The sequence below is a fragment of the Zingiber officinale genome, chromosome 3B (assembly GCF_018446385.1).
Source record: "Zingiber officinale cultivar Zhangliang chromosome 3B, Zo_v1.1, whole genome shotgun sequence".
NCBI classification, from domain to species: Eukaryota; Viridiplantae; Streptophyta; class Magnoliopsida; order Zingiberales; family Zingiberaceae; genus Zingiber; species Zingiber officinale.
Window position 1 is genome coordinate 124,168,135 of NC_055991.1, and position 50,667 is coordinate 124,218,801.

Consider the following 50,667-nt stretch of genomic DNA (forward strand, 5'->3'; position numbering starts at 1 on the left):
TTTCTACAAACTAGGGTTAGCGCAGCGAAAAATACAACAAAGAAACGAAAGAGAAGAAAACCAAACCTTAACACAAGGATGTAACGAGGTTCGGAGATTAGGGCTCCTACTCCTCGGCGTGTCCGTAAGGTGGACGAGCCCTGTCAATCCGTCGGTGGATGAATCCCCGGAAACCCGGCTAATAAATACTCCTTATGGGTGGAGAAACCTCGCCACAGTCTTTTGCAACAGCAAACAAAGGAGTACAACAATAGAGACAACAAACAAGAACAACAGAAATTGTAAAACACTTGCTTGCCTCTTGTTGTCGATGGAACCTGATGAAGCTTCTCGGATCCGCAGCTAGAACACCGAAACTCACGCAGCAGAGATGAGAGCTCAGCAAAGCTCAAGAGCACACCAGCAGCTCAATAGCGAAGAGAAGAGGAAGGAGAGAGAATGCAGAGTGCCCTCGACCCCTTTATACTGCGAAGAAGGCGGCGAAGAAACTAGCTGCGTCACGGCTAGAACCCCGATTGGTCCGTGGACCGATCGGGAAGAAGCTCTTGCTTGTTCGTCCCGATCGGTCCATGGACCGATCAGAACCTCTGATCGGTCATGGGGACCGATCAGGCCGATCCGGTCCATCGACCGATCAGGCAACATCCTGATCGGTCAGTGATCGTCCCGATCGGTCGTGGAGACCGATCAGATACACCGATCGGTCCCCGGACCGATCGGGAGCTTTCTTCGCTTTATCGTTGCTCGATCGGTGCGGACCGATCAGAACTCCACAAGATGCTCGTGGAATCGATCGGTCACCGCACCGATCAGAAACATCGAGTATCACCGATCGGTCTGCAGACCGATCCAACTCCTAGGTTTAGATTGCCCTCTCTAACTGGTTCGAGAACGAGCTACCGAGCCCTCTCCGACTCCATATGCCAAGCTTTACTCACTTGGACTTCTCAACACCGGATGTCCGATCACCCTTGATCCATCTGGATTTTCCCTCGCCCGCTCCACTCACGGTGACTTTCCACCGACTTCACTCACCGAGATTTCCACCGCCTAACATCCCGCTTAGGACTTTCTCACCTCGCTTCACTTACCAGACTTTTCAACCGCCTAACATCCCGCTTAGGACTTTCCCACTCGGCTTCACTCACCAGACTTTCCAACCGCCTAACATCCCGTTAGGACTTTCCCACCGCCTGCCTTCACTCACCAGGACTTTCTAACCGCCTAACATCCCAGTTAGGACTTTCCCTCGTGCCAAGCTCCTGCTTGGACTTCTCCGTGCCAAGTCTCCATACTTGGACTTTTCCGCCAAGTCTCCATACTTGGACTTTTCCAGCAAGTCTCCATACTTGGACTTTTCAAGTCAAGCTCCCTGCTTGGATTTTTCCAGTGCCAAGTCTCCATACTTGGACTTTTCCAGTGCCAAGCTCCCTGCTTAGACTTTTCCGTTGCCAAGTCTCCATACTTGGACTTTTCGCGTGCCAAGCTCCCTGCTTGAACTTTTCCCGAATCAGGTCAACCAGGTCAACCTTGACCTAAGGTTGCACCTACAATCTCCCAAACACCTATTCTTGTCAAACATCAAGAATACAACTCTCTCACGAGTGTCAAACATCAACATGCAACTCAACTAGGTCAACCTTGACCTAAGGTTGCACCGACAATCTTCCCAAGTCAAACATCAAAATACAACTCGAGTCAAGTCACCTCGAGTCGGGTCAACCAGGTCAACCTTGACCTAAGGTTGCACCAACAATCTCCCCCTTTTTGATGTTTGACAAAACCCATAATCAAGTTAGGTTAACCCGATAACCTAACTTAGGTTTTCCAACCATCTTCCAATGTCCAATGTTCTTTCCTTGAACATTCTCTGGACATTCTCCCCTTAGGTTAACCCGATAACCTAACTTGGGTTCTCCAATAATTCTCCCCCTTTTTGACACACATCAAAAAGAATTTCAATGTTCTTTTCTTGAACATTCCTTGACATTCTTTCCCTACCTTAGGTTAACCCGATAACCTAACTTGGGTTCTCCAATAATTTCTCCAATGAACACTCTCCCCTTTTTGACACACATCAAAAAGGAAAAAGAGGGTATCAAGGTCAAGAGTTTCTTCCTAATGAAAGTCCCATACCTTTCATTGAAACTCTTAATTTCCCCCTTGATACTAAACTCAACAATCAACTTAGTCATAATCCCATATCACTCAAGTCTTTAAGAGTAAAAACTCCCCCTAAAACTCAACTCCCCCTTGACTAATAGGTAAAACTCCCCCTAAAGGTCAACTCCCCCTTGACCATTGCACCAACAATGTCTTGGAGAGTTCCAAACCTTTAGAAATCCAAAACACCAATTCTCTGAAATTTCAGACAAACAATCGAAAATCAGCAGATTGGCATGACCTGATCGGTCACCGGACCGATCAGGCTCCAGACCGATCCACATTCACCGGGATCGGACTGCCTCATCGCCTCTTACTGGATCGGTCTCCGGACCGATCCACACCTCCCTGGATCGGTCCAGTGACCGATCCAAGCTCCCTTATCAGAATTCCTGAATTTCTTTTACCCGAAATTCAGAAACCCATAAACAATTCCAGAAAATTTCAAAAATTATGAAACTTTGAGGATACACTCCTCATAACATATACTATCGAGAAAAAATAGTTTTCTATGAAAATAACTTCCATTTTTCAATCTTGATACAAAGTTCAAAAACTTTGAAATAGTTCAAGTTTAGCTCAACTTTGTATCACTTTGGTCAATGATGAATGCTATCACTAGGAAAGCTTCATCAAGGTTTTCCAAATCAATTTCAAAATGATTTTAAACCTTTTAATTTAGGACCATAATCTTAGGGCTAAATGTACATGACTTGTACACTAGCTTTCCCTATGATCCTCCATTTCTTGAATTAGGCTCATCTAGGTACAAAAACTATGCACCTTGATCCTAACTCATGATCCTAATATCTCACATACATCTAAAGTGTATCAAACACATCCAAGTCAATGTTGATGTGAGATATGGGTTTAGGTATCTTAGACTAAGGTCTCATGCATTTTCTAAACACAAATTTGATCTCAATATCAAAATGTGTTTTTCATCCTTAAATCAATTTCATTGATTATTAATGCAAGAGATGATGACATGGCATAAAATGATATCATAAGTAAAAACATGTGCCAATGTCATGATGTCATGGCATAAAGTTTGAAAACTTAAATAAACATGACATATAGATAACCTAAGCATTATCATGACATTTCAAATGATAATAAAATGAATATGATGTCATGGCATGGCATATGGCAACCAATCATGGCAAGTTAGCACAAATAAAATACCTAAATTCCCTATCTAAGTATCCTTAGCCTTTGCTAACTTAAAATCTAACCCTAGATTGCCCATATATCCCTAAGAGAAAACCAAAATCCCAATTATGGTATTTCTCTAGGTTTTCTTAAATTGTGCCAAATAAGATTAAAAATGAAATTTCCCATCTTTAGGCACATTTAACTCTTCAAAGGAGTAAATGATAATTCCATTTCATTTTCAAAAGTTCTCAAAACCTTGAAAATGCTCCTTGAGTGTCAATTTCCTCAAAGTTGGGTTAACTACCCTTCTTATTGGAGTTGACACTCTCTAACCCATTTATGGGGTAGAGAAGATGCTCCTAGGAACCCAATATCTATTTGAGCTCATTGGGTTCACTAAATATTCACTAGGGATGACTTCCCTAGCAACCCTCCTAATGATCCTCTTAGGCTTTGAAGCCTTGGTCATTTGGGTCTCGTCAAGGTCAACTATAGGGGTGACTCCCCTTGTAACCTTGGTAATGGTCTTCCTAGCCCTAGGTTTTGTTCCATAATCGAATGGAACATTGTGGTAAGTGGGCTTGACCATTTGGGACTTAGGTTTGTGACCCAAACCTTTCTTGTCCTTGGACTTGAGTTTTTGACTCTTAAACCCTAGAGATGACTTCTCCATGTTTTTAAGAGCCTTTTCTAAATTATCAAGTCTTGACCTCAAGACTTGATTTTCTCTCTAATACCTCAAGTTTTAATTTGTCATTTCTCTGGAGATATCCCTAGGCATGTGTCTAGTCTTCTTGGGATTTCTACCTAGGTTTTCCTTAACTTTAGAAGCGTTAATCCTAGGGTTGGTATTTCTAGTGTTATCCTTACCTAGGCTAACATGTTTAGCTCCTAAGCACATGTATTGGTTCCTAAAGTTAACATGCTTATCATTATTAACAATTGCAACAAAACTACTAGCATGAGTTTTATTAGAATTGCAATAATGAACCTTAGAGGTTACCTTAGGGTTTGCCTTAGCTCCCCCTATCGTTGTGCCCGGTCTCTTGCCCTTGTGAGGTTGCCTCCCCCTCGGACAATGGCTCCTATAGTGTCCCCTTTGCTTGCATTGGAAGCACACGATGTGCTCCTTGCCCTTGCGTTTCGGGACTCCGGCTTCCTTGACCTTTGGTGCCGGTGGAGTCTTTCTTACCCTCTTTGGACACTTACTCTTGTAATGTCCATGTTCCCTACACTCAAAGCACATAATGTGTAATTTAATTGAACTTAAATTGCTTGAGTTACCTAGGGTTGAGGGTGGAGATGAGCTTTCTTCTTCAACCCTTCCGGAGGTGGAAACTTCTTCTTCTTGCTCCGAACTTGAACAAGAGGAACTCTCCTCCTCTTCTTCCTTGGATGTTGAGTAGCCCTCAACTCTCAATTCGCTCCCTCCATGATGTGAGCTACTTGGCTCACTAGGCTCCTCTTCATGGCTTGAAGTGGAGCTCTCCTCATGAAACTTGGCCAAGTTGTTCCACAATTCCTTGGCGTTGTTGTACCTATCTATCTTGCACAAAACATTATTAGGTAACGCAAATTCAATAATTTTTGTTACCTCGTCATTGATTTCGGATTGTCGGATTTGCTCTTTCGTCCACTCCTTCTTCTTGATAGGTTTTCCTTCCTCATCCATCGGAGGGGAAAACCCTTCTTGTACACAAAACCAATTTAACATATTAGTCCTAAGAAAATACATCATCCTTACCCTCCAATACGTGAAGTTGTCGTGAGACTCGTAGAAGGGTTGAATCGTGATATCTTCTCCATAGAGATCCATCTCTAGCCCGTGCTCCCCCGGGTGTTGATCCGTCGAAGAGCGGCCTCGCTCTGATACCACTTGTTAGGATCCTTCGTACGGCTAGAGAGGGGGGTGTGAATAGCCGACCCCAAATCGCTCGCGTTTCTTTCTACAAACTAGGGTTAGCGCAGCGGAAAATACAACAAAGAAACGAAAGAGAAGAAAACCAAACCTTAACACAAGGATGTAACGAGGTTCGGAGATTAGGGCTCCTACTCCTCGGCGTGTCCGTAAGGTGGACGAGCCCTGTCAATCCGTCGGTGGATGAATCCCCGGAAACCCGGCTAATAAATACTCCTTATGGGTGGAGAAACCTCGCCTTTTGCAACAGCAAACAAAGGAGTACAACAATAGAGACAACAAACAAGAACAACGAAATTGTAAAACACTTGCTTGCCTCTTGTTGTCGATGGAACCTTGATGAAGCTAGCTCGATCCAGCTAGAACACCGAGAAACTCATGCGAGCTTCGAAGGATGAGAGCTCAAGAAAGCTCAAGAGCACACCAGCTCAAGAGCGTAAGAGAAGAGGAAGGAGAGAGAATGCGTGTACTCGACCCTTTATACCGCGAAGAAGACAATGAAGAAACTAGCCGTTGCGTCTGGCGGCTAGAACCCTGATTGGTCGTGGACCGATCGGAAGAAGCCTTGTTAGTCCCCGATCGGTCCATGGACCGACCAGAACCTCCTGATCGGTCGTGGGGACCGATCGGGCCGATCGGTCCCTAGACCGATCCCAGCTCTCCCAGCTCTAGAGGTGGCTGCGTCTCCGATCGGTCGTGGAGACCGATCAGATACACCTGATCGGTCCCTCGACCGATCAGAGCTCTTCATAATCGTTGCCTGATCGGTCTGTGGACCGATCAGGAACTCCACAGTATGCTACTGAGTGGAATCTGATCGGTCACCAGACCGATCAGGAAACACTGAGTATCACTGGATCGGTCTGCAGACCGATCCAACTCCTAGGTTTAGATTGCCCTCTCTAACCTAGTTCGGAGAACGAGCTACCGAGCCCTCTCCGACTCCATATGCCAAGCTTTACTCACTTGGACTTCTCAACACCAGATGTCCGATCACCCTTGATCCATCTGGATTTTCCCTTGCCCGGCTTCACTCACCAGGACTTTCCACCTGGCTTCACTCACCAGGATTTCCACACTGCCTAACATCCCAGTTAGGACTTTCTCACTGCCTGGCTTCACTCACCAGGACTTTCCAACTGCCTAACATCCCAGTTAGGACTTTCCCACTGCCTGGCTTCACTCACCAGGACTTTCCAACTGCCTAACATCCCAGTTAGGACTTTCCCACTGCCTGGCTTCACTCACCAGGACTTTCTAACTGCCTAACATCCCAGTTAGGACTTTCCCTCGTGCCAAGCTCCCTGCTTGGACTTCTCCGTGCCAAGTCTCCATACTTGGACTTTTCCAGTGCCAAGTCTCCATACTTGGACTTTTCCAGTGCCAAGTCTCCATACTTTGACTTTTCGCGTGCCAAGCTCCCTGCTTGGACTTTTCCAGTGCCAAGTCTCCATACTTGGACTTTTCCAGTGCCAAGCTCCCTGCTTAGACTTTTCCGTTGCCAAGTCTCCATACTTGGACTTTTCGCGTGCCAAGCTCCCTGCGTGGACTTTTCCCGAATCAGGTCAACCAGGTCAACCTTGACCTAAGGTTGCACCTACAATCTCCCAAACACCTATTCTTGTCAAACATCAAGAATACAACTCTCTCACGAGTGTCAAACATCAACATGCAACTCAACTAGGTCAACCTTGACCTAAGGTTGCACCGACAATCTTCCCAAGTCAAACATCAAAATACAACTCGAGTCAAGTCACCTCGAGTCGGGTCAACCAGGTCAACCTTGACCTAAGGTTGCACCAACAATTAATATCCAATTTAATCATAATTATCAAAAGTAATCAAGATAGAAATGATTAAATATAATAAACTTAATAATCTTACATATATGGTCTGGATCAAGGATCAACAAATTTGTCAGCCTTCTTCTTGTGGGTCTTGAGAAAGATTTCCATATAAGTGGATTGGCGGGTTAGTTCACGTTCCTGCTTATATAAATAATTTGAGATAAAATTATACAAGTTTGGTAATAAATATAAAATTTATTTATATAACTTTAAATTAAACTCATCAGATACATAGTATACTCAACAATAGATCTGGATCCTCACGTATGCCGAGCGATTCAGGTGTTCGGGCCACCTAGCTCTGTATTTCTATTTAATCGAGTATTTTCAGCATTTTCTTATCACCTTTCTATAGCCTAGGTGGTCATCTATGCACCCCATATCTCAACTGAAACATATGTCGGCCTGGTGCCCTTCTTTCTCATATAATAAAGAATGTCTCTGTAGAGTTGTGCACAATAATTATTCCAAGTATTTTTAAATTGTTCCTCATGATCTTCCTCCCATTTATATTTTTTTTGCAATTATAAGTTGAAAATTTAGTATATTAAAGGATAAATATATTATAGAATACCAAATATATTAAATTTACTTATTACAAATTTATTATAATAAAGTGTCTTCGTCTCCTAGTCTACATAACTCTATGTAGTACTAGAAGTGCATACTCATTTTTTAAATTTTTCGATGATATAGGTGGCAACTTGGTGGCTATTAGGAGTAAAACTACAAGAAAAAAAATATTAAGGTATGAGAAATATATTATAAATAAAGCATATATGAACTTGAATTACTAATAACAAAAAATAATTATGAGTCTCCAACAACTCTAAGCACCTTATAGCCATAAAGTGCTACTGCATGCTGCTATGCCATAATAATATATGTAAAATAATATTATAACACATCATAATCAAGTTTACTAACATGATAATATAAATACAAAACAATTTGGAAGTATAACTTACTTGATGAACAATAATGCTAATATTTAATCATCATTAACATATGACTAATCAACATTAATAGTTTCTAAGTTTTCATTGTTAGACTATGTTAGTTCAATAAGATCCTCATTGTTGAATATCTCTCCATCATATATCTCCTTGTAAGTAACATTAACATTTATAAGTAATTGAGATGTTGATTAGAGGTGTGAATCAACTAAATGTCTCTCCACTTCGCCATTCTGAAATGCATCATGGTTTTGAGCAATGATAATGTTCGATATCTCTCTAGTTGAGCGAGGGTTAATTCAACAAACAGATAACCATTTACTAGATCTTCTTCTCTTTTTAGGGTATTTAAGATAGAAAACTTAACCCGCTTGTATACTGAAAAATGAAAGGTTCAAACTTGTTAAACCTTTTGTTTACATTAACCTCAACTAAATTATAATTTGAATGTATTCTAGTACTTGTTCTGGAGGGTCTGATTATAACATGAATATTTGAATAACACACATCTTTTTATAGGTAATGCAAGATATTTAACCTCTATGATTTCGTCAAGTCTACCATAGTAATCAAACTCAGTGTTACTGTCCATAGATCCTTTGATGTAAATGCTAGAATTATAAGTTAATCTCCATAAATCCCATTGTGCCACATGGAATTTGAGACCATTAACATAGTAATCAGAATACACTAGTATTTTACAAAGGGGTCCTAATGCAAAATTTATTATTCTATCATTTTACACATTTGATATTCTACGATCTTTCACTTACAAAAATATTTATGATATAAATTAGGATCGGATTTAATACACATTAACTAAAAATTTAAAAAATCCTCTAACTTATATATATTTGAACCATAATGCAAATCTAGTCTTTAATTTTTTTGCTACCTCACTTACATCTATTGATGGATTTTATAGATATAGTCATTGTTCATACAAACTGAAAAAGAAGATTATTTTAAAATAATTGGGGTATCAAGCAAATAAATTATTCGAGAGATAAATATTTAATTAGAGAAGTCAAGTTACTTTATGTAGGATTTGACCTCATCATAGTTTAAAAGTATGTATACTCTTGTAGCATGATATTCTTCTCGAGTTTACCATCTTGAAATATATTCACTCATTGACTTACCAAGAAACTTAAAAATAGAAAGCATTTATGGGTCTATCGGTTGAGCATCATCAAAATTTCTAGAACACTTATGATGTTTGATTTTCATATTATCAGCAAAATAATCAGAGAAGAAAGAAGATGTTTCTTCAACTAGATAAACATTACATATTGACTCTCAACCCTTACTTTGTTACAAACATTATTCTTTAATTTTTTTAAAAACTGTTTGAATGGATACATCCATATGTACTACATAGGACTAGCTATTTGTGTCTAGTATGATAAATATACTGATAGATATTCCATTGAGTCAAACAAACTTAGTGGAAATATGCGCTCCAGTTTATAAGTATGAGGAATGTCTATTTCTATCTGAAGTATATCGACTGTAATAATACACCTTATTGTCAAATCTCTAAAAAATAGACTCAATTACATAATTACTTGCCAAATATTATTGGGAAGTAAATCATGAAAAACTATCAGAATAAGTCTTTGCATGAACACGTGACAGTCATGACTTTTTATTCTAGGCATCTTTAACTTGTTCATATCCATGCATCGAGCCATATTCGATGTATATCCATCCGGGAATTTAATTTCTTTCAACCAACTATATAAAACTTGCTTATCATTTTTGTCCAATGTATAATAAGCCTTTGGAAGTTTATTGGTTGTTTTATTCTAATTCAACTCTTATATGTTGGCTAGTTCTTTTAATTCTTCACATGATTTTATAGTGTCTTTAGTTCTTCTAGGTACATTCATCATAGTGTTAAAGATATTATCGAAGAATTTTTTTCAATATACATCACATCTAAATTATATCGAATGAGTAAATACTTATAATATGACAGCTCCCAAAAAAATACTCGTTTTCTTCCAACTACACTTACACATCCTAACAATATATTTATTTATCTCATCGGAACCAGGTTGAGATACTAGTAGAAATCTATAAATGTCTATTTGTTCAATGATTTCTTCACCTAAAGTATAGACTGTTGGGGAAAATTTTCCGACTACAACATTCTTTAGGATTTTTTTATATTTCACCTAAAAGGGTGATCAATTGGTAAAATTTTATGGTGATTATCAAATCAAGATACCTTCCAACTGAAAGGTAATGAAAATGCATTAGAATTTGTCAAGCAGTGTGGACATGCTAATTTACCAGCCATACTCTATCCCGACAATATTGAGTATGCTAAAAAATCATTGATCGCCCATAATAATGTAGCATGCAATCTAATATTTAATTTACTTGCAACATCATTAGTCATTAACCCTATATTCCATAATTCATTCAACTCGGCAATCAGAAGTTATAAGAAAATATCTATCTTGTCTTTGGAATTGGTTGGATCAAGAATAAGCATAGTAAAAAAATATAAATTCATCTTTTATGCACATCCATTACAGTAAATTATACAACATTATTATAACTAGCTAATATAAATATTATTGTCTTAATTGACCATGATCCGGCGGTAAGAATGGGGGGCCCACCTTCTGAAGGGTCCCAGCCTAAGGACGGATGGAGGGCTGGCCAAGCGGGTAATGGTCCGAGCGGAGCTAGAGATAACCCATCCATGGGCTTGGGTTTCCGACGCCAAGGCAGGAGGATCGAAGGGCCGAGCGGAAGTCCGCTCGGCTGGGACCGAAGGGCCGATCGGGTGGTCCGTTCGGCCAGGATAAGGGCGAGGGTACAAAGGTGGCCGAGCGGCCTATGCGCTCGGCTCGGGTTATGAGATATCAGCAGAAGCATGTCTGATGATTAGGCCGTACACAAGATCGCACGATGGAGGATCTCGCTGTCACATCATGGAGAGGTGGATACAGTAACGGTATGGCCTTAGTGATGTCCTTCTGATAGACCCATACCTGGGCATGATCGAAAGCAGGTGATCGCTTCGATTGGCGTGCTCAGGCTTCTTCAATAGGTCTATATAAGGCCCCCATTTCTTCACCGGAGGTACGCGAGTCTGGATCCTGAGGCCACCTTTTTGTTATTCCTCGCCTGACTTGAGCGTCGGAGGGCCGTCGCCGGGACACCCCTCCTGGCTCGGTTTTTGCTGCAGGTTCGCCGGAGCATTCGAGGATTCAGCAGGGAGCGCCACGTGCCCAGTGTCCGTTGACTCCTGGTTCGGACAGGATCAGACCAAATGATTGAAATCCATCTGTGGAAAGTCTCAATCTCACATTACGTGATTCCATTGCAAAGGAGGGAAATACAATATCAAGATGTTTTCATGTAGGGAAATCACAAGGATGACACATTATACCTCCTTCGTGCTTATGCACATGATGTCACATCATGTGGAAAGCTGTAGCGGCAGATGCATACAAGCGTTAAAGTCTAGCAGTTAACGAAAAGTAATACATCATTTTCAAGCAATATTTTTCTTCTTCTTCCCTGATATACGAGTATGATGCTTATAATGAGGGTGAGTATAAATTCTATATTCAATTAGTTCACTGTCTTCATTCTAAAATATCATATAGTTGTTTATACAATAATCAATCTTCTCTACAGGCAAACATAAACCTCGAACTAATTTTTTTATAGTATAGAAGTTATCAGTCATTATGTTATCAGTAGAGAGCAACTCTGACATCATTTAAGATATGTCATCGTAACATCTTTCTGAAAAATAATGTTCTACTTTCATATTCAATAACCTTACAATACCAGATAGTTGAGAATGACCAGAACAAATGTCTTCCCACACTTCTCTTTCACTAGCCTTTAACATTTCATATAGTTTAATCCTGTCTGAAAGATGGAGATGGGCGCGCTGGGAAGGTGGTTGCAACGTTGATCGGGCGAAGACCTCTGGGTTGAATCAAAAAATTATGGGTTGGTGTGATATGCTCCCTGCACACACTTGAATGAGCCTTTGTCGACTCATATTCCAAGACTCAGGCCATTTGGGCCTTTCCAACGAGTAATCCACTAATGATCACAAATCTAGTACAAATAGAGAAAGTGTAACAACTTACACTTTCTGATGCAATAATAAGTAAAAATAATATTTAAATTATATTGATAAAGTAAAGTTAATCTTAAGATGACTTGTTGTCAGAGATTCCTTCGACGCTTGAGAAGTGTAGCCTAATGTAAGATGAGCATAGAAAGAATAGTGGCTGCTTCTTCAAAGAGAATGTTATCATTTTTTCTTGAACATCTAGTCTCCTTTTATAAATGAACATATTCTTATCAGATCCATTGAATTCAGGATAAACTTTTCGACTTTGAATCTTACGGATAATTCTGTAGAGAAAACTAATTAAATAATTTAGATCTTATCCGTTGCTTCGATTCAGTATGATTTGATTTGATCTAGTTCGGTTCGGTCTGGTCCAGTTTGGTTCGATTCACTCCATCCACTTAAGGCGCCTCCAATCACTAGTTCGACACAACAATCTTCCGGATGCCATATCTTTTAACTTTGGACTCAAAATTATGCTCTGTCAGTGGTCATACATGTATGATTTGAAGATCTACGTATATATCTACAACACAAAGTTAGAAAAATATATGCATGAACAGTTATATATATATTTATGAGATAGGTATTGTCTTACCAAGACTAATATCTAGTCTTAATCTCAACTTAGATTTCTAAAATGAATATAATTTAAACAGCGCCTATAGTCCCACTAGAACTCATCCTCACCGAATCTCTTTCCTCTAGTGTTTACCTCCACTTACTATTCACAGACTTATTTGATTTTTATCTCTTGACTCTCTAAGCCTTCCTGTTAGATACACTATCTGGACTTCAGCTAGTCGTTTAGTCCTCCTTGACCTGACTTCTTACCAACTGTCTGGTCCTCTCTGACCCAGCTGGACTTCCTGCCAATCATCTTATCCTCTCTGAACCAGCTAGACTTCCTGCTAGTCTCGTCTGATCCTCCCTGACTCAACTGGACTTCAACATAGTGTCTAGTCCTCTAGATCCATTAAGTCTTTAAGTCCTACACACTTGGTAAACATATTAGATCACACATTATCTAACTTTAACCATTTGTCATGTATCAAAATCTGAGTTTAATTATTAGTATTGCTGCACCAATAATATATGAGTTGTTGGTGACTATTAAATTGAGAATTAAAAACATAATTTATTCTTCCACATATTGAACTTGTAGTATGTATCAACCTAAATCACAAAATCACAAACTATAATATCTTTCATTTTTCAACAAAAAATAATAAAGTTTAAAATTATCTTAGATGTAAATATACTAACACTAAAATAACAAAAATGATTATGCCGTGTTATAGATCAAAATACTAACTTAACATACATCTAAATTCATTCATATAAAATAGTATATAGGTATTGTTTAATAAATTATATTTGAAAATGTGTAGTCAAGCCGAAGAAGAGCAACAAATGCAGTATACTAAAAAAATAAAAAAAAATAACTAAAATTAATCACAAATAATGACAAGGTAGGACAAATTCATGACAGGACCAAGATAGCAGCCACAGGTTCATGGCTGGCCAAGCTGGCGCTCGGATAAGTTGCTGGCTGCGTGTTGGCGACCAACCACATGTTAGTGGCCTGCCACACTACCAGCTGCGGCTAACAGGTGCTGGCCGCCCAAGCGGCGGCCAGCCAAGTAGCTAACCACGAGCTAGTGGCTGGCCAAGCAGTCGACCATGGGCTGGCGGCCAGTCGCAAGTTGGCGGCCGACTAGCAACCAACCACGAGTTGGTAGTCAACCAAGCCACTGCCCATGTTTTGGTGGCTAGCCACACTGCCAACCACAGCCAATAGCCGTCGGCCGAGAACTTGCAGTTGGCTAAGTCGTCGACCGACAACCTGCGATCGGTCAAGCCGTCGGCCACTAAAACATGGTCCGCTAGCCACTGCCTACGTCGAGAAGAGGGAGAGATGTCAGGGCGGAGAGAACTTACCGGAGAATGGCCAGTGTAGTTGGAGATTGGGGATGAAGAGAAGCCACGCGTATAAGAAAAATCAAGGCCATGCCCTAGATTTTCACTTGGACTTACCGACTGAATGTATTTCAGTCGGTATTCCGACGGAATTGAATTTCCATCGGTACCCATGTTCTATATTTACCAATAGAATCACATTTCGTCAGTAAGCGCTTTTGATATTCTTGACGGAATAGGGTTTTGTCTGGGATTATTGATGGAATTGTATTTTTGTCGGTGATCTTGTGGAAACTAGGGTTTTCAGGAGCTACGGTCCTTGGCTTCCCGATGGAAACCATAATCCGCGGTCAAGGATTCTCGATAAAATATGAGTCAGTAATCACCAACGGAATAAAATTTTGTCAGAAATGCCATCACTAATCTAGGATATTTTCATAGTGTTGGTAAACATTTAAATGGTATGTTAGAATTTTTTTTTAAAAAAATCTATTCTAAATCTTATATCCACATTAATTTTTTTATTTTACTGATTTATTTCAACTTTTGATGAAAACTAGTTAAAATAATTTTAATTAAGTTAATTTAAAATTTTAATCGATGTGGCGACTTGATTTATTATTATTATTATAAGTTAATTCAAAATTTAATAATTTTAATTAGCATTGCTACAATAATATTAAATTAAGTTTTTAAAATTAAAAAACAAATAAATAAATTTGAATACTTTTAGCTAACAATAAAATAGTTTTAATCTAAATTACTTTAAAATTATTATATGTTATATTAATTTTGATCATATAATAGTACTAAAAAATATATATATATTTAAGAATGAAAAAAATAGGATGCACACTTTTTTATATGTATTTTTTAAATTTGTGAAGTTGATAATAACAAAAATAAAGAATGCCCTTTAATTTTTTTTATTCTCGTCGTTAAGCTAGACATAGTTTTTTAAATATAACATATTAATTAATTCTCAATTTTTAGCACAATATATATATATATATATATATATATATATATATATTTATTTATTTATCTTTTAGTGTAATAAATAGTTTCCACTCTAATAAGGAAAATAGTAAAGGCTGGAGGTGTCATTGTGATCCGTCGTCCTTGTTCTGATAATTCCATTGTTTAGATACATTTGTTTCTCTTGTATAATTGTGTTCTCCATTTATGACTCTTAACTCTCTTGCTTTTTTTATAGTCTATTTTGTCGATTTAGGTTGGAGATACATGCTCGGAACACTTGCTAGGAGAGGGCAGAGGACGATGCACACCATCAAGGATGATGCACAAGCCTTATAATGCGAGCAACCTAGGCCAAGTTAAATTACTTATGATCACTTTTGGTCTTGATCCACGTGTTAAATTTTATATTAAATTGCTTATGTTAGTTAGTGTTATTAATTGTATCTTTAGTTTCATGATTTGTCTAGAGCTTTATTAATATTAGTTTCTTCTTTAATCTCCTTCTGTATGGTGTTATGTGTCATGCCATATATTACTAATATCACCTTTGACATGCATCAAAAGGCATGCCGAGTTTGTTTGATCCACTCCTTATTTTAATTTAGGACCAAGGGCAAGAAAATAGATAATAGCCTTTGCATAACATCTAGAATAACAAAACCTAATAAACTTTTCTTCATTTTTTGTAATTTTTTTAGTGTGTATATGAATTCCTGGTATAATAATTTCTTGGATTGGAGGAGGATTTCTAATTCATATGAAAAATTTGATAAGTGTAAGCTCTTTCAATTCTTTTAAATATAAGTTTGTGAAGTAAATAATCACATTTTCTCTGATCTGTATCTTTTTTCATCATTCTGATCATGTCCTTGAAATCGCCTAATTCCTTAGCACATGACTATCAGAGAGCTTACCTGAGCTATCAGTACTGCAAAACGATGCAACCGATTGATTTTGATGGCATTGCTTTTGACTGTGTAAAAGGAAAGATTTATTTATTTGCATCTTATTAATATGAATATCATCATTAGGCTGTTATGGTTCTCATTCATATAATGACATTGATTCGTCTGGTCCCTAGCTGCTATATCCAAGGACATTTATACTTCTGCCAAGGTTTCACTTGACAGTATTCAGTGGGTTCCACGACAGCTTACAGCCATAAAGGCGAGGAACAACAGTCGGCTGTGGATGCGGTACTTGTAAATCAAGTTGGAAAACTAACTGTAAGCCACTGAAAAGTAGAGTGGTGACTTGGACTGCTCTGCCAAACTGATGCTGTGCTGTCAGTATTTTCACTTATGGTCCATCAGCTCAAACGTATAGTGGCCCGGGCATTTCTATCCTCACTTCAGTTAGGATTCCATATTTTATCATCAAACTCACCGTGCACGGTGGTCCTTAATTATCCATTTTATTTAATATGAAAAAGGTTTGAAACACGAATGTGGATCATGCAGTAGCATAAATTTGCTATTCTCTGTATATTATTCACTTATTATGAAGTTAAGTTAGAACTGCTTACATTTCCTCTGAAAGTTATGTACCAAATTTAATATGAAAACATTGTTCAGGAAAGAATTAATGATGAGATCGAGTTACAATCGATAGTACTGAGTCGTCCAAGCACTCCAACATTCCGTGTTTAAAGTTTGATATAATGGATTATTGTAGGAAAATGCTCATATGGAAAGCCTGCGCTAGTTATTTTGCTTTTGCTTTCGTTTTGGATTTCGTTTTGGGTATGTGATTCTTACAAAGTGGTCAGCTAGCTAGCTAAAACACCTATACTACGTCGCCTTTGGCATGCTGCTGCTGTTTCTGAAAAGATTGCTCGACATGATTGCCCTCAGAAGTTGATCCCCTTTCGACCCCCATCTCCTCTGCGTGAAACGCGGAGTGGACACCGTACAACGCGTAGAACAACGTGACGAGGAAGCTCCACAAGCCAAACCTGAGAAAGGATCTCTTGTCTAGGCTGGCCATCAGAAACACACTGAGGAAGATAGAGGCCGCTGCCGGCCATGGCATGAGTGGGACAGCCCACTCGGCAGTGCCGCCCTGATGGCACGGCATCTTGCAGTGGAATAATGCAGTGATGCCGATGGTGGAGATGCCGAATAAAGCGAGCCCCCAGTAGTTCCCTTCGTTCAGCTTCCACGAGAGGGAGAAGCCGATAGAGAAGGAGGTGAGCAGCGCAAGGAACAGTAAGGTGGGGCGGGGGTCACTGCTGTCGAACAACTTCACATAGCGCCTGTAGACGAGCGCGTTGGCCACTAGTAGGAACACCAGCAGAGTCCCGATCGATATCATCTCTATAACCACTTGGAGATCTGTGAAGAGCGCAATGCATGCGGTGCATATCCCTAAGAAGATGGTGGCGTTGATGGGAGTCCCCGTGGAGGGATGCACTTTAGCCAACCAAAATGGCACGAGATGAGCCCGACCCACAACGCACAAGTACCTCGCCTGACCAAGCATGGCCACCAGCAGCGAGGCGATGATGCCCAAGCTTGCTCCCACTCCCACAAGGTTGCCCATCCATTTCCACCCCACTGTGTTCCTGAAGGCCGCCGCGAAAGAGGCATCGCTCAATATCTAAACAATTATTCATCAACCAAACTAATTAACTGAATTTACTGGAGTAGTGCACTGGCCTGGACTGGGAAATTAAGCTATATATATATAATATGTGCTAATTAATTAATTAATTAAGCTATATATATAGAATTAACCGACCTCATTGTAGGGGATCATGGAGCACAAGGCTAAGGCCATAAGGCAGTAGAGAGTGGAGACGATGAGCACTGAGCCAGCAATGCCGATGGGAAGGCTCTTGGATGGGCATCTGATCTCCTCTGCCATGGTCGAAACGGAATCATACCCAAGGTAGCTCACATACACTATGGCTGCACCATCGAACACGCCTTCCACACCAAAAGGAACCAATCCTTTGGGTTGGATCAAGTTTTTATGGTTTCCGTTAGCGAAGCAAACGACGATGATGAACACAAAGAAGATTACATGGAAGGCCGTCATCACAATGTTCACAATCGAGCTCTCCTTCGTGCTGATAATTAACAAAAATAAGTCATAATTAAGTGACTAGGAAGCTAGAATATAGTTATGTGCAGAGTTTAGTGGAGATCAATTCAACAGAGTTTAATTTCCAGATCATATATATATAGATCACTGCAACTTGTTAATTAATTCCTCTTGAGCTACTTAATTAATTCAACTTTGTTGTTTTATAAAAAATGACTGAATACCTATAAAATTAAGGTACGTAAAAGAACCTTCCATGAGCTGACTCCCACTATCTCATAAGCAAACAAAAGTGCAGTACTTATTGAGTTCGTGCATGCCACCAACAAGAAGGTAAGAAAGAGAAAAAGAAAGAAGAAGATCGATATTGGAAATCAAAATTAAGGTAGCATTAATGAAAATAACTAAAATAGATATATATATATACCTGTGGCACAAACAAACTGTGATGAGAAGCACAAGAGCAACAGCAGGGAAATCAAGTGAGTTATAGTCTTTGGGCAGTCCCTCCACCTCCACTCTCCACAACTTCGGATCGCTCACCCCAAAAGCCTGGCTCAAGTACTCCGTGAAAGTCCTCGCCACCGCAGCGTTCGACAGCACGTACTCCATCAAAATATTTGCTCCCCCAAAATAACCTACGAACTCTCCTATATATTTTCCATGCATAATTAATTAATTTATTGAATTTAATTTGTTGTTAATTCTACGTATATGACAAAGTAAAATTTACCAAAGGTTACTCTGAGGTAGCTAAAGGCGCCGCCGGCGACCGGAATCGCGACGGCAAACTCGGTGTAGCACATGGAGGAGAGGAAGGCGGAGGTGCCGGCGACGAGGTAGGAGAGGAAGACGGAAGGGCCGGCGACGTCGTGGGCGGCGCGGCCGGTGGTGACGAAGACTCCGGCTCCCAGCATGCCGGCGACGCCGAGGGCGACGAGGTCGTACCACTCGAGCTTGCGCTTCATGTCGGCGCCGGACCTTTGGCGAACTTGGTTGAGCTCTTGGTCCGGCGTCCATGTCACGAACATCCTTCTTCGGAGGCGTTGAGGGGTTTGGGAGAGACCATGGAGGAGGGTGGAGCAGTGCGTGGTGGCCATGAATAAGTTCCTTTTCTTTTTTTTGGGCTAACTATTTACACCCATGCAAGGCCAAGGCCCTCCCTTGCCTGCCTTTATACTTGATCATCAAATTAGGTAGCAGGATGTGTATCTTTATAATCATCTCCTGAAACTAATTAAAGAATCAGTAACCAATTATATATCATCCAGAAAATTTCAAGGGGGTTTATAATTATTTGCTTATCCTAGAAAGCATTTACATCTTTAGCTGCAAAGGTTACCCATAGTTTTGGTCCATTTCGCATATACACACACACACTTTTGCTATTGGATTAGTAAAGCTACACAGTTTGTTTGATCACATTTGTGTCAAAATAGAGCCACACCACACTTTGTCTAGTCTAATTAATGAATGTCTAATTAAAGTATGATTCCATACACTTGTTCTCTTGCTTTAACTCTCCAATTGTTTGTTACTATATATTGACATGTTAAATGACCACACACACCTTCTTTTGTCCTACTGCCTTGTTTAATTTGTCAAAGAAATTTTGCATGGTGTTCTTTTCATTTAAGTTATTTCCCACACCAACATGTAATTACCTGTACAATTTATTTATTTATTTATGTTTAATATAATACTTTTGGAATGAGAAATACTGAAAGAACAAAAAAACATTAATACATCACTTAGTAATTTATAACCACTGTATGTATAACATAGTCAATTGATCGAACCGCGTACTGACCGACAAATTAACCCAATGTATATATCAGGTTAGACTGACTTAGATCCATTTGCCCATTGTGCATTGTCTTTAATTAATTAATTGGTTAGTCCTTTGGCATAATTTTTTATCAGTCCATTCACAATTATTTATATGTTCTGTGTAGACAAAGTGTTTTTCTATTCAGAAAACATCATTATAAGTTATCCGATCAAGTACTCTTGCAACCTAGCAGTGGTATAACATCTGTGTGTCTTCTTTTGAAAAGGAATACAGATACCAGTGCTTTCAATAGTGTCATGCATGAAGAATTATTGGAGATCACAAAGCTAACATGAGATCTTCTTGATTCATTAAATTATACTAAGATTAGACATTTGATCAATGAAATGTAATCTCTCAATTAGACGTGATTTGTTGGCCGGAGAATCTAGCATCGAGGGACTTTTGATGACAAGATCAGCTAAGCTATTGGGCTATAATTGAAGCTAGGTAGCTCATTCATGGAATAAGCTTTCAACTGTTTGTGTGACATTATGTGCCCTCCCCTTTAGGTCATGGAGGTGGCTTTTTGAGAAGTGACCAGGGGAAAGAGAGGTTGAAGGGCATGCTTGTTTTAAGCATGCGAGAATAAAAGTACTAATACCCTTCAACCGCATTGCCAAAGCATTAATTTCACTAATTGTTATTGTCAAAAAAAAAAAAAACAATTCCAATGAATTTGACTGTCCACATGTCAAGCTTAATTTGACTGGATCTTCAAATCAAACTTTAATTCTAATAAAAAAGATTAGACAATTAATTGGACATTTTTATTGTCATCATCATGTCGTGATTGAAAAAGAGAAGAAACCTTCCAACTCTTCTATCACTTATATTTCACTATTAGATAGATGCTTAAAAGCCATTGGAGCACCTCCAATGGTTCATCTTTCTCATCGCCATTTATTGCGTTCTTTGACTCCAACAATGAATTGTTGGGGTTACTTTTTTAGATGCAAATCTTATCGAAATCTTAGATTGATATCACTTTTCTTGTATATAGTAATCGAAAAAACTTCTCAGTCTCATATGTGAAAGAGACTTTATTACTTACTTTTTCTAGGGAAGAAAAGAAGAGTAAACGTTTTATAATCCTGCCTTCAATACTATAAATTTGTGTCCATTCATTTTAAACAAATTCGTATAAATTTATTTTAAAAAATTAAGGATGCTTACTTGAAATTCTTTTTGTTAAAAAGCAACTCTAAAAATAGTAAACATTAATAAAAACATCTTTTTAAACCAAATTTTAATAGAAATAAGCAGTAAACATTTGTTTGTGCATTAGTTAATTAAATAGAAAGTGTACCACTCCTTCATTTAGAGTTCTTTAAACATATTTTAACATTTGCTAAACCTTTACAGTTGGTAGAGCATCTTTATCTTGACAAGCACTATGAATAACTAAATGCAATTATGAAAATCAATTTAGTAACATTGGATGGATCATGGGAATTCAACTCACATGCCTGGTAGTTAATTATGATAATTTGAACTAGCATCTTGGGTTGTTATGTATTAATATGATATGGATACTTAAAATGAATCATATTTTATAATTTGATATTAATTCCACTTTTTCTTTAAAAAATATCTTTTCTTTTGACTCTACTTGGATCGTGTACTCGAGTATAGGTTAGCTTTAATTCTTTTATGTGGATTGAGATGTAATCAAATTTCCAACATAATCCACAACCTTCTTCACTAAACCTTCAGTTGTTGCTTTCAACTTTGGTATCAAACTTTAAAGCTAAGAATTCAACTAGGGGAAAACAGCCCTCGTGTAACATTACTCTAACAAATAGAAGTATAGGGACTAAAGTTGGTCAAAAACTGTTCGTGTGTGATGTAACCCTGTAAATGGGGGAAAAAGGGTAGCTATGAAAATTAAGATCCTCACCTTTTGAGTATTCATAATGAGCCTATTAGATTGTGATGGGTTAGTCAACATATATGATTCACGTGGTCTGCATAATTGTTGTGTCACTTCTAATTATAAAGGATTGGCACTCTGATATAACAAAAGAAATTGTTAAGTTGTGAGTCTAAAAAGACTGATTAAACTATCAACTCGAGAGGAATACTAAAGCAAATAATTCAAGGAGAAAATAATATGATGAGTTAGGCTCAGTTATTATCCGAATTGGTCTTGTTCAAACCAATGTCAAGTCTATTCCAACCTCAAATCAACATGGATTAAAGCCTAAAATTCATGTCTACTAAGTCCATTCCAATCTGAAATTGACATGGATTCAAGCGCAAACGAATCCAAATAGTGTGATCAGGAACACCACAAAAATGTCAAGCATGTGAGTGGATGAACCACTAGAGGTAGTGGAAAACATGCCAACTAATTAGTAGAGAAAATGTCTCCAAAATAAAATAAGTTCTTGAACAAAATCGAAAGAACTATTCAGACAGAACGGAAAGATCATCTCTAGTTCAGTTTGCCCTAAAAAAACAGTCAATTTCAGTTTTTTTGTAAACTGAAATTAGTTTAGCTGCCAAAAAAAAAAAAAATTGTTGATACAAAACTCTTAAGTCAATACTCAAATTGGAGCAATCAAATACCATCTGTCTCTTTAAACCTGCATTTGCCAAAAAGATGAACTGCAAATTCTACTCTCGAATAACAGAAGGTATCTGACATAATCAACCTTTTGATGATAAGTTTACAGAAAACTCTGCAGTTGGCACATTCTTAATTCTGGATATTGACATATTCAAAAGAGTACAGAAAACTCAGCATATAGAAGAGGATTTGGAGACCATCTATCTGTTGGATATATGTGAATAGAGAAAAGGTGGAAGAGACATAAAGCTCCATTGTGAATAGACTTTAATCCCACATTGGGAGTTTCAAGACATATTAGATATTTTATATTGATTCACATACATTGATAATGTGAACAAATATATGAGGAGAGACTATTTCTCATACATTATTAGCTCAAGTCATCTCAAATCTAGTTAGGTTAATACTAGCTCAATGGAAGAGTTGTCCACTGAACCCTATCTATAGAGAGATGTACTTACTTTCTTATGGTTTTAGTTGTTTGGAGAAAATAAACAAAAGTCACTGAAATACAGCATAGATTAAACCTCCTCACTCACCAATGAGTTGGCTGATTAACTTTTTAATTACTCATCAATTGCGTGAATTAACACAAGATTTCAAGCCTTACCAAACTAGAGTTGTCCCTTCCAAGGGCAAGTCCAAAGGGAACTAGGCTCCATAGGGGAAAAAATATTTGCTTTCTCTAAATCAAGCTAGTCAAGTAGGCAGAGAGGGTACTCTAAGTGCTCATTCAATTCGCTTGGACCAACCCACACCTTGTTCGACTAGCAAATTCAAATCAACTAACTTGCCTAACTCCATTAAACTAACGAACCTACCTCTACGAGACCTACTGAACTATTGACCCACCTAGACTGACCTGCTTGACCATATTGCCCCAAACAACATGGTTCGATCATACCAGATGACTAACTTACTCTTTGAATGGTTTGGCTTGATTAACCTATCCAGTTTGCCCACCTGACAACAATTGCTAACACAAAAGAGGGTGAAGGAAAATAAATAAATAAAAGATATCCTGCTAGAACACCCAAAGGATTAAAACTTCAAGCAAGTGTAGGAAAAATAAATCATTTTTAATTTCCATTTAAGATCATATTGACAGAGGAGAAGTGAACTCTGTAATGGAGAAGCCTAAAAGGATCAAAGAATAATAATCATGAAGAAAAATTTGAGGAAAGTCTATATTAAAATTTTAGTTTTGGTAATGTGGTAAAAAGTTAACTTTAACTAAAGGTTCAAGTAGCATTTGGTGTTTCCTAATAAAAAAAATCTCCTAACATGCACTTTATCAGTTGAGTCTGAGTCGAGACAGACACGACAAAGAGACAGTGCAGGAGTGAGCACAAAAGCAAGTCCACAAACATGTAAGTGCAAAATGAAACAATAAACACTAGAATTACTTTTAATCAACTGACTACTTTTGGACAACTGATGGTTTAGGTTATAACGAATCTAATTAATGAATGAGGTTGGAAAAATGTATTTTTGAAATTAGATATATCATTTGATAAATTTTAAAATATGGTGTGTCCTTTGGGAATTCTTAAAATGTAATATCATAGTTCCTTATTGGCCTTTCAATTACAAGCTTAAGGTGATGTTCCCCTATTTCTATTTAGCTTAGTTAGGCTGATGTGGCAGATGTTGTCGGCCTCATGGAATCCAGAGTTGTATTGAGTTGTAAGTCAAAGTCAAACAAATCAAATCTGCTATAGCCATAATCAAGCCCGGTCAAAGGGGAGCCCGAGTGAAGTATAGCCCCCGCCGACTCCACAACTTAAGCTCGACCATGCCCAACCTCGACCATGCTTGACTTCACCACACTTGACCTCATCTAGCTTGGCAATGCTGGACCTCCTTCAGCTCAACCCATTCTAGAGATCTCCGGATGTGGCCACTAGCTCCCCCCATCATGGGGGATATAGTTATCGTAATAAACGGATGACGTAGAGCGACTGAGGGCATGTGGTCTACATGACAATCCCACAACCTGAATATGAGATTCATGTCTCTTTCCTACGAAAGGGTATAACAGGGAGTCCGTTTCCACGGGCACAAGTATGTGCACATTATGCATCTTAATTCTTCTATTTTCTGTCAATCAGTCCACTTTTTAACTTGAATGTTAGAGTGATTATGCCAAAATCCACCTTGGCCCCCCATTCTGCCATCTCTGGTTGAGTTATTCAGGTCATGTGATTGATTCTCTCCTCAGAGCCTTTTGAATCTTCCTTCAGTTCTTTGCACATTCTCTGCTGGCTCAATCATTCACGATCTTTGCCCAAAACATGATTGTTGGGACTTTTTAATGTCAGTTGAGATTTGCATGCTCAAGACTAACAATCCTAGCCCTTTGGATATTAGATTATGGGTTGCTTGTTGAGCCATGCATATGAGTAAATTTCCTTTCCTTCTTTTTTTTTTCTCCCTTTAAGTTGTCTTCAATTCCCATGAACTTATCTTCTCTTAGACTTTGGTAACAGTTACATTTCTCAATGAATTTGGCCTTGAATATTTGGTTTCCATTTTCTAGTGTGATAAGTGAAAAAGAAAGTTGTTGGTTGCTACCTCAATTAAAGATAGTCTTAGAAAGAGACTCAAAGTGATGTAAACAATTTGCAACTTCTTTTAACTATAATTAACTTACAAGATTTAGGGATCTTACCGTCAACATCGAGCATGTATCAATATCCATTCCTTCTCTTTAAATTACTACATGTATCTAAAAATTACAAGGCAAGTTTGCCATGGACGATCTCAAGCCCAAATAAGAAAGGGCGATGGTTGTGTTAGATTGTCAACTAACATTGAATTCAAATAGATGTTTAATAAATGAATCCATCAAATTATTATACTAATGCTAGATTATTCCCCAAAACGAACATATTGTTGGGTCTGACTGTAATATCTCGACAAGAACCGCTATATCTCCATGAGAATTTAGATATAGTATTAAATATGCAAGAGTTTGAATTGCAGTAGAGCTGTAAATTTGGGTTGGGCCCGTCTGATTAACCCGCCCTGCCAAACAATTTAATTGGATTGGATTGGAATTTTATCAACCCAAACCGGTTGTGGGCCGACCCGCCTAGGCTCACTCCCATGCAGGTTGGTCCACAACGGGCTTGGGTTGGACCGCGTATTAAGAAACACATGTAAACTAAGTTTTATGTTAATTTATTATATTTTTTTATTATAATTTTGAAATAAAAAAGTACTTTTCATCAAATATAAATATTTGTGTGTATCCATTTACATTTAAAATATTTGTTTCTGAATACATTTGATTGATGAAACATTTTCGAAATAAAATGTTGAAGATATGAAACCTTTTTTAATTTTTTATAAAAGTTATTGTTGGACCCGTGAGTTGGCCCTTCCTAACCCGCAACCCACCTTGGATTGGGTTGAGTTGGGGTTTTTCCAACCTGCCAAGATGATGGGTCGGCTTGCCCTGCCAAATGGCTGGCTTGCCCCGCCCTACCCCGCCAAGAGGCGACCTACCCAGCCATGGGTTGACCATCTGATAGCTCTATGTTATAGGATCCGACTATAGCATACAAACAGTAATCACTACATCTCCATGAGAACTTGAGCGTAGTGTTAAATATGCAAGAGTTTTCACACTAAGTTGAATAAAAATAAATATTATAGGAAAACCAATCATCTAATATTTGGAATATAAACAGAGGAATATTCACTGGTAATTCAATTGAGCTAGTAGATATGATGATTAGAAGAAGAAATAGTATTTTGTGTGTACAAGAGAAAAAATAGATAGTAAAGAATACAAAATGATAGAGAACTCGGATTTTAAGTTATGAAACACAGAAAAAAATATATAGTAGGTATTGTTATAGATATTTTGTTAAAGGATAAAATTGTAAAAGTAGTTAGAAAAGTAGATAGGATTATAGCTCTCAAGATAATAGTAGAGAAAAAAAACTATTAATATAATTAGATATATGCACCTCAAGTAGGATTAGATGAAAATGACAAATCTAAGTTTTGAGATGACCTAGATGAGATATTATAAAATATTTTACAGAACAAAATAATTGTAATAGGAGGAGATCTAAATAGGTATGTTGGAGTGAAAAATGAGGCATGAGGGTTATGTGTTTGGAATAAGAAATGAAAAAGGAAAAATTATATGAATTTTATAATAACAGATGACCTTATAGTAGCTAATATGTATTTTAAGAAAAAAATAAGAATACTTGGTCATATTCAAAAGTGAGAATAATAAATCGCAAATTGACTTTCTTATAGTTAAGAAAAAGATTTATAAAAATTATAAGGTTATCTCTGGAGAAAACTTAACTATCTAAAATAGGTTAGTAGTATTATATATATGTCTCAAACATAGTATCAATAGAAGAAAAATATGCACGACTCCTAAAATTAAGTAGTGAAAGTTAAAGGATGGGAAATGAAACATATTTAAGAAGAGGGTAGAAATGTTGGTGCAATTTCTCTGGGTCAAGGTTGACTAAGCTTGAGTTGGCTCAACCTTGAGTCTTGATGTTTGAGCTTTGATATTTGACAATATGCGAAGATTGATGGTCAAAGTTTAACCAGAAGTTAAGTAGGTCAAGGTTGACTAGATACTTCACTGGGAAGTCCTAACTGGCAAAAGATGAAAGTCTAAGTGGGTCAGTGTTGAACAGAGACTGATATAGAAGTCCTAGTAAGTGAAGCTAGGCAAGTGAAAGTTCTGGTAAGTGAAGCCAGACAGTTGAAAATCCTGGTGAGTGAAGTCAGATGAAAGCCCTAGTGATTGAAACTAGATAGTTAAAAAATTCTAGTAAGTGAAGCCAAGTGAAAGCCCTAGTGAGTGAAACTAAGCAATGGAAATCCAGGTGGGTCAAGGCTGATCGGACACCTAGTGTCTGGGAGTCCAAGTGAGTCATGGAGGACCGGACACTTGGCACAGGGAGAAAAGTCCAAGTGGATCAAAGGTTGACCGGACACTTATCAAGGGGAGAAAAGTCCAAATGGGTTAAAGGATTGACCGGACACTTGGTGGAGAAGTCCCAGCAGGTCAAGGTTGACTAAATGCTAGGCATGAGGGAGTCTTAATAGGTCATGGTTGACCGGATGTTGGTGTTAGGAACCCTAACTTGAGTTTAGGATTGGTCAATCGATCAGTTGATCGATTGAACTAGAGCCCAATCGATCGATTGTGTGGTTTGCATGAGCAATAATAGCTCGATCGATCAGTAGTTAATCGATTGGTAGCGTTTGCGCAAAGAGCACAGTGTGCTTCCCAATCAATTAGCTGATCGATTTGGCTACTTCAATCGATCAAGCAATCGATTGGGGCTGGTTTTCTCATGATGACACGAGAAAGCTAGAATTGATTATTCAATCGATTCTAGAGTCTTCTATGAGAGCATAGAAGGTTGCTAGACGGCTGTGGATCTGGCGTGGCAATCGATTGAGAGTAGGCTCAATCGATTGGGAGCCCTAAAAGCACAAATATAAAGGCGATGACGAGTTCAAATGGGATATCACTTTTCACTCCATCTTCTCCGCCAATTCTTGGAAGTTTAGGGATGAGGTGTTGTTGCACTTCCAAACTTACAAGAGACATTCACAAGCAACAAGAGATCAAGTAAGAAGGTTTTTCATTTGCATTTGTGTATTTACTTCTTGTTTCGAGTTGTATCGCTTGTGTGAATTGTAAGAGGTTTCTCCACTTCCAGATTATTTCTGAGAATGAGTGTTTTTGATAGTAGATAGTGTCCTTAGTGTGGATCCTTGGATTAATGACATCTTCTTGAGGTGGATACAAAGTAAATCCTAGTGTTAGCATTGGAGAGTTTGTCACTTCAAGTTTATCTTATCATGCAACAACATCTATGAAGCGAGAAAGCGAATGAGAAGAGCTATTCACCCCCTCTAGCTCAAAAGTGTCCCCAAAAAATAGTATCAGGGCAAGGTTGTTTTTCACCGAACTCATTGCTGGAAAGGGCAAAGAGCTAGAGGAAGGAGAAGAAGAAGTTAAATCCCCAAAATTTTAACAAGTCAAGATTATTGTGAAGGGAGCTCAACTCAAAGATGAATTTTCAAGATAGACTCAGATTTGACATAAGGGCACCTCCGCCATTCATAGTGTCAAGCTTCGATTTTGGGAAATCAAGGATCGAAAACTTCTTCATGATGGAAATAGAGCAATGATTTGCTCTAATGGAGAGATTTGAGGCTCCAAGAGATAGCAAAGGCAAAATCATCAAGAGAAGTCATTGGAGCAAGGAGCAAATCCAAAGATGCAAGGCAAATGATAAGGTAACTAAAATTTTAGTTAATTTATTGTCAAGCACAATTATATGCAATATTAGAGATTGTAAAGATGCCAAGGTGCTTTGGAGCAAATTGCCAAGAATCCATGAAGAACCATCCATTACACCAAATCAAGAAGAATCCAAAGAGGGCAATTCATTGGATAAAGAGGCAGAAGAGGAGGACTCTGAGGTTGAGAGGTGCTCAACATCGATAGAAGAAGAAATTCAAAAGGATCCATTTTCAAAAGAATGCAATGAAAAAGGTAAAGGGATGTACTCCTTATTTCACGTACATAAGGATGAAGATGAAGAGGTGTCCACCTCTAGGATTGAGGGGGAGCGCTATTCATTGACACTAGATCAAGAGGAAGCCTCTACTTCCTATTCAAATAGAGAGTAAGATGATGTCACCTCCACAATTCAAGCAAAATCAAATAGAGGATCATGTGTCATCTTTACATGTGAAGGTATAAAAGTTTCAAATTGTAATAATAAAAATTATGTTATATGCTTTAAGTGTAGAAAAAGTGGACATTACAAGAGCAATTGATCAAGAAGAAGGGTCAATGAGCATCAAAGGGCAAGGAGAATCCCAAGAAAGTCGGCCCCATGATATGGAAGGGCAGGGAGCATATTATGTGATTTTTATGTAGCTAAAAAGAATATTATAGAAGTCAATGTCCTAAGGGGAAGAAACCAGCCAAGAACAAAGGAGGAAGCTTAACTTACGAGAGAGCTCTCAAGAGCAAACCCAAGGTATCATTTATTGAAATAATTCCTTTGAGTCAAGATAAAAGGTATGTTAGTTTAAATCTTTATCATTTTAATGTAATTTATCATGAAAATAGGAGGTGTGATAGGGTTAAAGAAAAACATGTAGCATATCATGCTAAGACTACCTCAACTAATCTTAGGAAGGTAGAAAACAACTTGTACAAGAATTCTAAAGGTTTTAAATATATGGCCAAAAATAGAAATGCTCAAGAATTTAATGGAAAATCTAAATCTAGGGATTTAAGGATTGAAAATTAAGTCTTGAGATCAAGGCTTGAAAAATTAGAAAATACCCTTAAAAGAATCAAAAATGTCTTAAAGGGATCAAATGGACAAAACTTAGGAATAGATAGGCAAGAGTCATTCAATGACTATAGAGGTTTGGGATACAACCCTAGGTCAAGTGGTCAAGCCAAGGTTACAAGGGAGGTCATCCCTAGAACTAACCTTGCAAAGACCAACGTGACTAAGTGTTGGCCCAGTTAGGCCAGAGGGAGAAGAGGTGAACTGTCTATTAAGAAAAACCTTTTTCAAACTTTTAACTCAGATTAGTAGTGCAAAAAAATAGAATAAATAAACAACTAAAAAAATAAGGCCAAAAGAGTCACTTAGTTACAACCGGGGAAGTTGTTAATCCAAGGCAAGTAAATACACTAAAGATCTCCTTCTTTGAAGGCGGAGAAGCCTCTTACACTCATTGGAAGCTCAGAAAGTAACTAGGAAATAAATACAGAAATTGTTCTTATATTTTCTAGGTCTAGGGTTTTTTTTATAGCCCTTGGGAAAAGTTATCTGTGATTGGAAGACGCCTCCAATGAGGTGCCAAAGGATAAAGCTTTATCCTTTGGCAATGACTAAACTCAGCCTAGTCGAAGGCGCCTTCCATAGGGCTAGAAGGCGCCTTCATACTGTTCAATGATCGCACCTTCCAACCATGGAAGGCGCCTTCCACAATGAAGGTGCGGAGGTGCGCAGAGGCGCCTTCAACTCCCTTTGAAGGCGCCTCCAGTAGTATTTCCAGTCTTCTTTTTGCTCTTCTGCTGCTTCTATCGCTTGGGTGATCGTGGCCATCCGGGATAGGGCTCACCCGAACCGATTTCCCGGTCTTCTCCTTGAGCAGGCTTCCGCTCTGACTTCTTATCCCTCGGAACGTCGCGCAGTCCTTCTTGTCCACCTGTGTGCTCTTCCGCAACACTTTGTCCCTTGGATGCACCGAGCTCGTCGGCTCTCTTCTTGTATCATCCTTCTCGCTAGTTGCGTCTTCCGCTTGACTTCTTGTGTTCCTAAGCTTCTGTATACTTAGACACAAGGGTTAAATACTAAAAGGACCTAACCTGACTTGGTTGATCACATCAAAACTATCACAGGGTACTAACAATCTCCCCCTTTTTGATGTGATCAAACTTAGGTTAAGTTAGGGTAAACCATAAATAAAAAAATAGTTCTAAAAATATTTTACAAGTAAAAATTTTATAAGTACAAAAATTAAAATTTGTAATTTGTTGTACTGCTCTCCCTCTAGACTTAATCTCTTACTACTTCTCCTTTAGATCACATTAAAAATGGAGAACTTTTAAAAGTCTAAGAGAAAAAAAAAGAAAAAAATTCTAACCGTTTAAAAAGATAAGAATTAATTAAAAATATGTATTTAATTAATTTTTTACTAGAAAATTAGGGTAATTTTACAACTTCTAAATGCTTAACAGTTAGTCAATTAAATGCTTATTTCAATAATTGGCTTTCAAACTGTGGCGAGGCACTAGACCTTTTTGGATATTGGAACAACAACCACTTTCTAGATAAAGTCTCTTAAAGAAATTTAATATTTAATTTACTCTGAAAGTCATTATTAAAAACATTCAATCCAAATATGATTTTGGAATCCAAAATAGATTCCTTCGAACTTGGTTAACCAGGAATATCTTAGGCACGTATTTCTTTAAAACTTTTCTAATTTGACCCTTATGGTATTTAAGGTACCAATTCAATTCACTATATTTTCTAATATGTTGAATATTTGAGCATGCGTGATTTTTTAAAGTTTCTATCTCTTTTTGTATTTTTTCATTCTCAATTTTAACTTTGTCAAAGTCTTCTAATCGACAAGATTTAGCTAGTATTGATTTTAATTCTTTAACTTCTTTTTCTAATTTACAGTAATTTTTTGTTAATAATTTAATAAATTGAAATAATTTGTCAGGAGGAAGAGATCGTATCTGACTTACCTTGTTGATCCAATGATCCGAAGCTCCCCCTGAAGTACTACTTTCTTCCGATATTGCTCCCCCTTCATCGATGCTTTCGATGCTCATTTTGGATGAGCTTGCTTCGTCTCCTTCTTCTTGGTGACTTGCCACTAGCGCAAGTCCGGCGATGGCTTCAATTTCCAATTCGGACGACGTTTCATCCCATGTCGCCTTCATATTCTTGTACTTGTTTGCTTGGGTCGGTTTCTTGTTCTTGCTCTTGTCCTTATTTTTCAATTTAGGACAGTTATCTTTCACATGCCCTTCTTCATTGTAGTGGTAGCATCTTATTCTTCTTTTTCTAACTTACACTTGATTAAATCTTTTAGTTTTAAATAACTTTTTGAATTTACGAACCATCAGTGTTGTTTTACTATCATCGAGAGAAGATTCTGAATCTTGTTCGCTCGTCTTTGCCTTTAAGGCAATGTTATGCTCCTTCTTCGGACCTGCACATCTCGTTTCATGGACTTCAAAAGTTGAAAATAATTCTTCTAAAGTAGTTGAATCTAGATCCTTAGATATATAATAAGCATCTACTAATGATGCTTATTCATTATTTCTAGGAAATGCGTTAAGAGCGTACCTTAGTAAATCTCGGTTACTTACATTTTCTCCGAGATTCATGAGTCCAGTGATGAGCTCCTTGATCCTTGAGTGAAGGTGTGCAACAGTTTCGTCTTCTTCCAGTTTAATGTTACTGATCTGGTTTCTGAGCAAATCCTGTCTCGTGAGTTTCGCCGCCGAGGTTCCTTCATGTAGTTCCAGGAATTTCTCCTAGAGCTCTTTTGCATACTAGTAGGCTCCGATCCGATTGACTTCTTGTGGCAGTAAGACGCTTAGCAGACGGAACTCTGCTTTGCTGTTTGTCACAAAATCGGTCTGCTCCTTTTTGGTCTAGTGGTATTTTTCTTTGCTTTTGGCTGCTACAAAACTAAATTCCATTATTAAAAGTAAATTGAAATCAATTTTAAAAAATAGCTCCATCTTTTGTTGGGGTTGCAAGGTTGCAAATATAGTTCCACATTGAAAATACATGGGAAAGATCATGACTTTATAAGAGAAAAGATATCTCCATTGGCATGAGGCACAAGAGCAAAACCATGAGGGCTTAGGCCCAAAGTGGGCAATATCATACCATTATGAAGATATCTAAATTCTTTTCAATCCAACAATTAATATTAGAGCTCGGACTGTCAGAAGGTTTAGCCGCCGACTGTGCACAAGAGTTATGGTCTGATTGAGCCATGTGGGTACAATATTGACCTCGAACAAATAAAGTGGTGGCTCCTATGTTCGGATCAAGAGGACTATACACCAGGCAGCTAGGCAAGGAAGTCTTAGTAGGTCGGGTGGATCGAGAGGCAGGAAGACCTAGTGAGTCGAGGAACGGATGTGGGAAGTCTGTGGTCCTTTGTTTGAGGGGGGATTGTTGGGGTTGCAAGGTTGCAAACATAGTCCCACATTGAAAACATATGGGAAAGATCATACCTTTATAAGAGAAAAGATATTTCCATTGACATGAGACCTTTTGGGTAGAGCCCAAGAGCAAAATCATGAGGACTTAAGCCCAAAGTAGACAATATCATACCATTGTGGAGATATCTAAATTCTTTTTGATCCAACATCTTCTTCTTCCAGTTGGCGAAATCCCCCTCAAACTTCGGTGGGTAGATGCTTGATCCGGCCATCTCGTATGCTTTGTTCGGCGGTTAGTCCTCCTGAAGCAAACCTCACTTTGATACCACTTATTGGCCCAGTTAGGCCGGAGGAAGGGGAGGTGAAGTGTCTGTTAAGAAAAACCTTCTTTGAACTTTTAACTTAGATTAGTAGTGCAAAAAAAAAATAGAATAAATGAACAACTAAAAAACAAGCCAAAAGAGTTACTTGGTTACAACCAGCGAGGTTGTTAATCCAAGGCAAGTAAATGCACTAAAGATCTCCTTCTTTGAAGGTAGAGAAGCCTCTTACACTTATTGAAAGCTCAGAAAGTAACTAGAAAATTAACACAGAAGTTGTTCTTACATTTCCTAGGTCCAGGGTCTTTTTAAAGCCCTTGGGAAAAGTTATCCGTGGCTGGAAGACACCTCCAACAGGTTGGAAGGCCCCTCCAGCGAGGCGCCAAAGGATAAAGCTTTATCCTTTGGCAACGACTAAACTCAGCCTGGTCGAAGGCGCCTTCCATAGGGCTGGAAGGCGCCTTCATACTATTCATCAAAGGCGCCTTCCATCCATAGAAGGCACCTTCCACACTGAAGGTGCGTAGGCACCTTCTACTCCCTTTGAAGGTGTCTCCAGCAGTATTTCCAGTCTTCTTTTTGCTCTTCTACTGCTCCTATCGCCTAGGTGATCACGGTCATCCAGGATAGGGCTCACCCGAATCCATTTGCCGATCTTCTCCTCGAGCAGTCTTCTGCTCCGGCTTCTCGTCCCTCGGAACGTAGTGCACGTCCTTCTCGTCCACCGGTGTACTCTTCCACAGCACTTCGTCCCTCGGATGCACCGAACCCGTCGGTTCCCTTCCCATGTCATCCTTCTCACTAGATGCTTCTTCCGCTCGACTTCTTGTATTCCTAATCTCCTGTACACTTAGACACAAGGGTTAAACACTAATAGGACCTAATTTGACTTGGTTGATCACATCAAAACTACCACGGGGTACCAACACTAAGGCTTCAAAGAAGCCTAAGGAAGTCACTAGGAAGGTCACAAGGGAAGTTATCCCTAGAGTTGACCTAGAGGAAATGAGTGTGACCAAGGCTTCTAAAAAGCCTAGGAAGGTGATTAGGAAGGTATCAAAAGAAGTTATCCCTAGTGAATACCTTGAACTCCCAAGGAGCACCAATCGATTTTGGATTCCCAAGAGTATGTTCTCAGCACCCTAGATGGGTCTAGAGAGTGTCAATTCCAATTAAAAGGGTAGTTAACCTAACCTTGAAGAAGTTGACACTTGGAGGGCATTTTCAAGGAAGTTGTACTCCTTGAAAATGAGAAGAATTAATTGTTTACTCTTTGAAAGAGTAAAATGTGCCAAAATTTAAAGATTTGAACTTAATTAGATTGACACAATTTGGTTAAAGGCAAAAGAAATACCAAGTTAGGATTTTGACATTTTCTTGGGAAGAAAAGGGCAACTTAGGTTTATTCTTTATGTTTAGCAATTGGTTTAAGTATAGAGATACTTAGATAGATAATCTAGCTATATTGTTTATGCTACATTGCCATGATTATTTGCTTATCGTATACCATGACATCATAAATTTACATTCATAGTTGTTATGAAAAATAAAAATATCATGTCATGTTATACATATATGATGTAGGTATAGTATATTTTCTTTTGAAACTTATTCATTTTGATATATGCCATAAATCATCATGTATTATTTTAATTCCTTGTAATTAAGTCAACAAGTGACATCTTAGGTGGATGATCAATTTTAAAATGCCTAGATAGAAGTGTATGATCCCTTAGTTTAGCGCAAAACCAAAATGTATATTTCACAAGGACTATAAGGTGACTTATATTTGTTTTAGTGCACATTAGATACAAGTGAAATGTTAGGAGGATGAACAAGACTTAAGATGTTGACTTAGTGCATTTTTTGAGTATTAAATTCATCAAATCACATAGTTTATGTGTTATCCCATCATTGGCAAAGCTAATGTTCAAGTCATGTGTATTTAGCCCAAGGAACATGGTTGGAAATTAGTTTTGAAATTCATTTCAAAATGCTTTTGGAAAACCTTGGTGAAGGCTTTTTTTTTTATAGAAATTACCATTGTATAGTTAGATAAAACTAGGAAGAAACAATGAAGTTTTCAATGATTTCAAGTTTTGTGTCAATTTTTAAAAATAAGATGTATTTTCTTAGAAAACTATTTTTTCCTGAAAATATATGACTTAAATAATGTCTACGCAAAATTTTATAATTTTTAAAAAATCATAGAATTATTTAGGTATTTATGAAATTTAGCCAAAAGCTTATTTAAAAAAAAAAAAAAAAAATAGAAACTCAATCGATCAGCCGATCGATTGGGGGAGTTCAATCGATTAGTTGATCGATTGAACTGGGTTTTTCATGAGCAGAAGCTCTCATAATCAATTAGTTGATCGATTGACCCTATCTGGATCAAGCAGTTGATCGATTCAGGTGCTTTTTCTGTGAATAGAAGCTCACGGAATCAATTAGTTGATAGATGGAGTGACTTTGATCGATCAAATCCCAACTTCAATTGATTGGAAAAGATGATATTGGCTGTGTTGGTCTGATTTCAGTTCATTGAGCCATCGTTAGTCATGTTAATTATTCTTAACCCTATAAAACTTATTTATGAACATTTAAGGGTTATTTTCTTAATGGAAATAAAAATGAAATGGTTAATGAGACTAATTTAAATTTTATGATTAGGTTTGCGTTCAATATTGATTCTTGAACCTCAAAACTTTAATTTTTTGGGTTTCCTAAAGCTTTAGGAATTCCAAGTCATTATTAGTGCAAGAATAGAAGTTAGAGCATATTTTGAGGGGGAGCTACTCCTTAAAGACATAGTTTTGATTGTATTTCAAAACAATGACACAATAGAAGATTGGAAACCTTCATTGTGATGAATGCTCAAAGTTGAGTGTTGGAAAATAATGAAAGATTGGATATCTTCATTGTTGGAGTGTGAATGCTCTAGGATAAGCATTGTATTATGAGTTAGTGCTCAAGGGTAAGAATTTGGAGACAATGAAGGGTATATGACATTTATTGTGATATTGTGAACAACATGCGGATAACTCTTTAGGATGAAAGTTTTTGATATGTGCCAAAGGAGAAGAATGTAATGTTTAAGTTAGGAAATTCTTCATGTTCACAGGGGAAGATTGTGAAATCCTTATGTAAAGGGGGAGAATAAAAGAAACTTTTATTCATGTTTTGGCATGAAGAAGAAGTTGAGGCTATGTGATCAGCCTAACTTAAACGTGTTGTCAAATATCAAAAAGGTAGAGATTGTTGGTGTAATTTCCCTAGGTCAAGGTTAACCAGGTTGACTAAGCTTGAGTTGGCTCAAGTTTGAGTCTTGATGTTTGAGTTTTGATGTTTAACAATATGTGGAGATTGATGGTTAAAGTTTGACTAGAAGTCAAGTAGGTCAAGGTTGACCAAATACTTAATTGAGAAGTCCTAACTAGAGGTTAGGCAGGAGAAAAGTCCAACGAGAAGGTTGGCAGAAGATGAAAGTTCAAGTGGGTCAATGTTGAACAGACACTTGGTGTAGAAGTCTTAGTAAGTGAAACTAGACAAGTAAAAGTCCTGGTAAGTGAAACTAGGTAGATGAAAATCTTGATGAGTGAAGTTAGGTGAAAGATTTAGTGAGTGAAGCTAGGCAGTTAGAAAATCCTAGTAAGTGAAGCCAAGTGAAAGCCCTAGTGAGTGAAGCTAGGAAGTGGAAATCCAAGTGGGTCAAGGCTGACCAAACACTTGGTGTCTGGAAGTTTAAGTGGGTCATGGAGGACCAGACACTTGGCATGGGGAGAAATGTCTAAGTGGGTCAAAGGTTGATCGGATACTTGGTATAGGAAGAAAAGTCCAAGTGAGTCAAAGGATTGACCGGACACTTAATGACGAAGTCCCAGCAAGTCAAGGTTGACCAGATGCTACGCATAAGGGAGTTCCAATAGGTCATGGTTGACCGGATATTGGAGTTGGGAACCCTAACTTGAGTTTAGAGTTTGTTAATTAATTGAACCAGAGCCTAAAATTTTAATTGATTGAATGGGAGGTTTGTGCGAGAAATGATAACCCAATGGATCCGCTGATCAATTGGGGCTATGCCAATCGATCAACTCGCGCAAAGAGCACAGTGTGCTTCCCAATCGATCCGCAGATCGATTGGGCCACTCCAATTGATCAGGCGATTGATTGGGGTTGGTTTTCTCTTGATGACATGAGAAAGCCAAAATCGATTAGTCAATCGATTCTGGGGTCTTCTGTGAGAGCATAGAAGGTTATTGGATCGATCAACTGATCGATCTAGATGCTCTCAATTGATTGTTCAATCAATTAGGATATGATCGTTGCACAGGTTGTGAGCTTTAGACGGCTGTGATCACTGGGATATGACGTGGCAATTGATTGGGAGCAGACTCAATCGATTGGGAGTCTTAAAAGCACAAATATAAAGGTGACGACGAGTTCAAACGAGATATCACTCTTTACTCCATCTCCTCCGTCAGTTCTTGGAAGCTTAGGGCTGAGGTGTTACTATACTTCCAAGCTTACAAGAGACATTCACAAGCAACAAGAGATCAAACAAGAAGATTTTTTATTTGTGTTTATGTATTTACTTCTTGTTTCAAGTTATTGTTGGTGCAGGTTGCACTAATAATCTTGTTTTGGTGTATGACAGATAGGTTAAAGTTAGATATATCATTTGTCTAACTACTCTACCAAGTGTGCAGGAGTTGACTGATTTGAGGGACCTTACACTAGGTTGAAATCCAGCTAGGTCTGTGGGCCAGATAGCTGGTGGGAAGTCTAGATAGGTCCGCGGGGCCTGATATTTAGTGAGAAGTCAGGTTGGGTCTGCGGGACTTGACAACTGCCCGAAATCCAGTTGGGTCAGCGAACCTGACAACTGGCGGAAAGACTTGATGGGTCAGAGACAAGTCAAGTGACTGTAGATGGTAAGTGAAGGTAAGCAACTAGAGGAGAGATCCAGTGAGGACGCATTCTCAGTTTAGGGAATTGTAGGAGTCGATCTAACTTAGGTCTATTTGAGAAGTCTAAGTTGAGATCTTGACTAGATCCTGGTCTTGAGGACACGGGATCTAATTACTACCCTATCTGCTATGTTGTGCTAACTCTATCTTGCAGGGTAGATATAACCTTTGATTGCCCGGACTAACCTTTTCTTGCACGGAGAAGGCTGTTGAAGAAAAGGACTCCGGGTGCCCGGAAGGGATCCAAGCGCTCGGACTCCGGGTGCCTATAGCTGGTCCGGGTGCTTGGAGCTGGTTCAGGCACCCAGAGCAGGCTGGCCTAGGGCCGCAGGCGCCCGGACTCGGTCCAGGAGTCTAGACCCGAAAAGTCATCCACAAACTGACCTGGAGCTCATCGATTGGTCGAGCCATGTGGTCCAAGCGCCCAGAGGGGTTCCAGTCGCTCGGAATGGACCTATTTAAAGGCCTTCGACCCGAAGCTTTAGAACAACAATTGCAACAAGTTTTCTTCTTGCTCAGTGCTCAGAAAAACCTCCTGTGATGCTGTGAAGCTCCTCCAACAACTGACAACTCAGATTTTCATATTTTTCTTATTGTCGGTAACCTTGTTGTTTAGATCTTGTACTTATCTTGTAACACATTTTTACGAACTATTAGTGGATTGCCCAACGAAAGCACTCGACGAGTGTGGACCTTAGAGTAGGAGTCATCGAAGGCTCCGAACCAAGTAAAACCAACTTGTGTTAGCGTTGTTTGTTTCTTCGATTTTCCACTGCGTAACTTAGTTTTAATTCGAATTTTCGATGATCGCTATTCACCCCCCTCCTCCAGTGTTCTTTTCGATCCTACAAGTGGCATCAGAGCAGATATCACTTTGAATTGGTGCAACCACCAATCAGGCAAGGCGGTGATTTTTTTTCTCTCTTTAGATTTTGAGCATTTTCGGTATAGTCCATACTGATACAATTATCTTTTTGGATAATTTTTTTTCCATTGCAAACGACTCTGAATTGGTGTAACACCAATCGAGTCTTAATATTTTTTTTCTTCTTCTCCCACACTACTAATCCAAAACCTAGTCTTGAGATTTTTTTTGCCTTTTGCTCTTTTGTGTGCAAGGTGTTGGTGCAATCGACCTCCAAGGTTTTAATGTCAGAAAAATATGTTTAAGTATGCTTAAGTATGAAACTTGATCAAGGGAAGTCCTAGTTGTAGGCTAGGTAAGGGGAAAAATCTTGGTATATCATGGAAGTCAGGTGGATAGGTCTGGATGACTTGATCCCTGGATAGCCGAATACTGAGTCTTGGTGAGTGAAGCCAAGTGGAGAAAATCCTAGGGGGAGGTAACCTTAGATCCTGGTGAGTGAAGCCAGGTTGAGAAAATCCTAGGGGGTGGTAACCTTAGGTCCTGGTGAGTGAAGCCAGGTTGAGAAAACCCTAGGGGGTGGTAACCTTAGGTAACGAGAAGTCTTGGAGAAGTGAACTCCAAGCAAGGTTGTTCAGATGGTTTAGGTAAATCTAAGTTTAGGTTTACCATTGTATTCTGTATTATTATTATTGTTGTTGACTAATGTAGTATTGCAGGAAAAATCTTAGTGGATCTGGCGATCAGACACTAAGCAGGAAAAGTCCAAACATGTCTGGAGGACCATGTTTGGTAGGTAAGTTGAGGTAAACAACTGGAGGAGCGACAGTGAGTTCGGGTTCCTGAAAGGAACAACCTAAGGTCGCTGATCCAACTGAAGAAACTGGGAAGGTTTCCAAGTTGAGATCAAGACAGTTCTACTGTCTTTTATACTACTCATGCATTATAATATTACTGTGTTAATCTCTATTTTGCAGGATTATTATCTAACACTGTTTTACAGGTTCGACCCGATCGGTCGACCGAACAGGAGGATCGGTCGATTGAACCAGGTCAACTCAAAATAGGTATCAGTTCAAACCAAAACAGAGTAGAGTCCAGTCAAAGCTTGATCGGTCGACCGAACCATGATGACTCAGCACAGCCAGTTCATCAGCATCGATCAGCAGTAAAAGGAAAAGAAGCGGATTGGTCGACCGAACCTATGGATCGGTCGATCGAACTAATCAGCATTAATGGTGCATTGAATGTTGATCTCGGCGAATTAAGACAAACAGGGAAGGAAGCTGATCGGTCGACCGAACAATGGGATCGGTCGACCGAACCCTTAATGAGCAATTAATTCCGAAAATCAAGCCAGCGTCAGACTCCGGCCAAGAAGGAAGGGAGCGGATTCAGTCGACCGATCAGAGGGATCGGTCGACCGAACGCCCAAGGCACCTATAAAATGAGGCTCGAAGTCTGAGGCCAGAATAACTCTTCTGATCATCTCAAAAGCTCATATTCGCGTACGGATTGTGCTACACATCTTCAATAGCTCAGCAAGTCACTTCGTCCGGAAGTACCGACCAAGCTACATCCTACGCATACTATTGTCGGTATATTTATTTTGTATTGCACTTAATTTTAAATAAGATAGTAGGGTTGTTACTATCTTATACCTCTTGTATCTGTACGATCTGCTTCTTTCCGAAGGTTTCGGAAAGAAGAGTTATAGTGATTGTCCATTAGTGTGGTCAAGGACCACGGGCCTTCGAGTAGGAGTCAAGTTAGGCTCCGAACGAAGTAAACGACTTTGTCTCTTTTCTTATTTCCGCTGCACGATTCTGATTTAAAAAGTAAAATAAAAGTTTTAAAAGAAGCGATATTCACCCCCCCCCCCTCTATCGCTCGCATCCGATCTATCACAAGGTTCATGGCCTAAAATGAGGGATACTCTATCATACGCCCTCCCCTCTTTAATGGTGATGACTTTCCATATTGGAAGAAATGGATGGTGGTGTACCTAAAGACCGACTTCGACCAATGGTTCAGCGTCACCAAAGATACAAGGCACCCGTCGACAAAGCTAGAATTCCAATGGACCCCGAAAATTAGAATTCGGAAATGAAGAAAAAAGACTCAGATCGACTTCAAAGCTCTCAACACAATCAAGTGCGCGGGATAATGAAGGAAGAATTGAACCGCGTCGGCCCATATGAAAACACGAAGGAGCTATGGGACAAACTCATAGAACTACACGAGGGAACCAACGACGCAAAGGTAACAAAAAGGAATATGTTTTTAAATAAACTATTTAACATAAAAATGCAGGAAGGAGAATCTGTGAGTCAACTACATGAGAGGATAAAGGATATCCTCAACGGACTTCACACAATCGGTCGCCAGATGGAGAACTACAATCTTATAAGGCACGCACTAAACACATTTCCTCGAAATACACTGTGGGCATCCATTGTGGATGCCTACAAAATTTCAAGGAATTTGTCTAAATTAAAACTAGATTAGTTGTTTTGTAAACTTGAACTCCATGAATAGATTAACTCAAAGCAGATCGAGAAGGTATTGCTCTTTTTGTAGGTCCCTCAAAAGAAGCTAAACACAAGCATAAACTAGAGTCAGAATCTGAATATGACTCAAAAGACAAAGAAGAACAACTAGTGAATATGGTTAAAAAAATGTTCACGAGAAGGAAGAACAACTTCATGAAGGACTTATTAAAAGGTGATGAAAGCAAGTGACTCAAAGGCAAAGATCACATGCTTTGGGTGCAACAAGAAAGGACATTATAAGAATGAGTGTCCGAAGATGAAAGACGACAAATCCAAATCAACCAGAAAGAAAAAGGAACTCAAGGCGACGTGAGACGAGTCATCCTCAGAAGAATTGAATATTGAAGATTAGAAGCATCACAATTACCTTGCATTGATGGCAGCATAACTGGAATAAGAAAGCGAATCCGAGGACGAATCAAGTCACGAGTCCGCGCTCATTTTCGAAGGTTCAAATGAGGTATCCTCCATCTTAACCTCTAATTTTTTTAAAATAATTGCATGTTTAAACAAAAAATTAATTAAATATTAAAAAACAAAATGAATCACTTCTTGAGAAAAATCAATACCTCAAAAGAAGAAATTAAAAATAAAAATCCAAATCAAGTTAAAAAACTTGAGGAGGAAAAGACAAATTTAAAAATGAAATTAATAATCTTAAAGGATGATAAAAAAACTTGGATTTAATTCTTAAACCCCAAAAAGATATATACAATAAGTCTAGGCTCGGATACAAGTCCAGCTCAACAAATAAAATATTTATATCACTCATAAGCCAAAATAAAAATCTAATTAAAGCTTGAGTTCTAAAAGCATGTCTAACCATGCAAATAGGACTCAATCAATTCTGTGTGCCCAAACATGAAATTCATTACATAAATCCATCTAAACCTAACCCAAACCAAAATCTAAAACGTAAAACAAAATCAACTAAACCAAATCCAAATCGAAAAAATAAATTTAAATCAAATAACTACAAAACCAACTCAAACTCAAATTATCATAAAGTCTATTATAACTATAAAAGTAATCAACATAAACCTAAAACTAAAGGTTCAATAATTTAGGGGGAGACTCTAAATTAACTGACACCTACAAAATAATAGGTTACCTGATAGGGTAATTAGAATTAAATCAAAAAGGGATAAAAGTTTAACTTGGTAAAATGACACTGGAAAATTTTTGGATGATAGAAGGTTAAAGAAGCTCTATCTATACATGTATAGGAAGATATGACTTCGACCTGGTGCATTTGGCTTAGTGGAACTAACTGAACCTACCCCTTACCAATCCTAGCTGGTTAAACCAAAGTTTTGTTATTAAGTTAAGTGGATAGAACTATTTGGAAAACCTTGAAGGTGTGACTACTCTAATGATATCCAGGTGACTCACCACAACTTAGAAGTTTATCCGAAGAATGCATGTTTGTTGAACTCAAAACTAAATTTGAATCCAACACAAGTTCAAACCAAACCCTGAAATTCAACTTAAACTTATCTCACAAAATCATAGGATTCCTTTGTCTGAAAACTTAGACTGGGTGAGATGAATAAGGATAAAATTTGAACTAAATTAAATTAAGTCAAAATTAAAATAAAATCAATCAAGTTAAAATGAGTTCACACTTAAGCTGAACTTTTTGTTTCTCCTAAACTTTTTTAGAAATCTAAATGAATATTAGACAGTCGTTGCTTCTGACACATGACCGGGGGTCAAACAATGTTCACAAAGCTAATCTTCAAAAGACTAGGAATAGTAGCCTTTGGAAACAACAGCAAACTGAAGGTAATTGGAATAGGTAATATTAAGTTAGAATCTAATTTTGTTATTAAAAAAGTACTCCTTATTGAGAATTTAAAATTTAACTTACTCAGTGTTAGTCAATTGTGTGACTCAGAATATAAGATTAGGTTTACATCCACTGAATGCTTAATTAAACATACGAAAGACCCTATAATAAAACTAAAAATACTTAGGAATAATAATATTTATACAATTGACCAAGCTAGCCCCTCACATAAGTATTACCTGATACAAAAAAAGGAAACCTGGCTATGGCACAGGAGAATGTCTTATACTAACTTTAGAAACCTCACTAAACTAAATGAGTTAATTAGAGAACTACCAAAACTACCTAACTTAGACTAAACAATTTGTAATACTTGTAAACAAGGAAAACAAACCAAATTAACTCATAAACCAATTAATCAAATTTAAACCAACTCGCCACTTGAGTTATTATATCTAGATTTATTTGAATCACATGGGGTTAAATCTATTAATGGAAACCTATACTATCTAGTAATAATTGATGATTACTCAAGATTTACTTGGGTAAAATTCTTAAAAAAATAAAGACAAAATATTTAGTAATTTTTGTAAACAAGTTGAAAATGAAAAAGACTCAAAAATCAAAAGAATTAGGAGTGACGACGGTAGAGAATTTAAGAATCATAGGTTTACAAAATTCTGCCTAGAAAATGGGTACCATCAAGAATTCTCATGTCCTTATACACCTCAACAAAACAGAATAGTAGAAAGAAAAAATAGAACTCTTCAAGAAGTCATTAGAACAATGCTTAATGAATATCAATTACCAAAATATTTCTGGGCAGAAGCTGTTAGTACAACCTGCTATGTCTAAAATAGAACAATAATAAATAAAAACATAATAAAACTCCATTTGAAATCTACTATAATAAATTACCTAGTATTAAATACTTTAAGGTGTTTGGATGCCCTGTATACATACTAAACACAAGAGAACATTTAGAAAAATTTACATCAAAAGTAGAAAATAAAATCTTTGTAGGGTACTCCCTAAATAGTAGAGGATACAAAGTTTATAATAAATCTACCCTAAGAATTAAGGAAACAACTAATATAAAATTTGATGAAATTACTAAAGAAACTAACTCAACTCAACCGCAATACCAACCAATTGATTTCACTAGAGCTAGCACTGATCTAGGGGGAGCAACTGAAAATCCAATTGACGAATATGAAATTGAACAAAATATACCACAAGAAAATGAATAAATACAAACTGAGGCTAGAACAATAAGAACTAGCTCAGACCACCCAGTGAACAAATTATAGGTGACCTAAACCTAAGAGTTCAGACTAGATCATCTTTTAGAAATCTAAAATATCATTAATTTTTAAAATCGAACCTAAAACAATAGAAGAATCCCTACTCGACCCAGACTGGATCATAGCCATGCAGGAAGAACTGACCCAATTTGAGAGAAATACAGATTGGGACTTGGTACCACTACCTGATAATAAAAAGGTGATAGAAACAAAATGGGCATTTAGAAATAAACTAAGTGAAAATGGAGAAATTGTTAGAAACAAGGCTAGACTAGTAGCCAAAGGGTTTAGTCAAGTAGAGGAACTTGACTATGATAAAACATATGCTTCAGTGGCTAGACTTGAGTTTATCAGAATACTACTGAGCTATGCAGCTGATGTGCGCAAATGTTATGACCTTCTACGCATGTTTTAGCGCACATTCACTTGACTTATGCACATATATTCTTCACATGATCGCATCTTTTATCTTGTATTCATCATATCTATTGTTTTGTTCAGATATCTGCTCTTTGTTTGGTTTTTTGTTGATAGGAAAGATTTTTGAAACTTGAACGGAGAGTATTGATGCACCGAAACCAACCAGACAACACGACTGTACGACCCTGCACGGCCGTGTGGCCAAACAGGAGAGGAAGAACACACGACCGTGCAATCCTGCACGACCGTGTGACTAAAACAGCAGCCAGTCAGCACACGGCCGTGCAACCCTGCAAGGTCGTGCCACCCCAGGCAGAGAAGGAGACTTGCACGGCCGTGCACCCCTACACGACCGTGCACCCCTACACGACCGTGCACCCCTGCACGGCCGTGCCCCAGGAGACAGAGCCCAAGGGCTACATGGCCGTGCGACCCTGCACGGCTGTATAGCCAAGCACAGAACCGGAGAAGGGCACGGTCGTGTCACCCTTACACGGCCGTGCCGCCACGGCCAAACCCTAAGGCTATATAAGGGTTTTAACCCTTTTTGGCAGGGGGAGGCGAGCCATTAGGGAGAAAAAGATCTTGGAGCAATTCTACGCCACTTTGGACCGTCGTTCAGCGAACTTCCACCACCACATCGACTCCAGAAGTTAAGAGTTGGATTTGAAGGTCACTCTTCGACACCCAATAAGCATATTCCTTCTTACTTGCTGAGAATTGTATGTTTGTCTATACTATGTTTTCGGATATCTCTCTAGCATTCATGGTGTAGATCCCTTGTTCTGGGATTAGGGAGTAGTCGTGGTACGGATTGATGTTAAACTCGAATTGTTTTTATACTTGTTGGATGAACTTTCATGCTTTATTTCAATTGTTAATTGCTTACTTTTGATTGAGAAGAACTTGTCAGCCTAGTAGAGGATTACCTCTAGATCATACACCCGAGGGGCCCTAGTGACAGGGGTAACTCGTTCACGGACATCTAGGATAGCTCCTTGAGAGGAAGGCAGATTCTCTCCAAGGGAGCGAGAGACTAGGCTTAGCTCTACTCACTATTCTTAATCTACCAGTTAGAGTTATGTCCTCAAGATTTGCCGAGGTGCCCTAGTGACAGGGGTAAACCGTGACAGGACTTCTTAGGACATTGCCCCATTCTGGCGCTTGAGAATACCTACTTAGCTTCCGGTAATAGCAGGAATAAGGACAGCGAGAGTAAGACAAACCGAGACACATCAATACTACCACGACGAAACCGACCCCTTAGAACTCCTCATCACCAAGTGAATATTTCGACCTTGCGACTCTCGACTCTCTCCCTTGACCTTTCTTTTCCCTTAGCTTGATCAAGACCGTTGGTAGTCTAGCTAACCATAAGTGAGCGATTGCTAGTGCTTATAGCCAGTCCCTGTGGGATCAATATTTTTATTACCGACGACGAATCTGTGCACTTGTGGAAGCGTAACAAGTTTTTGGCACCGTTGCCGGGGGCTGTGTCCGTAACACTAGCTAAGTCATATTGGATTAGACTAGGCTTTTTTTTATTTTCTTCATTTTAATCCTTTCTTCTAACATTTCTTATTTCGTATTATCATTGTATAAAATTCTATATCTTGTTATTGCATAAGACTAACCTGGCAGGAGATTCCGACCCACACGTTACTGTATTGCACACCCCTGGTTGTTTCGAAAGTGGCATAATGTTGGAACAACTAAAGGACTATGGAGCCCCAAAGTCAGTTAAAGAACTGGGACCTGTTGTGTTTCCAGAGATTCCAGCGAAGAGTTTTATGCTCAGACCTTCATTTGTCTCAAAGGTTCAAGAAAATTAGTTTGGGGGATCAGAATAAGAGAATCCTTATCTGCATCTCCTTGATTTCCATAGCTATTGCAACACTCTGAGAGTTGAAGGAGTCCCGGCTGAGTCGATACAACTTATAGCTTTCCCATTTAGTCTCAGGAATAATGCAAAGGTTTGGTTTAACACACTGCAGCCGAGAAGTATCCGGACATGGGAATGTTAGAGTGTATAATGAAAGCCTAAGCTTTTGTAAACATTTATTTTGAATAAAGAATCACATTTGGTCAAATTATCTACATTTGATTGTAGTTGTTCAATTAATTTATATTGTAGATAACATAGTATGTGGTGTCACATACAGAAGATGATATTATTAGTACCTTATAAATTATAAACAGTAGCTCACGACCGAAATGGAAAGGAATAAACCATTGGAAAGTCGTAGTGTAATTAGGAATTAGTTTATCTTAACTATATAATTACACTAGTACATTTAGAGTGTATTGAGTAGGACCATTTGAGGTCGTTTCTTTTATACTGACTTTATAAAGAAACAAAGACCTCAGTTATTATAGAAGTGTGTACTCTTAATCCTAATATAATAACAAGCACATATATTTGATATTTATTTCTTTAATTTATCAATGTGTGAGATTTAGTTCGATAAATCAATAAGTCCGATAAGTTGGGAAATGATATCACTTATAGTGTGTGTTGTTGATTATAGAAGGAAACTGTGTCCTAGTAATCTAGGTTGATAATGTCCCCAAGATGAGCTCATAAGGATTGTCATGTTAAACCCTGCAGGTGGACTTAGTCCGACATGACGATAAAGTTGAGTGGTACTATTCTTGGATTAAGATATTAATTAAATGAGTTGTCAGTAACTCACTTAATTAGTGGACATTCGACATCTTAAACACAGGGAGACTAACACACTCATAATAAGAAGGAGCCCAAAAATGTAATTTGGGATTGGTGCGGTAGTTCAATAATAGTTCTCTAGTGGAATGAATTGTTATTGATAAAATTAAGTTGTGTGTTCGGGGTGAACACATGATGCTTAATTTTATCGGGAGGCCAAAACCAATTCCTCCTCTCGGTCCCTATCGTAGCCTCTTATTTATAGAGTACTATACCCACTTATACCCACTTTCTATACCCACCTAAAGGGGGCCGGCCAAGCTAGCTTGGGAATCAAGCTAGGGCCGGCCTAAGCATGGTTTATGGGTGGCCGGCCCTAGCTTGAACCCAAGCTAGAGGGGGCCGGCCCTAATGAAATTAAAAAGAATTTTAATTTTAAAATTTTCTTATGTGGAAGATATAATTTATTGGAGAGAATTAAAATTAAAATATCTCTTCTACAAAAGATTAAGAAAAGAGATTAGATCTCTTTCCTTATTTGTAGATAGGAAAGATATTTTATTTTTTCTCTTTGTAAATTATTCACATGTTGAAAAATTAAAATTATAGAAATTTCTTTTTATCAACCATGAAGGGATTTTAAAGGGATTTTTTTTTTTTTTTAAATTTCAGAAGACAAATAAGGAATTTTTAATTGTTGATTGAAAATTGTCTTGTTTGATCTCCATGAGGTGGCCGGCCATTACAAGGTTAATTGGGAAATTTTATTTTATTTTTCTCAATTAATTCATGTCAAGGAAAGTTAAGGAAATTTTATTATAATTAAATTTCCTTATTTTCCAAAGCCAAGGAATATAAAAGAAGGGGTTGGGGTGCCTTCATGAGACACAACTTCTATTATTCTCTCCCTCTTTTCCTTGGTGTTGTGGCCGGCCAACCTCTCTTCCTCTCTTCCTCTTTGTGGTGGCCGAAACTCTTCCATTGCTTGGAGCTTCTGTGGTGGCCGGATACTACTTGGATAAGAAGAAGAAGAAGGAGAGAAAACTTGCATCCCTTGGAGTTTTGGTTGGTGTTTTCTCTTCATCCTTGGTGAAGCTCTTGATTTGGCCGAACCTAGCAAGGAGGAGAAGAAGGTGTGTTGGTGGTTTCTCATCTCGGAAGATCGTTGCCCACACAACGTCCGATGTTAGAAGAGGAATACGGTAGAAGATCAAGAGGTTTTTCTAAAAGGTATAACTAGTATTTTTTCTTTCCGCATCATACTAGTTATTTTTGGAAATAATACCAAATACAAGAGGCATGCGATTCTAGTATTTCGATGTTGTGTTCTTTTGTTTTTTCTTTTCCTTATGATTTGATTGTTCCTTTCGGTTAACCTAAAGTTATTTTAGGAAATTAAATATTAGCTTTCCTTAAAAGGTTTTGTCTAGTCGGTGGTAGTTGCTCCCATATCCAAGAAGGTCATGTGCCTCGCCACGTCAGTACTGGGAACCAATTTTGGAAATTAATATTTAATGGAATTAATAACTTAGGTGATTTGGATCAAACGTGTAAAGTTCTGCAGGAGATCCAAGTCAAAACCTAAAAGAACAAATATATTGAGTTTTGAATCAAACGTGTTAAGTTCCGCAGGCGATCCAAAATTTAATTTAAAAGAACACATGGTAGCTAGGAAAATGTTCAGACCTTTGTACAAAAATTTTGTACAGTGGAACCTTTAGGTTTTTCGAGTAGCAACCAACAGGGAAGAATTGGAAGGAAAATTTCTAAACAGATACTTTCCCCCAAAAAGGGCTGCGCATTTGAGGGATCAGATTCTGCATTTCAAGCAGCTTGATGAGGAGGTATTGCATCAAGCTTGGGACAGATACTTATCAATCCTATATCAATGCCCGCATCATGGTATTCAGAGCTGGTTGATTCTTCACATATTCTACATCGGACTCTCTTTCCAGAACAAGAACCTTCTAGATGCTACAGCTAGAGGATCACTCATGGAGAAGAGTTTGGATGAGGCACAAGAAATAATCCATACGGTGGTATCAAATCTCAACGAGTGGTCAGGACAAGATGTGCTGAACTTATCTTTACTCCCGATCGAACCCAAGAAAAAAAAGGAGCACTGATGGATGAGAGCAAGTCGGAACACACAGAAAATGAGGCTCAGGAAGATCTAGAGAAGTCCCTCAACGTACGATGCAAACATGCAAAAAGAATTTTTCCTTGGTGTGGAGAGACCCTATTAAGATCACCAGGAGGCTTAATATCTACCTCAGCATCACTCATCGAGGAGGGTCTGGATAGCGATGACGATACTGAAAAAGTGGTTCAGAAAACTGAGAAAGCTCCAAAAGAAGTCGTGGCGGACGAGGAGATGCGACTACTGGAACAGGAACCAGCCCTGCCTGAAATTGCACCACCCTAAGTGGAATTGAAACTTCTACCACCCAACCTTAAATACACATTCCTAGGTCCAAGTTCCACCTTTCCAGTAATCATTAATACGGATTTAACTGAGGAAGAAACATAGAAATTGATCAAGGAA

General features: G+C 38.3%; 1 protein-coding gene across 1 annotated transcript; it reads right to left on the minus strand.

The window, feature by feature from the left end:
* Positions 1-16,696: 16,696 nt before the first annotated feature.
* Positions 16,697-19,290, minus strand: LOC121967568 (cationic amino acid transporter 6, chloroplastic-like). Its single transcript, XM_042517876.1, has 4 exons — positions 18,833-19,290; positions 18,527-18,749; positions 17,794-18,124; positions 16,697-17,652 (listed from the first exon to the last, which is right to left on the minus strand). Exons 1-4 carry the CDS (start codon positions 19,197-19,199, stop codon positions 16,840-16,842), a joined length of 1,734 nt encoding a protein of 577 aa, XP_042373810.1. The 5' UTR covers positions 19,200-19,290; the 3' UTR covers positions 16,697-16,839.
* Between the last annotated feature and the right edge of the window lie 31,377 nt (positions 19,291-50,667).

What these genes read in the sequence shown, in the direction of transcription:
- LOC121967568 (XM_042517876.1), bottom strand. Translation starts at nt 19,199, where the DNA reads ATGGCCACCACGCACTGCTCCACCCTCCTCCATGGTCTCTCCCAAACC. An exon ending in CTACCTCAGAGTAACCTTTG is followed by an intron (nt 18,750 to 18,832) that starts GTAAATTTTACT and finishes GAAAATATATAG; the next exon opens with GAGAGTTCGTAGGTTATTTT. An exon ending in CCATGATCCCCTACAATGAG is followed by an intron (nt 17,653 to 17,793) that starts GTCGGTTAATTC and finishes ATAATTGTTTAG; the next exon opens with ATATTGAGCGATGCCTCTTT.